The sequence below is a fragment of the Haemaphysalis longicornis genome, unplaced genomic scaffold, assembly GCF_048455015.1.
Source record: "Haemaphysalis longicornis isolate Haplotype H1 unplaced genomic scaffold, Haemaphysalis longicornis Haplotype H1 scaffold_1, whole genome shotgun sequence".
In the NCBI taxonomy this organism is placed as follows: domain Eukaryota; kingdom Metazoa; phylum Arthropoda; class Arachnida; order Ixodida; family Ixodidae; genus Haemaphysalis; species Haemaphysalis longicornis.
Window position 1 is genome coordinate 3,351,225 of NW_027526203.1, and position 72,089 is coordinate 3,423,313.

A 72,089-nucleotide genomic window follows, 5' to 3' on the forward strand; every position below is an offset into this window, starting at 1 on the left:
TGGTCGTGCTTCTGCAGAGGTTTATACGTGTGGGGTGTACCACATTGTTCTCATGTAAATGTGAGAACTTTTTTTTTCAACAAGTTGGCCTGTAGACGCCTCACTTTCTTTTTTTAAAGATTTTCCTGATGAGTACTGGGTGCTGAACTGGCCTGGAATATTGTTTCACAAGTTTTTTTAGTAAATAAATGCACTGCAAGAAATGCAACATCAAAAAAGAAATTGCATGTCTCTGGTCAAATCGCGCTCTCATTATATAAATTAAATTGATTGGGTAATTGAATCCTTGCTGAACTTTATTTTTGTTTGACATTTCAGGATCCATCAAACAGTACACACTATCCATTGTTTGAGTTTTGGATACCTTGCATCCGTGCTCTATACGTGCAAAAGTAGGAGAAATGAAATTACCCGCCGCGGTGGCTCCGTGGCAAAGGCGTTGCGCTGCTGAGCACGCGGTCACGGGTTCGATTCTCGTCTTCGGCGGCCGCTTTTCTGATGGAGGCGAAAAGCGGAAACGCCTATGTGTACGAGATTTCAGCGCACGTTAAAGATCCCCAGGTGGTCCAAATTAATCCGAAGCAATCCGCTGCAGCGCGCCTCATCGCCTGCGTTGCGTCGGCGCGTAAAACAAAAATGAAATGAGATAACCATCAATTGCATGGCATCTGATCATTGAAATACACTTTCAGACGCCCCATTACGGGTTTGTGCACATACATTTTTTTTAAATAAATGGAGTACTGCAGCCATCATTCGTCATTCAAGCATTTTGTTATTGATTCGCATAATCCAGCTCAGACAATGAGTGCCTGAAAGGAGCCATGAAGAGAAAATGCAAGTTTGTTTTATTCGAAAGATTTCGTGTTTTATAGTGCCCCCAGCGCTTGTCCGGATACAAACGATGCTTTATTCACTGAGAAATTAATCAATTTAAGTTAAAGTTTTGATTTTCCCGCTAAATCGTCTGCAATGACATCACAGGAACCGACCACTCTGTAGCCTAGAATACCTTCATTCACGCATCCGCCGTACAGGGTAGAGACACGTATACGCTGGCGCCGCCATTTTGGGTCGCTCGCTCTCCGCCGAAGCAAGTAAGTGTCAAAACCGCGCTAAAATTATCGCCGCAACGCGGTTTACTGGTGAAGTTTGAATCATCTGCTCGTGGGAAACGGAAAGAACAACGCGTTGAGCACGTTGGCCCAATTGCGGCGGCACGGGACCGTTCAAAGGGTGTCTCCACCCTCTACAGCGGTGATGGTTCGTTCCCGCGTTTCTTTACGTTACCCGAACCTAGATGGCGCCACCATACAGTGGCAAGCCTCTGGTTTGTTCTTGACCGCATTTAAACCTGGCTTGTTTTTGTTCTGAGAGAAAATAATCGTTCCCTGAAACAGTGCTCGCTCGACAAATATGGTCACGTAAGACACCGTTGCTTGCGTCAATCGGCCAGTGTCGTCTGAGACAACCCCAAGCCCGGGCCCGTGTACGTAGTGCTGTGCAGCTAAACCAAACATTGTGCCGGCAGCACGAACAGCAGTACGCATCAGTACTCCTATGTTTACATGTGCTTTCGTAACTTCCACTGATTGTCCCACCATTCTTATGGCTTTGTAAAGAATGTGCCCTAAATTTAAGCGCAAATCGCTCGTTCGAACGGCTAGCTTCTAAGCTGTACCTAATATTTGCGTCTGTTTGTGCCGGCCTCCGCCAATCGCAGAGCTGGCTCGAATGACATCATAGGTTCTGTTGCGGAAAATGAGCTGGTGGGTCGCATCGCCATTCCTTTTTTTCCTAATTATGTAGCTTATTTGAGCGAAGTTTACGTTAAAAGTGGTGTCAGTATGATTCTAACGAGGCAATCTTTTGAATGAACCAAACTTGTGTTTTCTCTTCATGGCTCCTTGAACGAAAAAGAATGCTTAAGAATCCGCACTATTTTGTAGCACGTACATTTTTTTTTTTTTTTTACAACTGCGGTGCTTTTGACAACTTCAAGTTTACGACGCAAACGCGACGTGCGGTTTGTGGACGTACGTGTCTGCTCGCGCGCGTTAACTAGCGTTAACGTTAATTGGTGCCTAATGCGTCCTGGTGGGGTTTATGAAGGATCTGAAAAGCAACCGTGTGATGAAGCGTATCTTGCCAACAACAATAAAATTATTTCGCTTTCCGCAACCATCTTTCCTAGCCGAATAAAAAAAAAAAAAAAAAAAAAGAATGCGCGAATGGCGAGAAGTGCGCGCAAGGCCTTCAACCCTTCAATAGCGGGTATACGTTGGCCTTTTTCATTCGGGTTTTGTGCTTCATGTATATATTTATTTATTATCTATCTATATCTATTTTTATTTATCTATCCATCTATCTATATGTTATTTACTCATTTACTTACTTATTAATATTTAGTCAGTAAGTTAGTTATTTTTACAGCAGGATACTATTTAGGCCCAGGCAGGAGGGGCAACAAAACAAAAACAAAAAAAAAGACGGTAACACGAGACTAGCATCGTTCCCGACAAAGCAGGATCATATCAAATACATCAAAATACATCATTTCCATAAACAATATCGTGCTTGCACAGTGCAGTCGGTTTCTGAAGCACGCGCTGCGCCAAGGACGTCATTGTATCAAGCGTCCATCGCAATGAAATGCCATGCTAGCACCGATTAGCCTTCAGCCTACGCATATCGAAATACGATACGAAACGTCAGATCAGCCGTTCGTAGCCAAGCAGAGCAAAATGCGCCAAATGCCTGGCGCTCCACGCTCGAATCAGATATTTTTAAATCGCCGTTGGATATGTGGCAGCAACGCTTCTAGCTGCCGGCGGCGCGTTTCGGCGAGCGGCGTGGCGCGCCCTCCCGTTTGACTTCGGGGACGCCGCGCGCGGCAGCGGAGACGGGGGGCCTGGAAGCAGACGACGCGCCTCTGTTGCTATGGCAATAAGGCGCACGCACAAAGAGGGGTGGCGGATGCGCAAAAAATAGGGTGTCTAGCCACCCTACCCTGGTCTGGCCCATCACTGGAAACGTCTGGCAACAAAGAATTCTGCAAAACTAAGAATAAACTTAAACTTCATACCTTCAAAAAGTTTGTAATATAAATACAAATTAAAAATAGAGATTGAAACAAACTCCAAACTCTCAAAACAAAAACAATATTGTAATGATCACAAAAATTCGGCCACCCTGTGCAAACTTTTATACAAAGCACTGGCAACATGTAAATAACAAAAGTAAATCGCTTTAATTTTATTCTTCAAATATATCACAAGTGTAAACAACAAAATTATAACTGTTTGTTAACAAAAAAAACACCAACTACTACACTTTTTTTTGTGTATGTGTGGTTACGAAGGTTTGGCCACACTGAACGTTTTTGTGTTGCTAAACACTGGCAACAAAGGTTCATGCAACGCGCAAATAAATTGAAGTCCGCTGCGCCGCCGCTGACCGGTTCTTTTCTCCGTGTTTCCTGCCTGGAGGGGTTCCAGGCAGACCCAGCAGGGCGGCAATCGCTTGGATTACTGTAATACTTGTAGTTCGCGGTAACCAAAAAACTCGGAGGAAAAGAAGTATCATCTAAACACAAATTCGTTACAAAATTTGAAGTTTTGAAAAAAATCAGTCTACAGCAACGCCTCCCGTTTGGCTGCGGCGTTTTTTATTCAAGCCTCCAGGTATTGTTGATCGCATTCTTCGGGATTCGTAATTCTTTGTTGCGTCCCCTCGTTGGTTGCGTCTATGGTTGCGCGCTTCATACACGCGCTAGTTAAGCGGGCTCATAGACTAAGCAGGGACAACCGCGGACCGTTTGACCAGGTAATGCAGTGGTAGGTAGCCCTAGTTTTTTCCTAGTCTGACGAGTTTTCCGCACTGATCGTCACCGCGCTTGCTTGCTGTGGACCTTGGAGAAATGTGCGATGAAGTGGATCAAGTCTGCATTTAGTGACAGTACGCAGGGGCAGCAGTGAAGGAACGGAGCCGAGGCATGTCCTTTCACCGAAAAGCACGCGTCTAACAGCTGTTCGCGACGATCGTAAGCTGGCCCCGAGCCTCGATTCCGTAGTCATGTTTCTCGCGCAAACCATCGTGTGCATGACCAACAATACGACCTAGCTACTGCATTTGTGGATGCATGTGCCCAGTCCGAACAAAGCTCTTTGTGCGGACTACAATTTGGGTTGCTAAAGGTGGCACTGCACATGCCACACCTTTTTGAGGTGTCGGACTGCGTTGTCATGAACCCCCCACCACCCTTTGTTTTGTTCATGCTTGCCACTGGTGTCACTAGACACTTGCCACCTTCAGTGCGTGCGCGCGAGGCGTTTTCCCGTTTGCTCGCAACCAATTTAATTAGGAGCCTGTTGAGGACAGGGGGGCGTGGGGTTGCCGCGGGTAGCGTGTTTCCAAACGCCCCGCTGCGCAGAGCACCCACGTGACATGGGGATATGGCACTGTGCGTGCTATCCTTTTGAGCGCCTGCTAATACGAGCCTACTGTTCGCGCGCTCTGGTCTCGATGTAGAGTACTGAGTACTGTACTGGCGCTGACGGCTTGGGTTCGAGCCCCAGTAGGTCTAGTTCTTAGTGTTTTTTTGTTGCTTAATTTTTTTCTAAGTTTAATGTTTTTAAAACTTAAATCTACGTGTTGCTTTTGTAAATAATGGTGATTTGGCATGTTTCAGGTCACTTTAGGTTCGGAGCGCAGCCAACGACCACGTTGAATTACCGTTCTCCATCGCATGAACAGACGTCACGTGGGAGCTCTGTGCAGCGAAGCGTTTGGAAATATGCTGCCGGGTACGGGGAGATTTGGCGACGCTTACGGGGGGCCTTAGCTAACAAACTGCGCAATTTTCCCTGTAGCTACGAGTAATTTTGTAAAGGGGGAGAGCGAACGTGTGATCTTATGGTAATGCAGCAGCATTAAATGTTTGCGCAACTTTTAGGAAAATGCTGCAGCTGTCAGTGAAGTGATTCGCTTTAATTTGGTTTGTCCAGATATGCATGTCTGCAACGCGGCAGCGATGCCCACGCTTCGTTGTCTTGTGGTTCCAACCTGGGTCCCGGAGCTTGTCGTGCACAAGAGCATAGAGTGTGAGGTAAGGGCCTGCACCTCTACATAAAACCACTAGGAACGGGCCATTCTGGGAACAAAAAACAATTTATTCACCCTCTTCTTAAGAAGGGCATTTTATAAAAAACAGACATGTCAGGTTTCACCATTAAAATGTGTTTTAAAAATATCATGGTATCCCTTCAACGTAGTAACGTCCTAGAGGCACTGAAGTCTGCTTACATACTTTGAAGTGCAAAATCATTGTGGTTTCCCCCGGCTTTCTTACCAACGTCTTGTTTATAGTACTGCTACATCGTGCTTGCATCCATTTCTTTCCTTTCTTCAGCTCTTGTCTCTCCTCGCGACATTCTTTGCCTCCTGTGCTGCCTTGTTTGGGCCCTTGTGACTGCCCTTAGCTGGTACAGAAGTGCTTCCCACCTAGAAGTATCGCATAGCAGAAGACATCACGAGACACAGTGTGAAAGACTCCAACAGGCAGACTGGTGACACTTCACGTGACTACTTGCCCAGGATCAGTGTTATTCATGGCTGGGGTGCGCCCGTTCTCACGTGCTGTCATGTATTTCCTCCCCACTGGCTGGGCTGTCTCATGCCCAATGGGCTTGCACTAGACGCATGTTTAGCATAATTTGTTGCTGAGGCAGTTGGTTCATGACTTAAGGGCAATAGCTAGAGCCCTAACGAGACGCAAACGAAGGGAGACATAAACGACATATGTAGGGGCACCTTTATTTAGCCAGCCACCAGAACCATACAGAAGCCGGGGCACCAAAGCAGTGGGTTTGTCTCGCACCTTGAAGGCACAGGTGTGATTCCCATGCAAACCTAAATGTACCAAATTTGTTTTCAAAACCGGTATTCTACTTTCTGTGCAGTAACTGCCCCGAGAAATTGGACATCGATTCGAGCTTATTAGTCGTGTTTTTACTCTTTGTGGGCGTCGGCCATGTTTGATGTCAGCCGAAAGTGACAGCTGGAGTTAACACCCGTGATGCATATAACGCTTTTGTAATAATAAATGATTTTTTGCTGTATAGCAGCCTTCCTGTTATATTCCGATTTCAACCCCAATATTTATATGCATGCCCCCATTCTACACTGGAGCACTTTCCACCGCAGATTTGTAATTTGCATTAAACAATTTATTAGCCAAAACTATACTCTATTTCATGTTTTGCAATAAACGAACAGTCATCTGCGTTAAGAAAAAAAATTGGCCAGTGACAGTATGCTGGAGCAGCAGCGAATGAACGGAATCGGGCCTGTCCTTTCACCACTTCCGCACATGTATCATCGCTTCTGGATAACAGCTGTTCGAGACGATCGTAAGCCGCTCTTGCGCAAGCCATGTTTTGAACGTCATGTGTACAAGCAGCAGTACGAGCTAGTTCATGCATCGATGCATGTGCCCACTCCGAATGATGCTCAAGTGGCACTGAAAGTGATGCCACCACTTTTTCACATGTCGGACTGAATTGCCCTGGAGGCCTGTTTTTTTTTTTTTTTTTTCCATTCATATCAACTTCAGTGTGCGCGAGGTGTTTTCTTGTTTGCTCACCTTCAATTTAACGAGTATCCTGTGCCATTATTTGTAGCCTCAAGGTTTCCTATGTAATTTTCGAGGACGGCGCATAAAATTGCCTTATTACGCGTACCACACTAGTCACAGTTAAAGCGGTACACTTTCCCATTTGGCGCAAAATCGCTACCGCTCACTGACCAACCAGTCGGAGACATCGCCACAGTTACATCCGATCAATCTAATTGTTACATGGTAATAATAATTAACGGTGACTGGTTAGTAAATGATCGGTAAGTGTATGGTTCGCTGGGCAAAAAAAAAAAAATCAGGACAGGCGGCAGTTCTTTGTGAATTTGGAGTGAAGTTGCCAGTAGGGTGAGATTGTTGCTAGAATCATTTAGTAAAAACGGAGGTCGAACGTGTGATGTAATAATTGGTAATGCAGCAGTAAATGTTTGTGCAGTTTCGGCCACCAAAGCAAATGCTGCAGCCATCACTGAAGTGACAAGAAACACATTCTAGCATACTGGCAATTAATTACCTTTAATCGGGTTTGCCCAGGTAATGCAGGCCCGCAACTTGGCAGACCTTCCCCTGGCCGTATTTATCAAGGACATATTTACTGCTACCATGTGTTTGCATCTCCTCCTTTGCTTGTTTCTTTTATGCACCTTTTGTCTCTCTTTGCTACATTCTTTGCCTCATGTGCTGCGTGTGGACTGCACTCAGCTCGTACAGAAACTGGCTGTGCATCCGACATAGAAGCACTTTCCATCATGAGACACCGGATTTTTTTACCTGTGAGCCGTATAACCCTTTTGTAATAATAAATGACTGTTGCTGGTGGCAGATAACTGAATAGTAGCTTTCCTGTGATATCCAGATTTCAACCCCACACTTTCCATCCAACTGGAGTGCTTTCCATCCTAAATTAATTTGCGGTAAATTTATTGGCCAAAACAATTTAAAGTTAATCCTTTAATCTTTAACCCACATTTTAAAGTAAACGAGCATTCATTTACGTAAAAAAAATGTCAGCTGACCAGTTGAACCTCGTTATAGGAGACATGGATGTAAGAGACAAATGGGTATAAGAGACACTATTCGCCCACATGGTTGGCTGCCCTATCTTTCCCATTAAATTGACCTCTTTTATGACAGACATCGGATGTAGAAGACAGTTGGTTATAAGGGACACGTCATCCTTGAACTTGAATCATCCTCGAATCTCGCTTGTAACAGACATTTTAGCTTCAGATGCAGTGCCACCAGTCCCTAATTGCAGTTGCTTACATTGTGGAAACACAGGTGGATGACAGACGCCTGCAGTTGCTATTTATTATAACTTCAGCACACACACAGTGGTTCAGTCAGCTATGAAATGACGATGAGAAGCCCTGCCAATGCAAATACAACTTACAGAAATGGTTAAAGTTTACTGCCATCCATTGGAGCGCGACCGCACATGCGGGCTCTCCCACTCGCGTAGCTCCCAATTGAAAAGCATCGCAGATGTTGAGTCCTGCAAGCGTAATGAATAGCCTGAGCACACAGCGGTAGAAGCTGTGCGCTCTGGCTATTCATCAGGCTTGTGAACTCAACGTCTACGATTCATCTTCCACAAACCGTGAAAGGAAGAAAAAAGGTTGTAGAATCGGTTGTAAAAGACAGTGTAAGTACAGTCATGAAGCAAACGAAGATTCAGAACTGTTTCATAAATTCTGGGGGCCAAACATAAATTAGAATGAATCTCTTGCAACATGCTGTAGCGTTCTTTTGAGCTTATCTTAGTCATACGGTGCCCACATTGAACTATGGTCTGATTAGCGAGTGAAAACATGGTTCCCTGCTTATAAGAGACAGAAACTGCTCCCCGGTACGTGTCTCTTATAAAGGGGTTCAACTGTATTTGTGAAGTGGGCTGCGTCTTGCATCGGCTATGCAAGCTGTTTTTGTACATTGGTAAAAATAAGCTTTTCTAGACATTGTGCTTTCTCGTGGTGGGCATATGTTCCAGCGCCTGTGACTGGCTTGTGATGTGGGGCACATTTTGCTACAGGTGCTGCATGAGGAGGGACAGCCAGGGGTCCGAGTGCTGTGGCTGGTCCTGCAGCTGCACTGCCGCGACAGCTGACACCTCCCAAGACCGGTGGGTGCAGAGTTGAGAGATTTCAGCCAAATAACAATGTGTTACGACACAAACTCAGGCATACAGAAGGCTACACAGCATGTTGCCAGTCTACTGCAAGGAGAGCTGAAAACTCTATCCACATCTCCTGGACTTCGCTGGCACATATTATTCATCAAGAAGAATGACTGGATTTGCTTTATTAAAAGGTGTGTAACTTTTCAAAGCCTCAATGCAATTACCATTTAAAATATCCGTTGCTAGTAGGTGGAACGTTTAAGTGGCCAAGTGGCAAGCTTCTAGTGCTACAAGGGAGGGCTGTAATAGGAACACATGTTGATGGTGCCTTACCGGTATTTTCAAACAAAGCATGAAGTCAAAATATGGGTTTGCTACACAGAACGACTTAGTAGTCCCAGCACTGGATTTCTTACTTTTAATAGAATCATGACATGTTTAATGTCCCCTCCCCAAAGTTGAACACAGTGTGAAATCTAAGGTTTGAACTAAAAAGATGCACGAGATTCAAAGTGTGGGGGTAAAGTAAGCAGTATGTTATGTGCCCTTTGTATCGTTCCGCTCTAGTTCGGGTGATTACTGCTTGGGGGTGTTGTGGTGCTGCCACTCGTGTTTAACCTGATGTCTTTTGGCTGGGCGCACACACAGAGCATTTTGAGTAATGTTACTGACTGTCAATGGCGACAACGTGTACTCCGAGCTCCCATACTTACGCTGTTACCTACCGTGGCGAGAATTTTAAAAGTGAAGGGTTAGGAGCTGCGAACGGGGCCCGTTGCAGTTTTGATCAAGCTCCTGTGGATGGGCTCCCTGTCTGTTTATCAGGCAGGGGGCTGTGGAACCTTGCTGAGCATGAGGGTAACCTCAGTGGACTTAATACCCCTACCCTCATTCATACTATGCTGTGTGGTATTTTTCAAATCCGCCCTTTCAAGCGTTTAAAGCAATCTTCAAACCCCTATCCAACCTTGTCTTCGCAAACCCAGACAGCTTTCCCCGTTTCTTAGTTATGCAGATTGTCGACAAGTCAACCTCATAAACTTTGAAATCTGTTTTTTTAATCGCCAAGTTTATTAATTGAAATTGTGGTCGGGAAAAACTATGGTGCAAAGGAACTTGCATCTGGTGACATGCTCATTGAAGTTAGAAGTGAGGAACAGTCTATCAACCTTCTCAAGCAAACATACATAGGTGACCTACAAATCAGTGCAATTACCTAGTCAAAGCAAGCTTCCTTCATTGTCAGATAAAACAGTACATCCCAAACCCGCAACGTTGCTTGAAATGTGAAAGGTATGGACATACAGTTAAACCTCGATATAACGAAGTCGTAGTTGGGACCGCAAATTTCGTAAAATCGAGGTTTCGATTTTACAGTTCATTTAAGCAGTTATTGAGGTTTCAAAACCTTGCCAATTGCCAGGAAACAACTGCTATGTAGTTACTTCTCCAGTTAAAGCGAAATCTGTACTAAAACTGGCCGCGAAAATTGTGTGAATTAAGAGTTTCAACACTTAGACAATGGAATTCGGATAGCCGACGGTAGTTCATGTGTCGTCGTAAAACCAGTGCTTTTTCCGCAACGCCTCATTAAATATGACAGCAAATGAGGTTTCCACGTCTTATTTTTTTTTCATTTCGGTCACTACAAAACGCCGCTGTTAGTCAATTGAACCCGCGTCCATGCCCCGTGAACTTCCCCCCGGCGAGGTGCTCGTTCGAAGTTACGCCTCTTTTTGTCCGTTCAGTGGTAGGCTTAAGCGCGGCATTGAGGGGTGTGGCGGGCCAACAGCGGAAGACTGCTATAAAATTCTCGAAAGACTTTTTTCATGTACAAAGGCTCTGCAGTATGGGCGTGTGACGCAACCACGACACTCGATATAAAGCCATGATTGCAAGTTAAGCGGAGTACACGCGGACCGCTTCACTGTGTGGAGCAGCGCTTACGTGCTCCCTCTAACTTACCATAATTATCTTCCGGCCAAATTCGATTAAGCAATTACTTTTATGCCCACTGAGCCCCGAAGAAAAATAAACTGATTTCTCCGCACCGCAGCTGTCTAATGAACGCTGGTGGAACGAAGATGACCACGTTCAAAGAGAGCAATTTATTTCCACCAGCACTGGATGTTCAAGCTGTAGTGAAGAAGTCCGTAAGCAGTGCTTGGCCTTTCTTGACCAGGGTGAGCTTTACATGATGCTCGTATGCTGACAGCGCTAACAAGGCTTGCTCTTAAAATATTCGCGTGCGCCTGCGTGCTTCCGCAGAACGTCGATGGCATCCCACACTTCGGTGGCCTTTGGCTTCACCGGCACTTCCTCAGGCCCTTGTTCGGAACACTTTTCTTTCCCTTGGAGCGCTCATGCTGCTTACAAGACTCACCTAATGATGCACGAACAAAATAATAATGTGGTTATCAGCGAACACAACCTAGAGCAGCAGCACTAGAGAGCACCGTGAGCAAGGACGCGTAGAAAACAAGCTTGAAGTAGGCTTCGGCAGCCTAAGCATAGAGGGCGCTGGCGTAGGCAACGATGGAGACGTCAAAATGGCGGCCGCACTATTAAACCGTCCATGACCGCTAGCGGTTTGTGCAGCTTCTTTCTTCGCTTTTAATTGTTGTCAACCGCAGATTTCACCGCTTTTCTTTCATTTTAGCCTTTCAAGAGTCAATGCGAGTACTGAATTTTTTCAATGTAGGTTCTGAGAGGCAAAATAAAACGTGCCTCGACCGGAATTTCATTCTTCCTTTTTTGCCGTGACTTCGTTAAATCGGAAGCGCCGCACAAAATTACTTCGTAAAATCGAGACAAAAATAAATGCATTTAGCAAAATTTTTATAGAAAACTTGAAAAAATTCGTTATATCGCGAATTTCGTTAAATCGAGGTTCGTTATATCGAGGTTCAACTGTAGTAGCAACAACTCCCGAGGGCAAGAAGCTTGCGCGAAATGATCACAGCACGACCACCATACAGGCGAGTGTAACACCCCACAATTCAGGTGTAACTGCGATGGGCCCCACCCTGCGTATTCCCGTTCCTTTGAAAAATTTAAGCATGAGAAAAATTATCAACATTAAGGTTATGCAAAACTTGTTGTATCCACAAGCTCGGAAACTAATTCAATGCTTCCTCACAGAGCTCACATGAAATGGTGCAGTGGTCTGTGAGTAGGTCACGTAGAACCCATTCAATCAGAATCTTGTGGGCGATTCCTGAATTCAGGTGCGTTTTCTCTGCCGCTAGTGACTGCGATTCTGTCAGAACCTTTTTTTGTCTCCTGCCGCAATGCTTGGAGACCTTTACCTCAACAAATTACGCTCTGCAAGCCTACGAAAAAACGACGGACATCGCCGTAGTCAACGGTGCCGAGATCGCCTGTCACGCACGAATCTGGTCCGAGAAGCGCAACGTTGAAATGTCCAGGTTTAGTTGGCTGTTGTTCTGTGGTCTTATTTGTGAAAAAAAAGTCGGGAGCACAATAGGTTTGTGCTTTTCTTTAGTTTGCATAGACATTGAAGGAAGTGCAAAGTAGATGTACCGTTTATCCGCCGCGGTGGCTCAGTGGCTAAGGCGTTGTGCTGCTGAGCACGAGGTGGCGGGTTCGATTCCCGACTGCGGCGGCCGCTTCTCTGATGGAGGCGAAAAGCAAAAAACACCCACATGTACAAGATTTCGGCGCACGTTAAAGATCCCCAGGTGGTCAAAATTGTTCCGGAGGCCTCCACTACGGCGCGCCTCACTGCCTGTGTTGCGTCGGCGAGTTAAACCCTACAATCAGCAAGTACCGTTTGTGAAGTTCAGCAAAAAGTGTAGTTTTCCAGCGCTGTTTACCAAGGTTTTTCATTACTGGCATAAAGTTTTTCTGGTTATTTTTATGGTACGGTCGAATACTTTTTTTTTTTCTTTTGGAACGCAGTGACACGGTGTTTTTTATATTGTGGCTATGCTGTAGCAAACGAGTTAGAAACTAGGAATGCATTTTTCTCTGTCTTATTTTGCGACATCATGCTCTGCCTTACGGAGTGTTTCATTATCTGGCTTTTGGCCTAGGATTATAAGACTGGTACCATTTTATTTGCAATAAATAGATCTAGCAGGTGAGGCTGTTTGTATCACTCTGGCATTGATGGCCAAATTAAAGTCCACCTGCAGCTCTGCAGTTTCTTCTTTTGTGAGACCACCCTCTCCCTTGCCCCTTTCCGGCCCAACAAAAATATTTTAGAAAAAATGGCCACAAGTAATTAAATTTTGTGTATTTACCCCTTACTAATCATGCTTCGACAAGTTAAAATGGAAAGCTCAGAGTATTTCACACAGAAAACAAACCCACACATATGTATGGGCTGGGCTTCTATTCGTATGAGCCGCGCATAGTAAGAATACCTTAAAAACGGCATCAGGCGCAGAAAAACTGCATTTTTACGTATTATTTATAAGTTTTATATTGTTTTCAAAAGTACTTGCATTAAAAATAGGATTGTGTGAAAATAAATAACAATGATGTTTTAATTAATGTAATTAATAATTATAATTAATATTATTATCACAAGTAATTACGGAACTATTTCAAGGTTTAGGCGCCAGAAAACATTACCAACAAGCCAGCACAAAACCGCGAATAATTGAGACACCAAGAAAGCAAGAAAAAATTATTTATCGCTAGCGCTGCAGTGCACGAGCCCGCCAGCCTATACCGCCCAGCAAAATTTTCGTAACGACGAAAGCCCAGCCCACACATATGTGTGGGTTCATTTTTCAAGCGTGATGACGGAACGCACACGAAGGGAACGGGTGTATTTTTTAGCCGATCGTGTTTTTCCAAGTCCTGCAAGTCGTGTCTTACGCTTGTTATTCAGAAAATATGAGAATAGCAAGAAGAAATATCAGTTTTCATCTTGAAGGCGGCTAGCGTAATCGTGCCTGCTGGGGCGCCATTTTTAATGTGCAATTTCTCGTCCCCTGGTGGCAAAATGAATGAACTACCGAAACCAATAAAGTCTCGGAAGTGTTCGCAGCGGCTACCCGGGGCTGTGAAACCGAAACCGAACAGGCGCTACTAAGTAAACGAATTCGTTGACCCACACGTTTGTGTGGGCTGGGCCGTAAAGGGTTACGGGATGTTTCTAAAGAAACATCTGGTAAGAGTAAGATAAGCCTACTCTTGAGCTAGGATAACAAGACTGATAATTTCATTTGTATTGAATTGGTCTAGCAGGTGGTGCTATTTGTATCACTCAAGCGTTGATCACCAAAGTGCAGGCACCTACAACCTCCTGTTGGTTTCAGATGCATTGCGGGACAATCTCTAGTTCTGTGTGGCTGCTGTGCTTTAGTCTCATTGGTAGCACAAAAGTAACAACAACACATGGTTTGTGTGCCTTTCTGTGTTCTGGAAAGACACTGAGATAAAAGGGTAAAGAGGATGTACAGTTTCTGAAGTTTAGCAGTAGAAAATTTAATTTACCCTCACAATTTGTACGGTATTCGTGTAAATTTATGTCAGTCTTTCCAGAGTTATCCTTGTGTTAGTCGCATACTTGATGTGCTTTTCGTCGGGAAGAACAGAGCTACGAAATGATGCTTATTATATTGTTGTATCTATGCCATAGCATTAGTTACCTTGACCTGAAACTTCAAATGCATTTTTCGCAGTTTCTTTTTTTGTAAGACTACGCTCTGCCTTACGGGGGGCTGTGTAATGTTGCTCTTGGGCTAGGATGACAAGTCTGGTACCGTTGCATTCGTATTGAATTGATCTAGCCCGTGATGCTATTTTTATTACTCTGTCATTGCTCACCTAATTGCGAAAATGAGTAAAGATGAGACGATTTTGTACGAATTGTTCATATTAAGTGTTCGTCTTCTTCATGCATTTCAAAAGTCTTCAAAATGAGCAAAAATAGCAGAGCCTGGCAGAGCAGACCTTTGGAATTATATCCATATAAATCATCATTGAGTTTGATCAAGCGAAATTGCTCTAAGCCCCCGTAAGAAATGCCTGAATAAACAAATTTTAAAGCACTGTATTTCATGAACAAATGAACCTATGTTCAATTACATTTTTGAAATCGGTGTAAAAACCTATCCATATTGCCATTTTTCATCTAGCTGGCACTAAAAAAAAAAATGACAGACTTCCATGATGCCCAGCGGCCGACAGCTTGGCCGAAACGTCGTGATTTTGGTTTCATCAATGTGTTTACGGTTTTGGTTTCATCAAGGCTATGAGCAGCTATCGAACCTGGCTTTGGCTTAGCCATAAGGTAGCAGGCTCTACGCGCCATCTGTTTGAAATTCTGTGTTGCAGTGTTGGCTGCTGCGCCAGAATCAATGAGAACTGATCAAAAGTAAAATGTTTTGTGTCTCATAGCAAATAGAATAATATCCGCATGAAAGGTTATAGTTTATTGGAGGTGAACATCAATTTAACCGGCCATTTTTGGTGATCCTTGCTTTGCTGCCCGCACCTTTGCGTTGCTGCATGATTGAACAAACAGAGTCTTGGACGCCTTGCCCTCGCTTGTCAATTTGGTGCACTTTTGTTTTGAGGTAATTACTCATATTCGCCTGTGAACTAGAAACGGAAAGGAATCTGAAACTTGACACGAACTCCCTGTGAAACGCAGGGATGCTGGTTGACTTTTACCTTCCCCACCCCCAATTTTTCTGTATTCACAAAGGAACAAATAAACTTCAATTCAATTCAACTTTGGGGTTAGCTTTGCTTAGCGAAGGATGGTGTAATATTAATTGGGCCTTCTGACATGCTCTAGTTACGTTGTCTGCGGCAAAGTTCGTCGACTCTTGCATCCCTGTGACGGGTGAAGAAATAGCTATATATGTTCAGCGTCGCACGCACTCAAACCGTTGTTCGATAGAAAAAATGCAAGCAAACATCTTGTTTTACGAATACCGCCGTGGGGTTGCATAAACAGTGCTGTTTACCGGACACGAAGGGAGGCCTGTTATCTGATCTCTTTCGGCTCTGTGCGTGACCTTCTAACGGCAATAACGCGGCGCGCTCGCTAGGGCCAAAGGTAGATAACTGCATTTTGTAAACCTCTAGATATAGTACAAAAACTGCGTTACTGGCTCAGAGTTGATTATAGTGCATGGTAGAACGCCTGATATAGTAGATAGGTCAAATGTAATGGGCAGGGGACTTGCACAGTGGCCTGTACGGAGGTTAGGGCGGCACCATAATGCCGTGAAATGGTGTTACATCTCCTCCAAATGGCATTTGTGGCTGCTCCAAACCTGCTGCGAAAACGCCTTTGTGGCTGCTCCAAGCCTGCTACAAAAGGCACTTTTGCCTGCCTGCTCCCAGGATGCTCCAAAACCCATGTGCCCTGTTCCACCCCTGTTTACACCGGTGGCTCTGAAATGGGGGTCCGTGGACCAAGAACATTTGAGAGGTCCGTGAGCCTCTCTCAAAATTTTTCCACCCGTCTTTTCTCGATTCTGCCAGCTCTTTCTTGCACGGCAAAAACGTGGCTTCGCTGCGGTACATGTACGCTCAGTTTCTTCGTGTAGCGCATATTTGAACGTCTACTTTTTGCAAAACACGCTAGCTCTGAGCAAAACAACAGACACAGAAAAGGCAGCATATCGGTGGTTAGAAGACTTAGATTCAAGAGCAAAGTGTTTACCATTATGAGGCACATCGCCATTAACGTCAAACAGAAAAGGTGGGCATTGGATAAGTGTGTGGGCGACGTAAGCTGCAAGTACAAATTGTTTGAAATCTTGACACCGTTCAACATATGCTTCATCGTGGGGTCCCCCATCACTTTCGCAAGCCCAAAAGGGGTCCTCGGGGCAGACATGGCTGAGAACCACTGCCTTACACCTTAAAATTCGTACTGCCAACAGGCTCTAAAATATGCTTTTCCATCAAAAATATATTCGGCTACGAAAAGCGTTTAAAAAAAAATTCCGCACCATCTCCACTAACGTGAAACCTTGGGAGGAGCGAAGCATGCAGTGTATAAGTGCAATGAATGATTGTAAGTCTCTCTCTTGCCACATGGTCTGCACTGATTGGGCGCCAGAGGAGTGCCGGCAAGAAAATCAATCGCGCGCTTGCTGAGGCAGTGGTGCCCTCTCTTGCGCTGAACTGGATTTAAGCAATTAATTGAGAGACAAACTGGCCGTAAGTTGTTTTCGGGTCATACGCCGCAGCATGCGTTCTAGCGCGAAGCGTCGGAAAACGAGTGTCCCAGTGTGTTCTTTTAGTACGCATTTTTGCCCGCGGAGATGAAGCGTTCTAGCACGAGGTGTTGGAAAATTAGTGTCCCGGTGTGTCTTTTTAGTACACATCACATTCTAGTGCGAGGCGTTAGAAAACGAGTGTCCCAATGTTTTAGTACAGGGACATCCCTCTTGCTGTCACTCGGCAGTGGTGATAGCTGAAGGGTCAAGAAGCTAATCACTCTGTTCCAACACTGCAGCTTGGTGACTACGTGACCATATCAGCGTGGAACCTGCCCTCTCCTCTCGCCTTTCCCTCGAACGGAAGGACCGCAGCGGCCACGCGGCAATGGAAAGCTACGTCGCCCCTGTGTCATGCAAAGCAAGGATATAAAGAATGCAGCGATCACTGAGGGGGCCACTCGGCAGCGGTGACAGCTGAAGGGCCAAGAAGCTGATCGCTCTGTTCCAACACTGCAGGTTGGTGTGCCAAATTTACTGCAGCGCATACAACTGATGGCTTTTTGAAGTGTTGTGCGTGCTTGCACTTTTTGCCTTTGTGCCGAATTAACAAAAAGGCAGGAAGGAGTCAAATTCATGGAAAATGCATTTGAGGAAATGAAAAAGAAATTCGAAGAAGAGCGTCTAGAAAGGTAGGCATCAAGAAAGGAGAATGACAGCTTACGTGGCATGTGCAGCAAGCTTGCGAGTGCCATTGCACAACTTCAGAGGAAGCTCGACGAGTGTGAGCAGTATTCCCGCAGCTCAAACCTTGACATTAAGGGCATTGTGCAGACTGACGGCAAAGACGTCACAGAGCTCGTATGTACGATAGGTGCACTGATAGCCGAGCCTCTTGTTGCCAACGACATTTAGGTAGTATGTCACCGTGTCCCCACCTCCCAGACAACGCACATACATCCTAGGTAAGTACCAGGGATGTCCCACCTGGGAGTTCGGGAACTCCCAGGGACATCCCACTTAAGTTCCAAAAACATCCCAAGTGATACAAAAAAGACCTCGCTGGGATGTCCCAGACCAGGACTTTGCTGGGAGGTCTGACATCCCATGTAGAACAAAGAAAGGACATTTTTGGGATGTTCCAAAAAGGTGCTCGTAGGTCCTTTTCAGGACATGTTTCATTAATGCTTGTGGTTATAGCTCAACATTCCATTGCAATGGAGCTTTTCCTCCACTCAAGTGCACAATTAGAACTCTGCAAAACCTTGCAAAACCATTTTATTGGACGAATTTCGTACATAACAGAGATCAGTGGCAAAATCAAGCAGCACTTAAGTCTTAAAGATACACTTTTAATACCACAAGCAAAAGTTCTTTATAACTTGATGCATGACTTTACTTCTGTTTCTCACAATAAATTCGAGTAGCTGAAGCAGAAGTGAAATTTCACATGAAAAATTTCTAAAGGTAGCACGAGTTATGTACAGAAAGATAAGAATCGTCTCTTCTCTTTTACATCAGAAATGTGCCATGCACCTGACTAATTCATTTACAAAATAGAGTGAGCCTAATTTCTAAGCAATTTATGGCATAAAGAATAAGGTCTGAAAGTGCAGTACTTTATGAAATACCAAAAGGTGAAACATGTTTCACGACAAAGGAAAAGCGCATTAGTGCACAGAAAGTTACTGACAACCATTAAAAGGGCCATGCAGACAAAACACAAGTTTGGTTCATTAAAAAGATTGCCTCGATAGAAACATTTTGACACAACTTTAAAGGGGCCATGAAGACAAAATACAAGTTTGCTTTAATCGAAAGATTTCGTGTTTTATAGTGCCCCCAGCGCTTGTCCAGAAGAAAACGATGGTTTGTTCACTGCGAAATTAATCAATTTAAGCTAAAATTTTGATTTTCACGCCAAAACGTGTGTTTGAATGACAGCTGCAGTGATATAAGAGCAGGTCTTTCAGCTAAAGTTGGTGTGGAGCGGAGACTTGTTTACTGTTAGTTGACCTAGATGGTGCCACCACACCACGGAAAGCAGTCTTATGTTTTTGGTTTGTTTGTGACCGTATTTAAACATGGCTTGTTTTTATTCATGGAGAAAATAATCATTTGTGAAACATGGTGCTCGCTCGACAAATATGGTCACGTAAGACCATATTGTCGACCTTGCGTCAGTTGGCCAGTGTTGTCTGAGACAATTCCAAAGCCCCGCAGTGCTATGCATCTAAACGAAGCATAGTGCGTGCAGTACCAACAGCAGTACGCAGAGGTACTTCAATGTTTATGTGTGCTTTCCTAACTTTCACTGTTTGTCCCACCATTCTTATCGATATAAAAAGAATGTGCCCTAAATTTAAATGAAAATAGCTCTTTGGGCATGCTTATGAACTCTGCCTAATTTGTGTTTGCCGGCCTCAGCCAATCGCACAGCTTGGCATATGACATCATAGGTTCTGCTGCGGTAAATGAGCTAGTGGGTCGCATGGCTATTCCCTTTTTTTCCTAATTATGTAGCTTATTTGAGTGAAGTTTACGTTAAAAGTGGTGTCAACCTGATTCTACCGAGGCAATCTTTTGAAGGAACCAAACTTGACCTGTCTCCATGGCCCCTTTAAATGTAAACGTTGTTCAAATAAGCTACATAATTAGGAAAAAAGGGAATTGCCATACGACCCACTAGCTCACTTCCCACACTAGGACACGTGACACCATACGCACAGCCGTGCGATTGGCTGAGGCCAGCAAAAGCAAACACAAGTTAGGCAGGGCTTATAAGCTTGCAGAATAAGCTATTTTCGCTTAAGTGTAATGCATATTCATTTTATAGCAGTAAGAATGGTGGGGTGAAACAATGGAAGTTACAAAAGAAGAACCAGTGCGTATTGCTGTAACTACTGCGCACACTATGCTTGTTATAGCAGCACAGCACTGTGGCGCTTTGGGGTTGTCTCAGACGACACTGGCCGAGCGGTGTAAGCGACATTGTCTTACGTGACCCTAATTGTAGACGTACCCCATGTTTCACGAAGCAATTAGTACCTACCGTAATAAAACCAAGCCAGGTGCAAATACAGTCAAAAACAAAGCAAAGGTGAAGACAGCATGGTGGCGATATTTAAGAGGATTGATGGTAAACAAGGCTCCGCAGTCCGCTGCAGGCAGGACGGCGCACTTGAAATTAGCTTGAAGACCCTTCCTTGTGATGTCATGGCAGACGTCACAAAACACGATTTGGCGGGAGAATCAAAATTTTAACTTAAACTGATTAATTTCTTGGCGAATAAAGCATCATTTGCTGCCCGACACGTGCTAAGGGCACTACAAAACCCCAAATTTTTCGAAGAAAACAAGCTTGTATTTTGTCTGCATGGCCCTTTAATGTGGCAGTCACACTCCCTCAGGCCGCACGGCCACTTTTGAACAATACAGGGCTACCGTAAGGCATCGCTTTGCACCACACACACATAGAAATCATTGGAAAGGCCAGCTGATCTAGTTCTGATTGATATAAAATACTAGTTCTAAAACCTACTGCAAAGGAAAAAAAAAACTTATAGAATAAAATTTTGGATCACGTGTACCTACATTTGAAAAGAATTATGTAGAACTATTCAACGTAAAGGGAGGACATTTCCTGTGTGCTTAGAAGACATGCTAATTGGCCACATGATGACAAATTTGTTCTCAGCCAAATAGGTTTTCACCTGTCTGCTAAAAGGCAAATAAAAGCTAACAGAAAAAAATTGATGAACAGGTAACATTACACGGCTTAGAGCAGAAGAATAACACTTTGCACGTGTTGGCTGTATGCATATTTTCCTACCTTTAAAATTTGGATGCATTTTGTTACCATTTTACGCACGGAGGTCTAAATGTGGAAAGATATGTGCATGCATACTTATGAGTTAGCGTTGAAAATGTGGGACCGTGTAAGGATGTATATTGCGACATTTTAACCTTGGCAATTAAAAAATTCCAAATAAATGCAGCCAAATTTTGACGGCAAACAAATCAGTCTACAGCCAACATGTACAAAAACTATCACTGCTCTGCACTGAGTCATGTAAATATCAAGTAGAGAATTTCCCTTTTTAGACTTTTTTAGCAGAAATATGAAGAAATTTTGAAACCAATTGAATTCCAACATGCAGCCACTAATTGGTATGTATTTTGAATGCACAGCAATCTATCCAATTTGTTTAATTGTTTTCTATAACTTCAAAAATACAGAGGCAAGTGAAGCAAAATAAGATTTCTCGAGTTTTAAATTTGAATTTGTCTCTCATACACTAAGACATGGTTTCTCAAAGTGGGTTCCGCGGAACCTAGGGGTTCCGCAGGCCCCTCCTCAGGGTTCCGTGAGCCACTGATAAATTTTCCCTGGTTCCGCAGTCACAAAGTCTTGTATGGTGAACTTGAGGTGCGATCGATCTAAGGAACCCCCATTACTCACGCCCGAGTGTCAGTAAGTACATCTCGGCGCATAACCGAAACGCGCGAGCTGCGCAATAAATCTCGCCAGCAGCTTGTAGCCAGCCAGACTCCGAAAACGGGCCACGTGGTTAAACTATTGCACTTGAATCTCGGCCTTATATTACTCCCATGCGCATTTCCCCTGTTTGGAGATAGGTGCCGCTAGCGTACGCATTCGCGTAAAGTCGACAGGAAAAAAAAACGATACCCTTGCTTGCTTTTGAATTTATTGCACGGTAATGTAGTATGAATGGAATGAAAACTGGCGGGAGTGGGGGGGGGGGGGGGGTTCCTTGGCACTTAACGGAACTTAGCAGGGTTCCCTGGGACCAACATGCTTGAGAACCCCTGCACTAAGATAAATAATATTGATATCACTCAAAACTAGACAGGCTGCACTTTGTAATAGTACATTAGCCATGTATGTGGTGTTAGTTGACGCACAGCAGAGACCATACAAACGTCCAAATGGACAACCACACCCTGAGGGAGTACTGGTGCCATGCACCTTATTCTGGCATGATGCCCTGAAATTTGTAGTTTTTTTACCACGTAGTAGCTTACCACACACACACAAAAAAAAAACAGTTTAGATTAGTGTCAGGAAAATATACATGAGCAATCAAGAAAAAGAAAATCAGATTAAACGACTTTCATATCATTCCTTGGCAGTCACTGCATTGGAGCTCCAAGGATTTTCTAGTGTGCCGCAGCTCTTTCTGCAGCACGTCAGAACTGTGTTGCTGTCTTCTTATCCTTTTGGAGTTCCTTGTGGCTGGGGAGGCTTTCCATGGCCCATGAAGCTGCCTGCACATAATTTAGAAAACAACTTGTAATGAATTCAATGAACAGTGCAGACACCGGCTAGCTTGAACACTGCCAGTAAGGAAACAAAACTCGAGCATTACCGAAGTGTACAGATAAACATTTACCCATGGTGATTTCACACCATGGGTAAAACGGCATGCTTACGAGTACAAGCTGAGCTTCGCTGATCTCTCACATAGCCCTTCCTGATACGTGCTCTCGTGATTGCGCTACAGTCAAAATAAACCTCGTGGCCAGAACTCACAACACTAAAGCAGCCCGCTGCCATGCGAAACCTTGAGGAGCTTGCGGGTTGTTTTGCGCAGAAATTTGATGTGTGATAGAAATTTTGCTATTTAGTTCTGTTTCATGGACATGACCTTTACATTCCATGATTGCCCAAACATTTCACCTGCTTCAGATGTAAATGAAACAGTTTTTCTAAATAATTTTCAGTCAAAAGATTTTGAACTGGCTCTTACAATCATGCTTGTTGGCACAACGCATCACACACATGCAAGCTACTGCAGCCATTTACCATTAAACATTTGTCAAATGCGCCATTACATTAGTCTTCCCTGGGATCCAATGGTGCAAAGCACAATGAAATAAAACAGAGTAACAATAACAAGGACGACACTAGACACGAGAGTCGCAGTTTTCCGGTAATGCCCACCAGGTTTAAAGCTGCCTGTAAAAACTGCTAACTGCATCTCTGAGTGTCTGCTTGCTGACAACAGACTACAGGAAACTGGCAAAAAAAAAAAAAGAAATATAGCTGCTTGGCAGTTAAAGACTGACTGCAATACCTATATTCAGAGCATATCGTGCAATTTGAGAAAGATTACAAACAAAATGAGTGAAAGGTTGTGTTTACCGCTCATGAAAAATTGTTAAGGCTTTTTAAGAGTAACCGCACTGTGAAGTCAGTCTTCGTAGCCCTTTAAACATGATGCACAACTACCCCCACAGTGCCCTTCTTTAAAACAGTCGTCAAAGCGGCCCAGATCTGAGTATTCAAAGCGGCCCAGATCACGTTGCCATTTGTTGCATAGTTTGTCGGAATTCTCTTTGCTGTGGAGGTTGTGTAGTCGCCAACATGCCCATCTACAAACGGCCGCAAAGTTACAGCAGCAAGCCACATTTAGATTGCAGCACAGTCATTAGCACATACAAGGGCAAGCGATCACGCGAGCTGAGTAAATTGAGCACATCACACACTGACATGCTACTCAGTGAAAAATGTTAAACGCGTAAATTATAACGCATAACGCCTTGCCGCTCTATCATTTCTGAAAAAAAGAAAAAAACGCAGTCAGTACCGAGGGCTGTCACTGGACTGTCTCACGCGCTGACAAAACCCGAGACGTGGTTTTATCTAAATACATGCGAGAAATGAGTGATTTCGTTCCGGGTAGCGCGGGATTGATGATTGAGGCCTAGAACCAGGAACTAAGCTACGCGAAAAGTTTTAGTTAGTCAAACTATTGAGGCCCAATAATGTCTCTTTGTCTAGTTGTTCTTGCTCGGCTTTCCAGCATCGGCGGCGTTTTTTTTTTATCTGTTGCAGTGATGCCCTTCTATACTAGTTGTATAATAAATTCATGTAAAATAATCAACAGCTAGATGTACAAAACAAGTTGAGCGACGCGAAACAGTGCAGCAAGCGTTGCAACTTCTCCCGCCACCCCGGGAGAAGCCTTTTGACCGTTTCCACACTGAGCACCCACCTTCGACCACAGAGCAAGAAATCATGCATAAAACACAAGAGGGGCATTGGAAGGGTTTAAACACTGAGTGGTACATATAAACGACTTGCAATAGTTACCTTGTGAAATGACGTTCCAGCAGCACGGGAGCACGGCTGCGCACATTTCCATCCGCGGGCGGCCATGTTTATAAAACTGCGATGGCTGAATCGGCTGAATCAGTTTCGTAAAAAGCTCACAGATGTCTCTTATGGTGTGGAATAACAACGAAGCTTTAAAAATGTATTGAGATGTATTAAAATAAAATAGAAATTTTAGTTTTTAACTTATAGTTTGAAATATTGTACATAAATACGACATAAAATGGCAACAAGGCAGACCCAGAACCAAGCAGCAGGCCATCTGAGCGGGATGGTTCTTTCCTCCCTTAGAAAGTTGCCGTGCTCAAAAGCAGCGTTTTCAGTTGGTTTAAGTAGTCTACTAGCCTTTCTCTGAAGCACTTCCTGCAACAATCACGCGCTACCTGCGGGTACGCGAGGCATTTGCTCGTGGAGGAAAGAAAAGTTTTTCTTCCTCCATGCATTTGCTTTACGGCTGTACCTCCTTCACGCGCATTACACGCGCCTATGCGTTTTATTCTTCTATGCACAAAAACAAAATATCGGGCAGACCGAATCAACAAAAAGCACGCATGCGCTTCCGCATACATCCCAATCACAGCCATTCTTGGACATTTTTAGGACACTCCCAGTGTGGAAGTCCCAGGGATGCCCATAGGCTGTGCTGTTTGGGACATGGGATTTAGGGCCTTTTTTGGGATGTCCTTAGGATGTTTGGTGTTGTCTGGGCTGAGACGCAGACAAGACTAACATGATTGTTCAGCTTAAAAGCCAGCAGAAGCAGTACTCTGAGCTTCAGAAGGCTCGCAAGAGCCGCCTTAGGAACAGTCAGATCGGAATTGACGACGAATCTTCGATCTTCGTAAACGGGCACCCTTGTCCCTCAGTGCCGGGCCTAGCTGGTTTAAAGAAATGCGATTGCCACTGGTGGTTTCTCTGGACACGGAATGGCAAAATCTATGCTCGCAAAAACGAAGGAAGTGACCTTGTGCGCATTCAGTCCGCGAGTGGCCTGAACAAAATTGCGCAATGTAATCTGCGCTTATCTGTGCTCAACATGCTGTAAATGTGCAGTACCAAGAATAAATCCTACCATCTGAAGTGATGCCGGCTGATTCACAGTGCTCCGTATCGTCAGTACACATAAATGCGCCCTCAGTCTCACCCAAACAGGATGAGGTTTGCACGTTCCTTCATGAGTTTGAATTTTTGTATGACTCTCAGTTCCCTAAACAGTAGTTCTCAACCATAAGTGTGGCGAGGATTCTTGTTGGGCTAGTAAAAGCGATAAAGGACACCATCAGGAACTATGTTGATTCCAGTCATAGTTCCAAACAGCTAGCACCTGTACCTTGCACTTATTTAAGGCCCATCTTTTGTGCGACTTTTATGCTGATTCGCATCATATTGTCAAACAATCTGTACTTGCAGAATACAGACGCCAAAACCCTTATACACAAGAATTTCCACCATGCACTGGGCGCCGCCACTTTTTAACGATCGATACGCCACCTCGCGGGCATTTCTTGTGGACTGCGCGGCGAGGAGACGACGACGCAGTCAAACGCTGATCCGTGCCGTGCGTGGATATCAGACATCCCAGCGAAATTGAAAATTGGGAAGTATCATTTATTCGGTAAGTCAGCAGCGCGAAGTTTAACTCCGATTTAAGGAGAACGTTGAAAGCGTCCAAGAGCTGTAAGGCTTGCCCGTAAATTCCGTTTCCAAACCGTGAAGGCGGCGTGCCAGCCGACACTCTCTTTGTCCTTACGGGGGTTGCCTGTGAGGCTTCGTTTCGTCGTGCCAGCAGGATGCCTGAAATTTTATCACCAATTGATGTTTATTTTCTTAATTCTGGGCAGGTTGGTGTTATTGCCTTTACTTGCAATGTACAAAAGCTACTCCTCCGGGTGTCATAACCTCGTTGTTGGCTGCACCAACAATCAGCGTAAGCGTAAAGTGCTCATGCAATTAAAAGAAGCGTAAGTGCACCATGACAAAACAAGTGTCTGCATGTGCGGACTATAATCGCTGCACAAATTTCCTGTGTCCCTTGAGTGCCACTGCTATTGGGTTGTCGTGCTGAATCCGCTGGGTCGTCTGGTATCCACGCATGGCAGGAAACAACAGTGTGACTGCGGCGGCGTCTGCTCGCCCCGCAGTCCCCAAGAAATGGCCGACCCAGCGAAATTCTAGTCTATATGATGCCTGGTTTTTTCGCAAAGCTGCCGTGCTGTGCAAAAATCCAACATTAAACGTGCGCCACGCATAGAAGTTCAATGTACAGTCATGGACAATACAAATACGAAACGCGGAGCGCACGGCCGAAGTCACCGGTGCCGTCACCTGGCTGTGGCCGTGGAAAACGCACGGACATGAGCAGTTGAGATGTAGGGTGCGAGGGTGCGAGCCCCACTGCGATATGTCGCCCTCTCCTCGCTCGCATGCTTGCCTTGTTGCCATGCCGCAAGAGCGCTGCAAGCACTAAAAGTACTACCGCAGCTGCAGCTGAAGGTGTTGGTCGCGTGAAGAGCAATGCGGTGCGTGATTGCTTGCAGCTGCGGCTAGAGCTTGCGTTGGAAACACGTGCATGCTTTCGGAAGGCTTACTGTAGAGTTAATCATGCTTTCTTGAAGAAAACCAGTGACAAAACTGGAGACAAAAAATTACCCCACCTTCCCGCGAAGGGAACCCTGTGGAGATGCGATGCATCTTGGGGGTTCACTTGGTGTTTCCGTTGGGTTGATTCTCCAATTGCGTGAAACGTGTGAGGAACGCGTTTTATGTATTCTTTATTTAACACCCGGCGTAACGTTAACGATGCCGGCCTTGTGGTCGCTGAAGTGTACGGGTAGTGGATGGTGAAGTAACAGGACCACCGTGCAATTTGCAGCGAAGATCAAGTCTATGCACGTGCCCGAAATCGGAACGCCGGTGCTGGAACGACCGCGGCTATGACGCAACGTGGCGCGGCTGTGACGCAACACAATTCAACACAATCCACTTTAATCCAATCCAAGCCAAGCCAACCCAATCGAATCCAATCCAATGCCCCTCGTGAGAGAGTGTTCGCTATCGGAGAGGAGAGGGGGTGAGCGGCGGAGAATGCAGCTCGCGCGGCGAGGAGAATGGGGGAGGGGTGTGGACGGACAACAACAACAACGCCGTATGGAGGGACAAGGCGAGTGAATGAGATGCAGTCGCATCGAAAATAAATGCATGCCGCAGCTAACTTTTGATGGCACTGCACTGTTTTGCGTTCGTGGTGCAGTGGCTCGGGAATTGAACAATGAGCTGGCTGCCAAGAAGGGCCTTTGTTTAACGAAGTCATGGATGAGTCATTTCCCGGATTCTGTGCTTGTAGCAAACAATAGATATACCACCAGAATTCGTCTCCAATGATATACATTAAGTGCAAGCATTGTGTGGGCTGGCAAAATTACTGGAAGAGTTCTAATAGTAACAAAAATTAAGAAGATAGGCAGGTCCAACCATTCTATAGACCAGTTGCCCTTGCACAAATATTTTGGCAACCCAATGTTTTTTTTTTTTTTTTTTTTTTTTTTTTTTGACAGGCACCTCTGCGCTTGTAGAAATCTGCGGAGCGGGCAGCACTGAGCATGGTTAGGGCGTGACCCAGGTGTCCATCATTATTTGCTCAAGTTGCTGCACCCCACATGCAAAGCTATGTCGGCAATGTGACGCCAGCACACACGGGGAGCAGGCGCTCGTGTGAGCTGAGCACACACTGGCCGCAGATACAATCTCGTGCCGCAAGCATGCGAGCAAGCAGAGGGCAACATATCACAGTGGGACACGCATCCTCGCTCCCGACATCTCACCTGCGCATGTCCGTGCGTTTTCCACGGCCACTGCCAGGTGACGGCACCGGTATCTTCGGCCGTGCGTGCCGCGGTTCGTATTTGAATAGTCCATAACTGTACGTGTCATGCAGTGAAGCCCCTTTGTTGCATTGCTGGCAAAATTTCACAAAACTATGGCAATCAGGAGAAATGCCGGTTTCAGGAAAGGCTTTGTGGAGCCCTAAAATGCATTCACGAACTTTAATTTGGCAACCAATGCCCTTAAGCGGTGGTTCTCAGCCATTGATGTGCCGGGACCCCTTGTGGGCCAGTAGAAGCGATGGGGGAGCCCTTCTTGTGGGGGTTAGGGGGAGAAATCAGTTACCACTATTGGAGCATGAAACTTCACTGTTTTTTACTGTACTTTACTTCACTTTAATGCATAAAAGTATCTCGTCTCTTCGTTTTAGACAGTTCAATCGTACAATGAGGAGCTGCACTTTAAACGAGTTGCATATAGTGGCCACATTCAACCTGTTTGGTACTTGGTTTTCATTATGCAAACCTGGAAAAAGTATGCTCACATGCATACGTTGCCGGAAACTGTAACAGACGCATTGCAGTTACCCCATGGAGAAGGGAGAACATTTCTCCAGTTCAATTGAAATGCCTCAGTGCTGACAGCAGCAAACTTCGCCTCATCACTGTGTTCTCTGGAGATCCATCAATTCATTTTCAGCTTTGTCGCGCTCGTGCGCAAAGCAGTTGTCGGGCCCTGCCCAACACAGCCTAACACGGCAACACGGCCGTAGCGGTCAGCTGTTAGGAACGCCCTTCTTGGGTGTCCCAGGTTAAATTTCGTGGTTTTTCTCACAAGTGGGTAAAAGGTACGGCTGTTCCGGTCCGGACCTTTTACCCACTTTTTGGACTGGAAAATTCGGAAAGTGGGTGAAAGGTCTGGACCGGAAAACGTTAATGGCAGTTTCAGACTCAGGGAAGTATTAAGAAGAAATAAAAAGACCTTTAAAAATTGGCGGCGTTGATATCCGACAGTGATATGGCTACACAATGCTAAAAGCATTACTCCAGTGTTAGAAAGCAATGACCTCCAGCGAAATGGGGAGCCATCACGCTGCCCACTAGCAGGAGGTGATGTATACGCCTCGAGCGCGGCCTGTAGGGGCGCCACTGAAATCCCCCTAGCGGCCCGTTTCGAAAGCAGGAGCGGGAGTCCGCGTCCGGCTCCCCAGTGCCGCCGCTGCTTTTGCGGCATGTTCACGCCTGAGATTTACCGTTTGCGGGCGTTTGAAATCAGTGTTTATGTGGAGCAGTCACTCTGTTCGCAAATGGCGTATGTTTACGAGAGTATAAATGTTTCTGACGTGATCTTAGTGTGGTATATTCGATCTGTACAAGCGCCAAGTGTGCGTCACAGGCCAGCGTCGCGGAACCGCCGTATGATGGAGCCGATTGTAGTTACACTGACCTGAATATACTAGCAGTGTCTCCGTAACCACCGGGTCCTCAGATGTTCATGATACACTACGATTTAAATCGGTTTTGTTTGCAATCAGCGGAGCACTCATACCTGACAGCACGCCAGTTACGTTTCCCAATAATATACCTCAGATATTGATCACGACCATTTACAAGCCAGTCTGTGTTAATTTCGGGAATATTCAACAAAAGTACGATGGACAATGCATAATTATACTTCGGGATCAGCACACAACAGAGTCGTCTTGTCGTGAGGTTAGCGCCCGCAAACATTCATCTGCTACATATATCGATCCTCTGCGAGCAGCGCGGAGACGGGCTTAGAATATAATCTGCGTCCGCAACTAATCCTTCTTCGAAATATCGTCATATGGCACAGGGAGCCTGCAGAATAAAGCAGAAACTGAAATCAGAGGGCCTTATCACATACCACATGTGCACTCTTCATCGCTTGTTGACACCTTTCATCGCTTGTTGAACAGCCTACCCTGTATACTTCCAAAGATGCGTCCGCCGTACGATCAGCTGTTCGTGGAGTAGAAAAACAAATGGAAAGTGAACGCGAGATTTGTGTGTGATTACTAAAACGTTCATTGCTTGATTCCACTCCGCATTTGTACATAGCGTCCCCCTCCCCTCCCCTCCCCCCCCACCGATGTCTCACGAAATAGCAGTGCATTTCGTGTATAGTTGGTCTAGTGAACCTTACCTGGCTTAAGTTACGACGAACGTCTTTAGCATGTCAGAAGCTCCACTGTGTTTTTTTTTTTTCATTTCTGTTAGAGCTAGTACGTTTCTTAATTCCGCACTTGCACAGCATTTATTTTCCGTGCTTTCATTAACTTGCCTTGGTTCTTGCTATATGGCGTGTGTGGGCACATATTTAACGATGCACAGGCTTGGAATATACTTAACATTTTCGCAGGGTTTATATCTTATCAAAGGCATAACTTATTGTCCTGGATTGGGTAATCACATCCACGAAACATATTTTTCTGCGACGTATATATTCGAAACGAAGCAGCATTCGTTGTCCACGCAGCAAAATAAAGGCAACCTCTCATTGTGCCAGTATCAGGTCTAAACGAGGCGACATTAGAATTAATTTGTGCCTGATGTTTTGGAGGTGACAGGGGTGATACGTTGCTGCCGTCGCCCAGGCCCGGAAGAGCGGCGACGAAGCGCGCAGAACCGCGTCCCTGGGTAGCTCTTGCGGGCGATCGCGTATTCTACGAAGACGCAGCTGCTTTTTAAGCGACCTAAACGTACTCTTTGCCTATAGATGTCACCATAACAAGTTTTTTTAGGGTGCGGAAAGGCAAAAAGAAGCGAAACAGAACCAAAACAAGGCACGAGTCCCTATCAGCCACGCAGCGCAAATCCCGTCAACACCGCGGAGAAGCGGCGGCAGGCGGCGCAGCGATTGCGAATCTCGAGGCGTATAGGGGTCTCTCACGTAATAGAACAGAGAGAGAGCCGAATTACGATTCCTCACTCTCTTGGTCAACCATGATGTTTCTGTTTGCCTCTCGCTGGTCTGAAAAAGGATCATGGTCCCTATCCTTATGAGGGGCACACGTATGGTCATGCACACAATGGCGCATGCTGACGTGTGCGCATGCATGAAGTTCTTTGACAGGTACACTGCAGAGAAAACATTTATAAATAAGAGCAAGCATTACTTAAACCGAGGAAAGAAAATATCTGCAAAAAAAGAACGTATATTAATAAAACTGGGCAATGCTTGAACTACTGAAACAATTTATCAAAGCAGCCGAGTAAGAACAGATCATGCAACATGCGTATTGGTATGCCACTTTACTCTTTCGGGACCGCCGGAAAAAGTGATGAAAAGGGAAGGTCTCGGTACAAATTTTTTTTTGCATAAAGCAAAGGCACCACCATCCTGCCTTAGCATAGCTAATTATATGTTCTTTGACATACAATACCAAGTTTTACTTCAACACTGACGATAGAACCATGAAAAAATCTGAAAGTAAGAACTTCGTAATAAAACTACAGAAAAAGATAGAAAATAACGTAAATAAATTAAATAATTAAAAAAGAATAAAATTATTTCAGGATATGCAAAATCTAACACAATGCTTCGTTTCATCATCGAGAAAGTTGAATGCGGCTAGGTGTAACTGGTTTTTTGTTTCGTGTGCGATCTCTTTGGCACTAGGGCCATGGCTACATCGTCGCCCAGGTACACGCCGGGCTCTCGTCTCGGCGAAAACTTGATCCGTTTCTGCGCTGGTGGCAGGAGATCACTACCATAGGTAGTTAACGAACAAATATAAACCAGCCAGAACTTATTTCGAGCACACATACATACTCCAGAGCCAATTGAAACTGACACCAACACCCACCTTTGAGCGTGATTTGATGTCCCAGGCTGATCGACACCCAAATCCTCACTCGAGCTGAAGTCCGATCTCTAAAGCCGCATTCCGACTCTTCACTGCCACCCTCATTGTTAAAATCCACTGTAGAAGGCGAAGATATGCGAGACGAGACGAGGCGGATGTCATATCGCGCTCGCGCGAGTATGACGCCATGTTTGTTTCCATTCGAAACCACTGCCCGTCAGAATAAAATATCTCATGCGTTGCCGCCTGGCGATAAAAAAAAAGAAACTTCACAAAAGAGAAAACTCAAAGTTTTCAAACCATCTCCTAGATGTCGCTAGGTGTTCCATCGAGCGAAAAGTTGTGTTCTGCAGGCTCGCGAAACCATCGATCATATGTGATCGATGGCCTATGGAGCGGTCACGAAAGAGTTAAAGAAGTGTTGGAGTTCTGGGTAATTCACATGGCACTTGAGCATAACGCTTGTGGCTAACATAACCAGGGCTCCCCAACACTGCTTATCCCTACTGCACTTTTTTATAAGCAGTCAAATGAACAAACCAATAAAAAGGCTCCACAGGTAATGACTTGAAGTTTATGTTACCAGCACTCGATGACATTTCTTAGCCTTATGGTACTCCTTTCAAAGCACGACCGGCATTATAGATAGCGACCTGCCCACGCCCGCCGATGCAGCGTGGTGAACATGTTTTTTTTTTTTTTTTTTTTTTTTTTTTTTTTTTTTTTTTCATTTGCTAGGCCTGCCATTGTTATTTCATATTGCTCTCGATGCGCTATGCTCAGCACCCACCCGGCCGGCGTCTATCGAAAGAGCACCCACCTGGATATCGTCCAGAAAAAACTGTCCACAGCTGCTAGTGCTTTGCTAATGGGTTCCAGGCATTCCACGTGTTGTAGCACGTCGCACATCCAAAAGAACAAAACAAAAAATATTCAGCTGGTTTCGTCCTATAGCATGGAGCAGAAAACATGACCACGAGGAAGCACTTTGCGCGCACTATTTTATGTACAGAAACACTCGGTGCATGGTGAATTCTCATTGGCTAAGCCAATGAGAATTCACCATGCACCGAATATGACGCACAGCACGAGTATAACAAAAAAAAAAAGCAGCATGCGTCAGAAATTTCCTGCGGGGTCTTGGTTGGCCTTCAACTTCTGTGGAGGCAGTGGTGCAGCAGTGTGAACAGTGATTCTTGATAAATCCCGGGCCTACTTCACTAATGTGAAACCTGGGGAGGGGCGAAGCACGCAGTGTACAAGTGCATTCTTGGTGCCTTGGCTTTTCGCCCATGGAGATGAACCCTTTGGGGGGGTAGGGGCATACCGCTTTGCTGTAAAAGTCTCTTGTCATTGAAGTGCAAAGTGTTCAAGTGTGAGGCATTGGAAAATGAGTGTCCCGGCATGCTCTTCTAGTACGCGTTACGTTCTAGAACAAGGTGTTGGAAAATAAGCGTCCCGGTGCTTTAGTACCGTGACTACATGATGCTATGACGACATGAGACGCTGACAGCCCGAGGCGGTTGTAGGTAATAGTCGCCTTAAAGGAGCCATGAAGACAGAATACAAGTTTGTTTTATTCGAAAGATTTCGCGTTGTATAGTGCCCCCAGCGCTTGTCCGGCAGCAAATGACGCCGTATTCACTGAGAAGTGGCTCAGTTTAGGTTAAAATTTTGATTCTCCCGCCAAATCGTGGGTTTTCATAATGTCACCAATGACGTCAGAAGCGCGTGTATTCAAGCGAACTTCCACTGCGTCATTCGGGTTTGCGGCCTTGCTGTCCGTCAGCCCTCCCAGATGGCGCTGCCATAGTCATCCCCGAACCATTGTCCACCATTGCTTTGTTTTTGAGCGTATTTGCACCTGGCTTGTTTTTCTTACTATAAAAAGTGATCGGCTCGTGAAAACTGGGGTATCCTCGACAAACAGGGTCACATAAGGCAACGCCGCTTACGCCAATCGGCCAGTGTCCTGCAAAACAACTTCAAAGCGGCGGAGTGCTGTGCAGCTAAAACAAGCATAGTGCGCCCTGTACTAACAGCAGAGCGCATCGGTACTTCTATGCTTACGCGCGTTTTCGTAACTGCTGTAAAATGAATACGCGTTACACTCGAGCACAAATAGTTCATTCGGAAAGCCTTTAAGCCGTGCCTAATTTGCGTTTGCTTTTTCCGTCCTAAGCCAATCGCACAGCTAAGCTCATGAGACATCATAGGTTCTGTTGCGGGAAATGAGCTAGTGGGTCGCATGGCCATTTCGTATTTTCCTAGTTATGTAGCTTATCTGAGAGGAGTGTGCGTTAACAGTGGTGTCAGTATGATTCTAACGAGGCAATCTTTTGAATGAACCGAACTTGTGTTTTGTCCTCATGGCTCCTTTAAGCAGGAGGCTCGGCGACAAACCTAGCCAAAAGAAACGTGCTTGCGAAAGAATATGCTGAAAGATCCTGTGATATTTTTGCATCGCACTGTACATGATTGTATTTGTTGCGTACAGTTGAGCAAACCCAGCAGCCACACGGTAAGGCTAATTTGTTTCGTTAGGTTCCGATAGCTGCGGTACAGGGGCAGTGGCTCAAAAAGATCTCCCGAAGGGAACTGTGGTTCGCTCCGCAAGCATTGATGTGGGGCGGCCGCCATACCCAACTTTGCCATTTGTTGGGCTGCTAAGCCGCCCTGACAGAGCTCCTACAAGTGTGGCGCTCCAGCTCTGGTGAAGACACCTCAGCCGCTGAAACGGTGGCCATCGATTAGTGTTCCCTTTGCTGGAAAAACAATATATTTCCCCCCTTACGTAGTGCCCTAGGGCCTTTAGGGATCCGATAAATGAAATGAAATCAAGAATGACGGCGCTTCCACACACAGAATGGCCCTGTCGGGGTGTTTATACAAATTTGAGCCGCCTTAGGGAACTTTTGCATGTGCATAGATGAGCTTCATGTAAAAAGGAAGGTCCTCGACAAAAAGCGAAAGTCGGCAAAGTTTCCCCGTGTTCGAATGAACGAAAATGCTTTAAAATAAAGAATGGTAGTCAAGCAGGCGCATATGGTAGCAGTTGGGTTTACTTGGGTTGCATAGCTAAGAAACGGTTCTGGATTTAACCGTGAATTCTCTTTGCTGGCCGGTATTATCGGTATTGATCGGTACAGCTGGCATGGATTAGTACGGCCGCTACATTCCATGCGAGCAGTCGCAGGCCCCACTGCGAGCAAAGTGAAGCTGGTGAGTTTGGGGATTGAACTTAGCCCCACCTGACTGAGCGCACTTTCCCTACACGGCAATTTCTGGCTCGCTGGCTCCCATTGTCGCCGGCTGCGATGGGCAGGTCACTATCTATAAAGCCGGTCATGTTTCAGAGCAGGAGCAGAAGAAAATGCTTCCATAGCATTTTGGTGCTTCCAAATGACCTCACAGGAGCTTGACGCTGACCACTGGCTGTATTGATGAACCTCCTGCCCGTCATATCCAGGGACCCCTGCTGCACTCTGCCACCGCTGAGTGCCCGCTTCCTGATCCGGAGCAACCGTCCATGGAGTCCTGTTCGTGCAGCCACAGCGAAAGCTGCAGAAGGAGGCGTGGGTCCCAGGGACGATCAATGAGCCATGGTGGCCAATCCAGGATACCATGGCACAGCCAGGAGGTCAGAAACTTCCGCAAGAACCAAGCTCCTCCTATATCCGGGCCCCAGAGCACCACCTGCTTCAAGGTGAGCTGTGCTGAGCACTTTTTCCTCCCCTCCATTCCAGTGGCACCTCCCCTTACCATGCCTCACACCCACACAAATACTTACAGTGCCTGGCACGCTCCAGGCGATGAGAACCGAACTGCAGGCCCAAAAGGATCCCCACACTGCGGGCCAAACTGGATGAGCTCCGACAACACACGAGCCATACAACATGCACTGCATTGACACCATCACCAAAGTCCTTGCCCAACTGCGCTGGTATCACAAGTCCCTGCAGCATGAACGCTGCACCCTCGTACTTGAAAACACCTGCAAGGGGCTCAAACTAGTCCAGCCCGAGCTGAATCTCTCATTCTTGTAGGCTAAGAGCGAGGCAGACACAGGACGAGACAAGAGGTGGGACGAGGACGAGCACTTGTCCTCGTCCCATCTCTTGTCTCGTCCTGTGTCTGCCTCACGCTTAGCCTTCAAGAATGCATCACCACCAAGCCCAACTTTACACTCTCGTTGAATCTCTCACTTCACACTGCAGGCATGCGTGTTGGCAGAGATCACTCAGACTTACGCCACGTCTATCCATACCCTAGACCCGCAACAGATCACCCCATTAAGGCCCCATCATCATCATCATCACCACCACCACCACCACCACCAGCCTATCTATGCCCACTGCAAGGCAAAGGCCTCTCCCATACATCTCCAATTATCCCGGTCCTGTGCTAACTGCGACCAATTTATTCCTGCAAACTTCTTGATCTGATCTGCCCGTCTAACTTTCTGCTGCCCCCTGCCACGCTTGCCTTCTCTAGGGATCCACTCTGTTACCCTTAATGACCAACGGTTATCTTGCCCCCACGTCCATTTCTTCTTCTTAATTTCTACTAATATGTCCTTAACCCACGTTTGTTCTTTGACCCACTCCGCTCTCTTCTTGTCCCATAATGTTACACCTATCATCCTCCGTTCCATTGCTCGTTGAGTCGTCCTCAATTTAAGTTGAACCCTCTTAGTGAGCCTCCAGTTTCTGCCCCGTAGGTGAGCACCGGTAATATCTAGCTGTCATACACTTTCTTCTTCAGGGACAATGGTAGGCTGCCATTCATTATCTGAGAATGCCTGCCGAATGCACTCGAGCCCATTCTTATCTTTCGAATTATTTCTACCTCGTAATTGTGATCTGGGGTCACAACTTGGCCTAAGTAGATACCGTATTCCCTTACCACTTCTACTGCCTCGCCACCTATCTCAAACCGCTGTGCTGTCCCGAGGTTATTGATCATTACTTTAGTTTTCTGCGTATTAATTTTCAGGCCCACGGTTCTACTCTGTTTGTCCAGTGTGGTAAGCATGCTTTGCAATTCGTCCCCCAAGTTACTTAGCAAGGCAACGTCATCAGCAAATCTGACGTTACTGAGGTATTCTCCATTAACCCTTTGAGGGTCGAATTTTTTCGCAAATGCGACTCCCCAGGATCGATTTTTTTTTCTTGCTGATTTAAATTCTTCGGATGAATCTATCTAAAAAAAAATTCAAGTAATTTTTTTAGGATGACCATAAAGTCACAAAAAACTGTTTATGTTGTTACATATATGTGGTTTATTCATGAGTAACACAAGAAAAATTCTAAATAAAAACGAGAGAGTAACAAGCCGGCACCTTTTGAGTAAATCAAAATCAGATAGACATCAGTTTCGTGGGTGCAAAAAGCGCGAAGCACCCGGAGGACGATACCAAAACCATCCGCTGCGTGCACGGCCGGATGCGGGAGCGACAGACGGTGCACCGCTCATAAAATACAAAAAAAAGGAGAAAAGAGCCTCACCAGTTTCGCAGGCGACCTTGGTCCGTGGCAGGCGCATAAAGCGAGAGGTGCCCGGCGCCAGGTGGGCGATACCCAGCGCACCCCCTCGTTAGCGGATGCGCAAACGATAGCCGGCGCGTCACTGAAGTAAATCATAAAAAAATAAAAAGAGCCATCAGCTTAAGAAAAAAATTTGACATACGTATTTCTTAAGTGGGGCAGCACATGCCAAGCAAGAGAAGTTGGCGAAAAAGGTGATACAAGCAATGCCGTACAAAAAAAAAGATACAAGCAATGCCAAACATGCACGTCATTGACCATTTCGAAAGTGTTTGCCGATGCCGTGCATTTACGGCCGTGACCCTCAAAGGGTTAACCCTTACTCTCACCTGTTCCCAAGAATACCTCTTGTAAACATGCTGTGAATAACATTGGAGAGATTGTGTCTCCCTGTCTGACACCCTTCCTTATAGGTATTTTACTGCTCTCCTTATGGAGGATGATGGTTGCTGTGGACCCACTGTAAATATCCTCTAGTATTCTTACATAATGCTCGTCTACACCCTGGTTCCGTAATGCCTGAATGACTGCTGAGGTTTCGACCAAGTCAAATGCTTTCTTTTAGTCTATGAGGGCAATATATATGGGTTCAGTATACTCCGTGCACCTCTCTGCCACCTGATTGCTCGTGTGAATATGGTCCATTGTTGAATAGCCTTTACGAAACCCTGCTTGTTCTTTAGGTTGACTGAAATCTAAGGTGGTAGAAATTCTGTTAGCGATTACCTTTGTAAATACCTTGTAGACGACTACTGACAGTAAGCTGATCGGCCTGTAATTTTTCAAGTCCTTCATGTCACCTTTCTTATGGATTAAGATGGTGTTCGCGTTCTTCCAAGATTCCGGTACACTCGCGGTCATTAGGCTTTGCACGTACAAGTTTGCCAGTTTTATTAGTACAATTTGCCCGCCATCCTTCAAGAGGTCTGCTGTTATCTGACCTTCACCAGGTGCTTTGCCTCCTTTCATTTCTTTCAAAGCCTTCCTTACTTCTTCTGTCTTTACTGTTGGGATCCCTAACTCCTCTGAAACCTCCAAAAGGCCTTTCTGGCTGCTCCCAGCCTGCTACAAAAGGCAATTTTGCCTGCCTGCTCCCAGGGTGCTCCGAAACCCATGTGCCCTGTTCTGCCCCTGTTACCTGTTAAACGGCACACAACCATCAGTCTGCAACAAATTGTGGAGGACGACTCTCAGTTCTCCACATCTTAATTGAGTGTCCAGCATTTGAGGACGCTAGATGCCAGCACTTTTCTGAGATTTATAGATATATCTCTACACCCATCACTATTTTTAGCAGACGAACCTGTTTCCTCCAAATTGCCTTTTAACGTAAATTCATGATATTGGATTTTAAAGACTGATTGCCTACCATATGTAACTCCACACCCTCTTGGCTACGAATGTGATTGTGGGGATTTCCTGGTAGTGGCGGTGGACGTTTATGCTCACCCTGACTTCAGTTGGGATGTTCAGCTCGAGATTCATAGTTGATGCTGAGGGAGCTTAAACTGTGTCGCCCAGTCAGGCTCTTGGGTATAACAACTTCCTTTTAATTTTTGTTGCTATGGCGTGAATACTATATGTACGGAAAATGTCATTTGCCAAGGTTTATGTAATTTCATCTCTCTCTCTCTCTCTCCCCCACCCCCCCCCCACCCCCCAGTCAGGTTGGGCTCCGCGTATAAGATTGCCCCCATAAACTTTGTGTCCCAATATTTGGGAAAAAGTCAATTATATGGTGCAATATTCAATAACCGTGTTGATAGCATGCGGCTCAGCAAATTTCAGGATGCCCTGCAACCAAACTCCAGCGCCTCAACACTCTCTGATGGATGGCAATCGAAGCTGCCCTGCGCCTTCCGCCCTGGGCCTTCCCCACATAATATCTCCTTCAATTGGGTGGCTACAATGCCATAGGGAAGATCATTAACCGAGCAGATTTAGGGGAAATCCCCAAGGTAGAGTAAGTTTCTACAAAGGAAAATTTGACATCCACCTCAATGCATCCTTGCGGCTACGAAGGAAAGCTGTACAGCTTTCTCAGAAACTTCGCAGTTGGAGAACAATTGATATTCTGGTCCAGGATGAGGTGGATGTCAAAGTTTCCTTTGCAGAGAAGATCATCATTGAAGCCCACTGAGCTGGCCAGCTAGGTGCCTGCCTGAGCACCATCTGCACTGGTCGCTACATGCTCCCCCTCCTGTGAAATCCCACACCTCTCCGACAAGTTGGCGAGCTTATCAAGAACACGTGCACGGAGCACAACCAGGGCAGGTGTTGCCTGTGCCAAAGCGCTAGCCGGCCAATACGGCCATGACCCACTTCTACTCTGCACCGATGCTGCCAGTGATCGAGGCAACCCCAATGCCTAAGTGGCGGTGGCAACTACAGCTGCTGGCAGTGCGCACGTAACGTGCTCTGTACGCAACGACTCCAGCAGGGTGGCCGACCAAGCCTTTGCTGTGCCCCACATCACCCGGTCCGCAGAAACTGACGACGTTATAACAGTCTCCCAAGCCACCTGCCGTGCATACTCATCTGCACTCCTCCCCGTCCAAGCAAACAACATTTTCCAGCACTGTGAGCTATCGATGCTTCCCCTCATTCTATTGTATGGCCCCCTGGCCATGCCTACCTTCGATTGCACACGTGCGCACCTGAGGATTGACCCACCGGGCATCAGAGGTGGAAGGACAGGGAATCAGCTTCCATCACCCCATTCCTTGAACCTTTCGACTATCCACTCGCCCTCACCTACTGCTGCATTACACGCAAATAAAAACACTAACTCCACTGTCCCACCACTCATTATCCCATGCTGACACCACGTCACGGTGGGAGCTCCAGAAACACACATTTCCAAGCTTTCACCAGGGACACCTGTTTTTTTCCCAGCCACCGCACTGGCAGCTACCTCGCTTGTAGTGACCCCGCTCCCACCCTCTAACATTCAGCGCGGGAGTGCCTGTGCCCAGACTGGCACACCCCTGTACCCACCCCCACCCTCTCCTCTTTGAAGGCTGCTTTAATTGTTCCGCACTGCCCCGCAAGCCCAGCAATGGCTGATGATGTGGGCCCGCCGGATAGCTTCCACCATTGGATTGAGGACCCACTCAACAAGGCTGCTCTTGTTGCATCCAATAAGGGCCATATACATTTTCACTGCCATGTTGCCGTGCCCAAAAGCAATATTATAGGTTGGGTTAACAACTTTTCTCTGAAGCACTTCCAGTAACGATCACGCTCTACACGCGGGTGCGCTCTGTTATTGGTTCTGACGGTGCATGGTTATCACGAGTAGGTACAGTATGGCCCACTCTTAGAGGGAACACGCGAGCACGTGGCCAATGGTCCGCGGAGCGCTAGCTGTTAGCGAGATTTGTAATTGTGGTGCATGCGCATAGACTTGTAAGGGTGGTGCGTGGCCGTGCTGTCTGCTACTTCTCCGCCCTTGCGCTCGGCAAGCGCTCCAGTATTTCCTAGATGCAATTCGTCTGGCCACCACACTGCCTGTTGCTTGTTGGATAGTCAGCAGGCAGGGAAATAATCGTGGGTTTGTTGCTGCACCTTCTCATCAGTTTTAAAATTCGAATCAATTCTTGCTCATAGAAGCAACGTCCGGACAAGCTCTGTTCTTCGGGTATTCGCGACAGCCATGGGGCATGCAGTTTGGGGGAAATTACTATGTTTACACGTGGAGGCATTGAAATAAGAGTGTAAGGACACGTGAGAGCATTGGTGGAGGACAAAATTTATTCCTTATACAGTGGAGACCCGATAAAACGACTTTCGAGGGACCGCATGAAAGCGTCGTATGACCGGGGTGTCGTATGATCGAGGTACGGGTAAATGCCGCCTTAGTAGCCTGCCTCATGCGACAGGTTGGCATTTCACGCATTCTCGCATAATTTGTGAAACTTTAGCCAGGGATTCCAAGTTTCTGAAAAAAGAAAAAAAAAAAAGAAAGAAAACGTTTTGTGCATTCCTCAACTCCACGAAGTCTGCGCCAGCCTGCCAGCCATGTGCTGTGAAGCCACGTGACCCCACTTGTCCGGCACTGGGCCCCAGCCCGGTGACTCGCGCGTGCAAGATTGACTCGGTTAGTCGATGTGGCTGAGCAACTTGAGAGGGGAAAAGGCGAGAGCATGAAACTGCCGAGGCCAGGTGAAACGAACGATAGTACGAGGCGGCATTGAAAAAAAAGTGGGGAAGGAAGGACCGGAGCGACAACGCGGCTTTGACAAACACAGATAAGCAAAGAGCAGAGAGAGCATCATGAAAGGAAGGAACTTGCATCGAGAGGGCCAGGAAAGCAGGTGCAGCGTACGTGTTTTCACGTTCGTCGGCTCAGTGGGAGCTTCAAATTCGCGGTCCACCGGCCGATTGGACTTTGACTCTCGGTGTTAGCGCGTTGGCATTCTGCTGTCGCGTGTGGACGTCGAAGGTTAACTCCCGCCTGCCAGTAGCCACCTGATTGCTTGCTTCTGTTCAGCAAGTGGTCTGGGCCCCCTGTGGACCTTCGCTCATAAAGCAGCGCCAAAGGGGGCTTAGAATAAAGAGAGGTCGAGACGAGGCAGCGAATGGTGTAAAGATGGGAAAAAGGCCGGTCTATCCCCACCAGGGTCAGTCGTATGAAGCAGACCGCGTGCACCCCCGGTACCACAGTGATCTGCCTTAAGAAGAGGGTCGTCGTAAGACCGGGGGACGTATCATCGGCGTTCCACTGTATTTGGTGACAAAGGGTATATGGGGACTAAAACTTAAAAAACAATGCTTGATAATGCCAAGCTAGTGTGTTGCCAACCGTTCCTGCTCTGTGAAACGCAAAAACAGAACGCAGACTTGTGCAAACAAACAAGCAAAAAAAGGCCATAGCGCTTCTCTAAGCCCAGAACATTACAGTCATGAAGCAATCCGGAAAAAAAAAAAAAAAAGCAGGTTTATAGGCCAAACGTGGCCTTGGTTTCTGAGGGGAGTCCTTGATTCAGTGTTCATCCCTGAAAGCGTAAATAATTCGGTTAACCATTTTAAGTTGCCTGTTTACCAAGGCAGCGACAGCATGTTGACTGCTGCACTCTTTCGTATACAGCTACACTATGTGGAGCCTTTCGTCCTCCCTAGCCTTCCTGCGTTTCTGAGCTAGCACCAGCAAAAATGTGCTCACCAGAAAAATCCTCCCTTAAGGGGGGGACACTGCTCTTAAAAAACGTTTTTAATTTTGAAGAAAATTAAACTACATGAAACTTGTCAGTCTTGCTGCTTTTCCCCCACTGATTTCAAATGTGGCTTAATTTTTTTAGTTGGTAAATTAGTTCCCGAGATAATTTGAGGTAATTAACCATTTTTTTGAGGAACAATAGACAAAGCAGTGTTGGTCATAAAACTGTAATCTTTACATTTTCCAATAATATGAACCCTGGTGAGTGCAATCAGAGAATCAGTTTTTTTTATGAATCACTTGGAACTAATTTTACAGCTCATTAAACCTTGGTGGCACCAGTGGCAAGGAACCGTTTTGAGTGCCCATTTCAAGCACTGAAGTTTACTGAGTTGTGAAATCAGTTCCAAGCGATGCATCAAAAACTGATTGTCTTATTGCACGCACCAGGGTTCATAGTGTCAGAAAATGTAAGGATTACAGTTTTATGACCAACACTGCTTTGTCTATTTTTCCTCCAAAAATGGTTAATTACCTCTAATTGTCTCGGGAACTAATTGACCAACTAAAAAAATGCCATATTTGAAATCAGTGGGGAAAAAGCTGCAACACTGACAAGTTTCACAGAGTTTACTTAAAAGTTAAAAGAAATAGTTTTTAGGGCCATGTCCCCCCTTAACCCTTTCACTGCCGGGTTTTTTTCTGACTGCTCCTCACTCCCTGCCGGGTATTTTTTTCATGTTGGTTCAGTGGAAATTTCATGCTAGTAAGGCACCATGATACTCCACAGGACACGTAAAGATATTTATTTAGGATTATCCTCAAATAAGAAAGACTTGCTAATTACATATAATTGCCACAATAATTAACAAAATGATCTGCTAGTGGGATGTCCACCCGTTTAGAAAACCTTCTTGGTGTGGAACTCTTCGGTGGCGTTCTTCGCTGTCGTCGCTTGACGAGTCACTTAGCTGAGCTGCTTCATCGTTATCACTTTCATCTGAGTCAGAATGCATCAGCAGTTCTTGAATTTCTTCGTCCGTCAAAGCGCGGACGCACGTGGCGTTCTGACTCACCATGCCTGTTGTGCTCTGCCACAGAACAGGGAGGATTTGCTCTGCCGATACGAAGCGACGCGGGTGCAAAAACGTGCGCTCCATCTGTTGTCTAAAATTTAATTTACAAGTTCTTTGTGTTTAGGTGACCTCTCCGTAGATGGCGGGGCATGAACGCAATTTTTTTTCGCACGAGTTGTCTCGGGAGTGGCAGGGGGTGCGCGTGGGTGGTTTCACGAGTTATCTTGGTAGTGGCAGTTAAAAGGCACATTCCCACTGGCGATTCGCCTCCTCGCGCGACGAAAAGCGGCGTCGCAAAGCGACGAGCCGGCCGTCGCTTTGCGACGATGGAGCAGATCGCTCTCGGTCCGAATTCCCTCGTCGCGCGACGGCCCCGCAAAACCGGTAAGCCAATCATGGCCGCGGAGTAGGCTGACATAGCCGGAAACGAAACGTTTCTTTACATCCGGTATGCAAATGCTGCGGGCGGGCGGGAGAGGACGAGCCGCCACCGCCACCGCCGCTGGCTCACTCGGACAGGCTGGGTCGGGCCGGCAAGCAACTTCCCGTGTGCATCGGTTCTTTGGTCAGTGGCTTCAGCGTGCGCGTGCACTAATCAACGAATAGCGTGGAACTCATCAGTGTGGAGAAGCGTGTATGGATTGTAAAAGCAAGTAATCATCGTATAGCGCTAGGTGGACAGCAAGACGATAGGTTGACTTGTGGCCTCTTCGTTCTATCGGGGACTGGTAAACACACGTAGACTTTGGAGGCGTCAGAACTTTGCGCCTGTGAAAAGAAGCAACATTTGTGGACCGTGATGCGGGTGTTGTGGCGTGAAAGCAAGCGTGTGCATTTCTTCGTGCAATATTATGTTGAAAAGAGGCTTCTTGAGTTTGTTATTTTCTGCTCGTCCCGGAACCCGCAAATGCTTTCTGCATTGCTCCAGGTTAGTAGCATGTGTTTTAGTTTGATTTCTACCTGCTTTTGTCGCGTAACATCGTTTTCTTTGACTGCGAATGGTTGACGCACCAACGAGGTCGTACAAGCCGGGAAGCAGCTGCGCTGAACGCAGTCGCATCATCGCTCATCGTGCGCTGTCGCGCGACGAGGCAAATCGCCAGTGGGAATGTGCCTAAAGGGTTAACAGTGGCATTCCGCAAAAGTGGTAAAAAAAAGCCTGCAACGTCTGCAGCCTTGTTAGTGAGTCGCACATTTTTCACAAACTAGTCGCACCAACTGGCCTCTTTTGATAGCAGAAAAAACAGCTGAACCTTTATGCAGTGTGCATACCAAGCTTGCTCTTCCAAGCATAAAATGTTTGCCCATTCAACAAGCGGGAGACAGACTTTGTATCAGTTGCTTCACCCTATGGAGAAAAAAAAAACCATGAGGGCCAGCGCTTACCAAGCGCTGGGGCAGAGAGCTAGCAGACGATGTGACACAAGCACTGCCCTTATGACTTCGTGCGCATGCTCCACGTTTACAAAGCTTATTCACCACGCAATCGCATGTTCCCTCTATGAGTGGGCCATGGCCTTGTTACAAGCATAATTTTTCACTCATACCCTTACAGACACGACTGGTTTTTTCCTTCTTTTTAATTTTTTTGTCGTGTAATTACTTCATAAAACCAACTTGCCCCATCAGCCTAAGCATGAGGTGCTAACTGCTGCGGGTAATAAGTCTGTGGCAGCTTGCCACAGTACTTACGGGAAAGGAACCTAGGATGAGAAATCTGAGGGAAATTCAGAGTTGCTCTGTGCCTTAGATCATTTGTGCCTGCATTTGATGGGCAAATATATTCGTTAATTGTGTCTAGGTGAATAATATCGCTTTTGATTGTCTCTCACACAGAGCTTTAATTTTTGCCTTTATATATAGTCCCTTTTTCGTGCTCTGTTTTTCTCTGCAGGTGATGCACACATACAATTCTTTCACGCAGCGTCGTCGTCGTGCCAAGAAGTTGTGAGCCCGTTTGAAGAAGGATGGCAAGTTTGGCAAGTTGGTTCAGATTCATGATTAAAAACAGTGCAAAAGACACAAACGAACGAAAGAAGAAAGACGGCACAGATCTGAAATTTTATTCGAACGGAGCGCATATTCATACCAGCAACGAAACAGACACACAATCTCTTGTCACGGTAAAAGCAAACCATTGACCAAAAACAAAAATCTGCCAGTACTACTGCACGTGTGATGCTCTGGAGCCAACAAATAACTGCACTACGTTATGAGAAAGAAACAAAATAAAATTTCCTGTCTAGCACTGATTTGGATGGAGCCCTTGCATCCTTCCCCTCATTTCTTCGTGGCGGCACCTGCCACGTTAAGTTGTTAGAGTACTCGTGCCTGCGTGTATAACATGTATATGCAGGTAGATCGTTTGTGATTTAATTGCTGCTTTTGGACCCATTAACAAACAGTTACTTCAAGAATTGCCCTCTAATTGACTGTAGCTATCTTTCTGCACATCCTGCAAATAAAGTTGCACCTCTGCACCTCTGGAAATGAAGTTGGTGGTGCCGTGTGTAGACCTTTGATTGAAAGGACATCCGGTGGCAGAACTCCTAACTTCGCTTATCAGCGTCCTAGGCTCCACATGGCTTGACCAACGACTGTCTGAAGCAAGGTTGTTTGCGGGCACCAGCAGCATGCGTGTAAAACAATGTTTGTGTGTGCTCACCGTGTGAGCTCGCACAACGCGATCTTAGTGCGTCATTTTACCGCATTGTTAAAACAGCTGCGAGACTGCGGGCGCCCTAAGTTCATTTAGACCCACCCCGAAGCTCCTCTGAGCATTGGGCACTGCCAATGGCTTCGACAACATCGCTTTGTCTCTGCTGCTTCGTGCGTGAACTTACCAGAGTTGTGCAACCTCATTTACGACAATGAAACATCAGCGTACTCGCCGCTAGTTTAATCCATTCCAGATATTCAGCTACCTTCCTTGTATTTCGAGGCATTGTTCCGGCAGCAGACGGTTCCTTTTTGCCGCTGCTTGTACTGAGTAGCTGGGGTGTTGTAGCCAACCGTAAACTCGGCATAGGTGGGGGCAAAACATTAGTGCACACATAACAGGAATACAGACTAATACAGGCAACAATTTGGACATACACATGTGCACAAGGAAGTAAAGATTTACAGGCATGAAAAAGTTTTTGTGTAGTTAAGATCACTGCAGTTGACAACCTTAATAAAAAAAGAAACAATGAAATGAGCAATTCTAAAAAGTTATCCGTTCCCTAGTCCGCTTTAGAAAACAAAAAAGCTAAAAGGAGCGATGAACTCACTGAGGGCATCAACCGTATGACCTTTGAAGCGCGTGCCGGTGCCCTACGAACCAGGAGTCGGAAGGGCGCCGGCCTGCCGGCCTGCGTACTCACACGGTCACAAGCCTTTGGCGTCGATGGGCCGTCTCATCTCCTTCCCCTAAAGACCATGCTACAATGGGCTTAGCACCCAGAGTGGTGTTCCCCACTTCTCGCGCTCAGTGCCCCAAAATCTCCCCAAGAGGACAAGGCATGAATACCATCTATACACCACAAGCTAAGCCCATGAAATGAAACATGAAAATGGCCTGAACAGGTTGTTTTCTTTGCTTTATGCGAAAAAGTGAAGCGCATAAATCGCACTGAACAGTACCATAAAAAGCAACATGCTGCGCGTGTATTTGTCACCCCCACTCCTGCGAAATCAAGAACTCCAACTTACTGTGTGAACTGATCTACAGTAGACTCCTGTAAAAGGGCTGTGCAGACAAAATACTTCGTAAGATTTTTTCATTATTCATAAGTTTTATAGTGCCCCCAGCGCTTGTCCAGTAGCAAACGATGCATTATTCACTGAATTTAATCAAAGTAAATTGAAACTTTGATGCTCACCCTAAATCTTGTTTCGTGGCGTCTGCAGTGACGTAACCAGGACAGGTCTTCAAATGGCCATTAGTGCGCAGTGTAGTTTGCAGCGTACTGCGGAGCACCTTGCGTACCGGCAGTCCTCCTAGATGGCACCACCATACTGTGCAGTACCGCTGTCTGCCTTTGCTTTGTTTGCACCTGGCTTGCTCTTGTTACGGTAGGTAGTAGTCGTTTCGTGAAACATGGGGTATGCTCGACAGACAGGGTCCTCAAGAAAGTGTCACTTATGCCAATCAGCCAGTGCCGTGTGAGACAACTCCAAAGCAGCGGAGTGCTTTGGTGTAGTGGAGTTTGGAGCAATGCTTGTTATAGCTAAGCTATGACCAGAATTGTGCACGCAGTGCCAACAGCAGTACGCACTGGTCCCTTTATGTTTTTGTGTGCTTTCATAACTTCCATTGTTTTCCCCACCATTCTTATTGCTATAAAAAGAATATGCATTACATTCAAGCGCTGATAGCTTGTTCTGCAAGCTTATAAGCCCTGCCTAACTTGTGTTTGCTTTTGCTGACCTCAGCCAATCGGAAAGCTGTGCATATTCGTCATGTGTTCTAGTGAGTGTCATGGCCATTCCATTTTTTCCTAATGATATAGCTTATTTGAGCGAATTGTGTGTTAAAAGTGGTGTCAGTATGATTCTAAGGAGGCAATCTTTTGAATGAACCAAACTTGTGTTTTGTCTGCGTGGCCCCTTTAGGAACTCAAAGGGACTGTAAAAATTTATTTGTATTGTTGTTAGAAATTTATCTTAACAGGAAGTTTTTTTGCATTGCTGATGTTGCAAGCGGGCAAAATTGTTTTTCACCTTAACTAGAGTCTACTGCACTTCACCTATAGGGACCGGGCAGCTGGACGGGTGGCGCCACCACTTGGCGCTCCCCTCGTCAGTGGAATGAGCCGGTGCATTGGACTCCACAGCCTCCCGTTGTTTTTGTCGTGTTTGCTTCGGTGCTTTGTATGTTTTGGTGGCGTTGTGAGCAGACATGTGAGATTAAACGAAGTCTAAACAGATGTGTTGGGTTCTTAGATGCAGTAATGACTACGTAAACTTGTCGGACGCGTCTAAAGTTGGGTATCGGCTGCAATGGCATAAGCGCTTTTTTGCAGCGATCTGCGCTTGGCTCCACCTGTTCTGAGTACGAATAAAACTGCTATTATTAGTATTATTTTCTTCTTAAATGCACTCACGGCTACGCAAACTTATTGGATGCTTGTAAGGTTAGGGAAGGGCTACATTGACACGAGCGCTTTTGCAGCGTTCTGCGCCTGGCTCCACGCGATCTGCGTAGGAAGCAAACTATTAGCAGTATTAGAATTCATTTCTACCACTTTAAATTATCTTCACTGGTTTCAATGACTACGGTTTCCACGCCAGCCTTAGTGCTGGGATATCTCGATACGTGTGCTTTAAATAGAAAGGCACCTGCATACGAGATGGATTACCGTGTAGCCGTAGAAATATTGCGATAGTTTACACTTTCTGTAACCGTGAGCTTTGTACCTTCGGTTTTGGTGAGCGACACTGCGACAGCATGGGAGCCTGAAAGCCGAAGTGGAAAACCCACGTTTTTGGTGGTCATTTTATCGAGAGCCAAAGTTATTCACCAACTCAACAGCCCAAGGTAAAAACCATCCCTCCTCCCCTTCCCGTTTTACCCCTTGCGTAGAATAAAGGCTTGCACCAATAGTTAAAAAATGTGGCAGTGTTAACGTCAGCCGGTGTTTTTTAATGCTTAAGTATTCTTTACAGAGTACCTAAAAAATCGTGTAATGTCTGGTGAAGACACCAAAAACGCGCGAGTAGTTGCCTGAAATATGGGTGCATGAGCCCGAGTCCTCCACCACAGACACATTTCCGACACACTGTAAAAAGTTTATAGATTTGGAGAGGAGGCATGGAAGTTCAAAATTAAACAGCAAAATCATCTAATGATTATGATGGTTGAACACAAAGCGTTCTTCGTGCGAAATCGAATGGGAAATGGTCAAAGCCAAAGACGCTGAGACCAAAAGACCAAACTGCGTGCTGGTCAAATTCGACGCTTAACTAGTCAAAGTTTAAATCCAGAAGGCAACCAAGGAAACCCATACGAAAGAGCTTTGCGATAAACCATCATCGTCGTTAGACGGAGGTGTGCATGATTTTTCAAGCGTAGGTGGCAGATTGTAAACCGACCGCAGCATTCAGTTGTGAAGCTGAGTACAGGTTTCGGGCACCCTCCTGTCTTGCGTCCTTCAGTCACGCAGGAATTGGTTTTTGAAAAACCATTTACCAACAAGCCAGAAACCATTGCAATTCTGTAAAGCAATGCTTCTCCCCGACAAGCAATAACATTTTAATATCATGCGTACTATCATGCGGTATTTATTCTATCAAGGATTCCCGATGACTGTAGTAAGAGCATTTCTGTGAAATTAAACACGTTTCAGCCGTAGGGAATGAAGTTACGGAAGCGTCGTCCATCACAATTTCTTTTTTGAGGTAAATCTTCGAAGACACCCTCCAACTTTGTCTTTCTCTTGTGCACGACGTCGGCGCCGTTTTGTCATCAACTGCCAAAGGCCGTCGCCGCAGCATTCCTAGATCAGTTGCACACACCGGCTTTGTGGGAGCATTTTGCGGGAATATACTCCTCGATTCGCAAAACTGCATGCAGGCATGAAAAAATTGCATGAAGCAACGAACTTTCACTTCCAGCTTGACTTCAAGCTTGGCGCATTGAGCGTCGTCTGCTATTTGTAAATACTGAGTATGGGCGTAAATAACACACATGGCATACCTTGTAAACGTCACATCCACACTCAAGATTTACCGATCTGAAAAATGCACGTGGGGTTACGTTCGCTTTGCAAGCCGCAACGCAGAAAAACGACAAAGCCATGCACAACTACGCTGCGCTGACCGCCACCGGCATTCCACTGACGAGCGGTTCGCCACGGCCGCGCTGTTCGCTGAAACGACGGTGGTGCCATACAACGGCCGCCCGGTCCCTATAGGTTTTATCGACCCTGAACCCCTTCCCCTATGTCCCCCAACAGGCCAGAGTGCCATCCCTTCTATAATAAATTTATTCATTCATTCATCTATGTAAATAACGGTAACAGTAGCAGTCTTCAGATACCTTATTCCCTGAGTGCAAGGGGCTATATACAAATTTTTCGTCTAAGTAAAAATGTCGAGCAGACACACCTGTTCCATATCTCTCGTGAAAAAACCCTGAAGTAGGTTGTAGGATGACATAAGGGATGGGAGGGGAGTGGCTGGTGAATCGTCACTACTGCATCGGTTTTCCCTATTTGTTTTACCAGTTGTTTAAAGTATTTCACCACTGTACTGGGAAAATTTGCTTGTATATTTATGTTTTCATGATCGCTTTAACTTCTTAAACATTTTTGTCTCACTTCGTTGATAATTGGACTTGCCCAACTGGTTCGCGAACCGGTTCAAAGCTTGTGAACCGGTTTGTGAACCAGTTCGGTACGCGATTTAGTCGAAGTGGAAGTGAACCAGAATGAACAGAATTTACACGAACCCGAACTGGAGTCAAACCAGAATTTTTTTTTTAATTTTTGTATTCCTTTTTTATTTTTTATTTGTATTTCATTATTTTTGGCTTTTTTATTTTTGTATTCCATTAACTTTGTCGATTCGATTATACATTCTAGTCACAATTCTTTTTGAAAACGGGGTTTACACGCCGTAACTATGCCTGGAATATGAGGTGTGCCTCAGTGGGTGGCTCCGGATTACTTTTGGCCACCTAGGGATCATCACCGCTCGCCAAAATATCAACGCATGAGCGTTCACCGCAACCGGGATCTCACCTGTGTTTTTTGGCCCAGCAGCACAGCACCTTAGCCACTGGTCCACCGGTTCAGATTGTTTGCGTATTCATGGCTTTTTAATTTCATCTTTGTCTTGGGAGGGCTGTGTATAAAACAGCCTTTTTGTATTTCGTTATTGCATTTTTTTAGTTTATCACTTTTATTTTATTTTGTTATTATTTTCAAACATTTCCTCCAACCCGCCGCCGTGGCTCAGTGCCTAAGGCATTGTGCTGCTGAGCCCAAGGGCGTGGGTGCGATCCCGGGCCGCGGTGGCCGCTTCTCTGATGGACGCGAAAAGCAAAAACGGCTGGGTGATCGAGACTTCGGCACACGTTAGAGATCCCCAGGTGGTCAGAATTAATCCGGAGCCCTCCACTACGGTGCGCCTCATTGCCTGTGTAGCGTTGGCACGTTAGACCCCACAATCAATCAGCATTTCCTTGAGCAATTACTGTGTTTACACTATTAGAATGATTAAATGTGTAAATTTTCCAAATTATGCAGTTTGTACAGATGCAGGGCGTTACATGGTTGTTGCTGTGGGTACTTGCCAAAGAATGTTTATGCAATAAGGCAAGTTGGGCAGAAGGCAGCATCATACACATGCCTGGCACCAAAAGTCCTTTCCAGCTCTGTAGCAAAAGAATAGTGCAAATGGGTCTCACCCGCAAATACTTATTAAATAAACAAGGCAGCCCTGCCCTATTTGCACAAAATATGTCAAATGAATTAATAAGTGGGACAATCTGGGTATTCTGTACATTTACATATTCCCATGTGAAAATGTACAGTGGCACACACCACCCTGCTCAACCAACTACCAAGATAATGGCAACGATAGAAAAACATTCTATCTTGATAAAGAGAGCTGAGCTCGACGATGTCCTCGTGATGGTGATGTTTTAAAAAGCTGAGCACCTGAAAAAGTGTTTGGGGCAGCTGGCAGGCTAGTGACTGCCAAAAGCAGCAAACATATTACACAGCGGCAGAACAAATGTGATGCAAATCATGCTAGCTGCTGAAGGGACAAATTTCACGTGTCATATCCCCTTTGCGCAAGCATGGCTACGTACCAATGTGGGTGTATCTTCTTTGTAGATGTGTGAGCATGGTGGTGTGTGCCACTGTCCACATGTTCTCCTTCACATGGCAATATGTTCTACGAACAAGTACAGCGGTCAAGGCTGCTCCCAACAATGCACAAATGCGTGGCCTTTGATACATGCAGCGCAGCCTGCTCATAGCCATCGGCGCGACCTGCAAGATGAGGGGATGGCACCGCACAAGTCAGGCATGTGAAAAGTACTGTGAATGCTTAGACATCAACAGCCCCTCACCACGACAGCGATTCCTTTCAATATTAAGTCACGCTGATAACCAGTGAGATAACCAAACAGAGCCCACGGCACTGAAAAATTTAGGAAATGTTGAGAATCATAGTAATGCATAAAAATTCTTACACGGTTTTTCTGTCTCGCCAACCTTGCGTTTTCTAGGAGACATTGAATGCCCAAATCCAGACAGCTAACCAGAGCGTGGGATCGGGATGCACGTTGATTTCATCAGTTCGTCCTCAGTTCTCTTTTGTTTTTGCTTTTAGACACGGATGAAAGCTCATGATTACTTAGAACTGTGACTTATTAATTTTCAATGTATTTTTATTTTTGCGCGTATCTGGCTGTCGTTATCAAATTGGGTGGCTTTTGTTTCGCTTGGTTACATTTCTGTATTTTCTTTCATTCAATGATATACTTATACTCTTGTAGCGATAAATGTACTGACAAGGCATTACACGGTTTGCAGTGAGGTACTCGGCACAGAATGCTGGCCATCTATCGGCTACAGCCTTTATTTCACAGAGGTGGTAAAATGGGGGAGGGGAGTGGGGAAGGTTTGTAGCTTGGGCTGTTGGGTGGTTGAATTACTGTGGCTCTCAATAAAATGACCACTACAAATGCGAGGGTGCTGCTTAGCTCTTAGGCTCCCATACTGTCACTCGTGGAAACATAAGGCAGCAAGCTCACGGTCACAGAGGGAAATGGTAAACTGCTGAACCTTTCCATGGCCACATGGTGATCGAACTCGTACGTGAATGCCTTTCTCTTCAATGTACATGTATCGAGGTATCCCGCCATTAAGGCTGGTGTGGAAACCGTGGTCATTAAAGTTAGTCAAGATAATTTATGCTGACACTAACAATTTTCCATTTTTTTTCGCACTCCAATTGTGTGGAGCCAGGCATGCAGCACCCGAGAAAGCGCCCATATCAGTGAGGCCCATGCCCAACCGTAGAAGCGTCCAACGAGTTTAAGTAGCCGGTAGTGCATCCAGGAGCTCAACACATCTGCCTAGACTTTGTTTCACCACCCATATATCTACTCACAACACTCCCTGAACATTAAAAGCACCGAAGCAAACATGATAAAAACAACGGAAGGCTGTGTGTTCCAATGCGCCGGCCCATCCCAGTAACGAGGGAAGCGCCGAGTGGTAGCGCCACCCATTCAGCTACCTGGTCCCTACACTCACAGGGGGTTGTGTCTAAGCTCACTGGTAACATGAATAGGGGCAAAAAGATTGGGATTGCAGTCCCATTCCTCATGCGCAGTACAAAATTCCAGATATAAAATTTCTGGCATAAAATTCCTGTCAAGTTGCCCACAGCGGATTCTGGAATTCAAAACTGTGTATATATGATGGTGGTGTGAGGATGAAGGTAGTAGACACAAAGTAGAGAACTGTCAGTAACATCGGAGTCGGGAATGAATATGAAGAAAAAGCATGCATTTGGTGGTATGGTATTAACGAAAAATTTGGCGTGACCTCCTTTCGGGGGGGGGGGGGGGGACGAAGAAAGGAGTATCCGAAGATGCTTCACTCAGGACCCAGGGTTACTAAACCAAACATGGAATGTTTGGGTAGGGACAACACAGCCCTTGGAATCTCGGCTTTTGTCGCCTGGAGGGTAAGGGTGCTGCAAGTTTTCAAAAATGTGCAAAACAAAAATTACGGGGGATGCTTGGAGCTTTCTAAGAATGTGAAAATGAAAGTGTAGTCTGTCCTTCTACAGATCTGGACATGGTGGCCATGCCCGTCACCTCTTGACCAGGCCCCTGGAAAGCACCCTCCAAAGCGTGCTCTGCTCGCTCGCTATTGCCAGGAGCCTCCATCGGTATCTTCACCTCTCAAGGCGGCTTTGGCACTGTTGTTTGCCTTCCCGGCGCGCACTCTGTCGCCCTTTCTTGGAACCCTCCTCCAATCCACCTCCGACATTGCTGTTTCCCTTTTCTATCAATTGCCTACTTGGTAAGGCATACGACATGCAATTAGAAGGCATGTGTTTGGTCCCTACTCAACACGCGTGTATTTCTCCCCTTTGTTTCCTAACCTAAAATTAAGAAAACTAGCTTCACTGATCGTAAGATTAAAGAAAAGCCAAACTGTTCTGCTATGCCTTCTTGAGTTCTAGACTGCTGGCTTTCCTTTCTGTTCCTTCCTTCTGTTCCTTCCTTTCTGCTGGCTTTCTGTATACGGGCTCGTTGAAAATAAGACAGAAATAAGAATTGGCAGTCAAGAAAACCTTGGAAAGCAAAGGGGAGGATGTAGTTGGTCAAGATAAAGAATTTGGAAAATAGGAAAGTGGAGAAAAAATGCCCGCCAGGTGGGATCTGGGTTCGGATCCCTACGCAACAGCCCTACACAGCACCAGTGACCTAGTACAACCTACGCTTTACATCCTGCTGTGGGAACCAAACTATTCAAATCACTAGATGTTCTGTTTCCAGACTGGCAGAAATGCATGCGTAGGGGTTTTTCAGTTTAGTTTGCCAAAAAAGGACCCTTAAAAATTTTGACACATTCTTAACACAAAATACCGACCAAGTGCCCCACCCATGCACGCGCCCTCGTCTCACAATATGAGTATTTTGAGTTTTCACACACTACCGAACAAGCCCCCCCCCCCCGCACCCCCCCTTCCCCAAACACCCGTTAATGGCCCGAACCACTGAAACTGAAGCAGCCCAGGCGCAATTCTGACTGTGCTCTTGTCTGAACGAGAATCGAATTCAAGAACACAGGGTAGGCAATAATTCCGCACACGCTCACCATTTTGTTATTGTCATCTGCATTGCTGAATGTGCTTGTGACTAGGTGACAACAGTGGTGTGTGAAATGCATTCGTAACGAAAGCCAGAAAATATTGGACAATTTCTGAGAGGCACAAAGCCTTTTTGCTCCACCATGAATGCCCTCCGAACACGTCAAGAGTACATCTTGCTCAACATCAGATGATGGCAAGAACTGATTCTCTGGCTAACAGGACCAACAACACAGTTGACGGGAACACCGTAAGAATCACTCACACTGGTTGTGCGAAGAGGGGCTTCACAGTCTTCTTCGTCTTTACTAAAAGTGTGTTTCTCTCTACTGAACTGCATTATTTGTTTTCTTTTTAAGGGGGGGGGGGGGTAAGGTTGGTTGACATTTACATGCCACCATTTTGAATTACGGGGCAGTTCTCCGAACAAGGGCCCCCTCCCCAAAATTCCCTGCACTGTCTGTATTTCGAGGGGGGAGGGGGGGGGGCACTTGCTCAGAATTTTACAGTAGATCTACTCGGATGTGAGATGTTTATGCCTCAGATCATAATAATCCTGAGAATTTTGGTGCCCAAAAATTGAATGTTTTAAGTGCCTTTTTCACACGTTACATCCTACTTGTGCTGCACCAACACATGACTATGCAATGGTTAAATCCTCTCTGATAGAAACAGCATACATATTTTTCCTTTGTTGTTTTCTATTCAGAATCATGTGTAGATGTATCAAAGTGCCGGGCCACCGGTTAGTTACATGCCTGTCTAGCTTCATTCTCCAAATGCTATTGCTGAAGGCTGAAGTAAGTTTCGCAGGGCACTGTTTGACTGTATGTACAATGTACAAACCGTGGTCGCACCGGGAACTAGCTTGCAATTTGGTTAGGCCTTGCAACAGATAAATGCAATTACAGGGACAAGGTAGTCCACCACATTCTTCTAGGCCTACTCTTGGGGATGCAAACAGTATCAAGTATCATCTCTGAGGACACTTGTGGAGCCTCTCCTCTAGGGCAGTGGAACAACATGGAATTTCATTTCAAGCTTGATGTCCCCGAGTGTGGAAATGATAAGATGCACAAAATTGTGCCTCTCATCGCAATTTTCTGATGTACTTTCACTTATAGCATCCTCGATAAACACGCACCGGGGTTGCACCCAAAACCGGCGCGGTGCACGGTGCCCAACGACGGTGCGCGCCGGCACGGTGCATTGATCGAGGACAAACTGAGCGGTTCTACCCTAGCGCCATCTCTTAAACTGAAAGCAACTCATCAAAACGTTCACAAGCGGCTAAAAAGCAGCGTAATATGACACAGCGTCACTACAAAGTGATAGTCATTGAAAGCTAATGATTATATGTACACGCAAACCATATCCGTCACATAAGCGACAACGTACTTCACCGCTTCCACTAAACAGCTGCCTACAAGCTGCTTCTCATCTTCGTTCTGAGAGCCATAACGCGAGTGCCTGTTATGTTCCGCCCTTCCGCCACAGCAAAGCATGTAGGTCTTCGTGGTCTAGGCACTCCAGTAACGTACTGTTCGTGTAATTCAGTCGAACGAAATGAATGCAAAGCTCCAACTGACTGGCCATGCATTCAGCCTTCTTTGCAGTGCACGAAGTTCGCATCCTCATTTTCAATCTCCGGCCCTTATTAACACCCTTTATGAGCCCGTCGCATCGCTGTCTGATTAATTCGCAAGCAATGCATGCTTGTCAGCAACAATATACAGCCCGTTCCGCCTTCACACGAGTGCACCGATGCTACAATTCACTGTACCGATGCGCCGTCGCTGCAGCAGACGGCGGAGGAAGCCGCTTCGCCGGCGCCGTCCGCGATGCATCTCGGGATTGCACTCCGTCGCACCGTCGGCTCTCACGGTGCGCGACGGGGCAACGAAAAACTGCCCCGCGACGGTGCGCCCCAGTTTATCGAGGACAGATGGTGCACACCGGTGCGGTTTATCGAGGATGAAAAGGCGCACCGTTGCACACCGGTACGGTTAATCAAGGATGCTATTACAAAGGCCCTGTACAGGTAGGTGCACCTACTTCTCCATCCATGCAGTCAGCATGGTCCCTGCCACATACGAGCAGGAGAGCAGGCCTGACACAACTGCACTTCTGGAACCTGCAGTGCATGAAAATATCATACTGTTATTATACTGCTCTTCTGCAATACCAGTGGTGCCACAAACACATGGTTATTTGGAGCCATTTTTGGAGTTGCGAAATATCAATTTTGGAGGAGCTGGTAGCATCTATTTGGAGTCTTTGAAGCAACTAAACATCAACTGGTTAGGATGCCCAAGGTCCTCTCTGAACGCTTTAAAATAGACCAGCATCGACCCATGAACTATCTGCTTGGGAAGAATGCCACTGTTCCTGCAAATACAGTAATCCCTCATTATAACGAAGTCAGCGGGATGGCGAAAAATTTCGTTATAAGCGGTATTTCGATATAAGCGTCCATTCATGAAAAACTAAAGCTGTTGAGCTTTAAGTGCGCCACAACTGCGAGGAATAAAAACATGTATTCTGAGAAGCAAAACTTTAATTCGAGTGTAAGAAAGGCAGTGAGCTTTGACTGTTTTAAGTTCCTGCCGGGCGCGAGCAACTCCTGCTCCAATTTGACGACGCCTTGCATGATGCTGTGGTCGCTGTGATTGGGCGCCGTGAAGAGCTGTGACTGGCGCCCGAACGCCTCGCAGACTGGAGAGTGAATGAGGAGGGAAGACAGTGACGACATTTATAGGGGCGCGCGGGCGTCACGGAACGCTGCGAGATTTTCGTTCTGGGAAAGGCCGCAAATGCTGTAGCTTGACCCTACCACGCATTTGAACCGTTTGTGTAAAGTCGGATGGCGCGAATTGAGCATGACCGGTTCGAGATAACCGCCGGGGAAACACCGGCTTGCATTGACCCAACATTTTGACAGCCTGACTCGCCGCTGTGTCACCGCCACTTGGAGACACCCCCGCTGACCTCTTCGCTCTAAGCGGGTCACGCTCTTCGTGCGCTTCCAGTAATGCGGTCCAAAATGCATGTGTTTGGGTTGGGACCAGGAAAAATTTCGAGTAGAGCGATTTCATTATAACGAGGGATGACTGTACACTCAAGTGAAAACTAAATTGACATTAATCTTTAAATTTATATACAAACAACAAACCTGCCTACACAACCTACTTCTGTTCATTTAGGTCAAATTGAGTGAATCTGTTGAGATGCTGCCTTTTACGTGTTCTGAGGTGTTTCATTGATAGCTGTGAAGTTGAAATTGTTTCCTATTTTTGCCTTGTCCTGAATATTTTTCCTGTTATTCCTCAGTCATGTCCCGTTTGTCTTCAGTTAGAATATCTGTGGTTCCCTTGCATGCACTGACAATGTAAAACTAAAAAACCTCAATTTATTCATGTAGAATAGTTTATAAATTATTCTTAAATTGAGGTTTTTTAGTTTTTTTAGCAAACACCTTTTAATGCACTTTTATTTGAGTATACTCAAATAAAAGTGCATTAAAAGGTGTTTGCATAATCAGTACGCCCTTCATATTGGTCGCCAAAATTTCAGGATTTTTCCCAACACATTCCCCTTTTTGAGAAGAAAAATGTAGCTAATATGCTCTCAAAGCGCCTTTGGGTAGTTGCCCGGCTATAAAAGGAGTGCCTGCATGTGCCAGTCACCATGCCTGCCCTGCCTTCCGGTCTGTAATTATTGCCTGCGATATTCCCCTCTTCAGAGCAGTGTGGACTGACCTGCGAATGAGGGGAGTGGTAAGAGATTTGATAACATGCCAGTGGAACTTAAGTCATAGAAAAACTTAGAAAAACTTGAAACATAGTGCCTCGAATTGAAGATGCGATCTCACAAAGTGCTTGGCCGTATCGAACAGCTAGGGTGGAATTCTGAGTTGGATCTGTTTCAAAAACATTTATGTCGCACCCGTGTTAAAGTTGGGATGTAGTTACTGCTGCAGGGCAGCCTCTGACAAGCATAGAAACCAATGGTGCCCCTTTGCTTGTTTTGCGGCCGATCCATATCACCTGCCTTCAGCCAATCAAGGCTCACTTATATTGGACACTTTGAAACAAATAAAACGTAAAATACCAGCCCTGGCCACGTGGTGCACGTTTTACTTTGCTCGTATTACATGTAGCAACAGTGTCTTAGCTTGTGAAGACCCAATGCACGTATCACAAAAAGAGAGAAATATAGCGGGCTTAAATTTGCCTTGCAAAGGGAATGCATGACAGATGCCACGTTCCACAGGGAAAGAGCAGCCTAACCTTCATTATTCGTTCGTGCCAACTACGTTGAAATGTAAAGTACTGGATCTCTGATTGAACCGAACATTAAAAAATGCATATTATTTGGACACGCATTTGAAGGGAAAAAACAGAAGCTCACTGGAAACTCGTCAGAGGCTGCACACAGTTTGTGCAGTTGCTACTTTTGGTGCACCTGTGCACAAAATCGTGACATTAGGATGGTGCAGGAAATCTCGTATGGTGTAATTTGGCACAAGAGTGGGAGCACTTCAACAGGCACTTCCCTCATTGATCGAAGAGGGGGCTTGGAACCTTTTCGTCGTACTGATTGCATTAAAACAGTAATATCAGGCGACTTGGTTGCACCAGCAAGAGTTTGTGGCAACTTCATTCTCGCATGACAGCACCCACCATGCTCATTCAGCAGTGTGTCGCCCTTATTTACTATGAGTCGCACGTGGCCATGGCACCTGTGCAAAGTCATGCACGCAAAACAACCGTGGCTGCCTGCTGGGGTAGGCGCCAGAACCTACCACCCCCTCTTCTAGCCTGACTTTAAATCCCAGGAGCTTAGCCTTTACCACACCTTCTTTCTAAAATGGTGACCCAAGTTCTGCGCCCTGAGACCCTTCCACAGCAAACATGGCGACTTCGGACCCAACCATCCATAGGTTCTAGTTGTGCTGCCATAAAACCTTAAAATTCTGCACGTTCCTAATTTTTATGAAATTTGCAATTTCAAAAATTCATAAACGCCAGGTACGCACCATTTAAAATTTTGTTTTTAAAATTACACCATGAATAATAATTTCGGCCGTATTGATCGTTGCTAAGCCTGATCACTCGCACATTAGAAATTAGTTTCTTGAACACACGGACTATGCTTCTGTGTACAGAATGAACTCGTTGAATAAACACGAACTGTGAGCACTGCCCTCAGCCAACAATATGACAGACTGGTTTGATTTTACGGTGGTGTGGAGCGAGAAGGAAAACTTTTCCGAGAGAATACTATTGTGGCTGCGCCTTGCTTTGCTCTGCCACAGCACTCCACTCTAGGCTGGGATTGAAAGTGCCAGTGTGTTGGAAAAGCGTTTCCAGGAACCTCTGTGAAAGAAAAACTTGGTGCAGTGACCCAACCAAAATGCTCGAGGTTGCGCAGATTATCTCTACCTCATAAATAATCTAAATGTGTTGTGAGCCACTGCCAGCAGTCGGCAGGTTTCCATGGCTGAAAATTCAGCTTCAAATGTCGGCAAGCAGCCTCAGACATTTGCCAAAATTTATCGTCACAAATATGGAGCGTATGTATGCCTGAATAAAAAAATATGGGCAATGAAATTAAGAGATTTCATTGTGAGAGGGGGGTTTGAAAAGTTGGAGAGCATATCCCAGTTGCACTGAATTACCATTCAGGCACTCCAGCACTCGATCCTCTGGCAGCCGCAACCAGTTATGCCCCACTGAGTCCCCACCATTCCATCACTGACCATGCACCCTACAATGACCTCTGTGCAGCCATGCACAGACACTATAACTTGTAGTCATGGGCACTGACTACACTTAGTAGCCCTGATTACCTAATCACGACTTATGAAAGTCAGCACTTGCTAGGCCCTGACCCTGACGAACATAGACCATACTCAAGTAGCCATTCAAGTGTGCTGACTAAGTAGTCAAGCAACATGTTGGCACTGTGATGTATTCAGAAAATGCTGCGCATGTATTTTAGAGATTTCCCCCAAGCAATCGGACAGTGGCTACGGCTAAATATATGCCATATGCCTCAGCATCCAAATTCTCTCGTTTCGGTTTTCGTTGCGTGTCCTGTCTGCTTCACGTCTACCCTAATCAGTGTGCTTGCCTGCCTGTGGCTCCGTGCGCCCCTATCGTCTGCAGAATCCTTGATACGGAGTGGCCGTTTATTGAGTTTGTTAACCATCCAAACAGCTGTGCTCAAATGTGCGATGATATGGCTGGCGTGCAACGTGTGCTCAGGGCATCACGAAAGCGATCAGCTCTGGCAGGCTACACGGAGCTCACGGCAGTCCAGTCGAATCGATGCTTGGCTGGCTCGCGCGGAGACGACAACTTGCATATTTTTTCCCTCCCTTTGTCGGCGTGACAACCAGCTTTTACTGAGGTAGGAAAAAATTCACAATAAAAGAAAAGCAGAAGGTGAAGACCTGATCACTCACTTTCATTGTGCCCTCTCGAGACTTTCGACAGTTAATACAGCCTAACCTTGCATCTGTGGAATGAGCCTTTGTTTTAACCTGTTTTTGGACATGGAGGGTGAGTCAATCTTTTCAGACAGGAGACGCGATGCTCGGCATACCAGTGTAGCAGGCGGAGCTGTACGGATCCGACCAGGCTGCTGCCATGCATAAGAAAGCTTTTCTATGTTGTTCCAACTTTATTACGGTGTTATATCTTATCCTGTTTCTTGAGTGTGTGTTTTTTGCTGCCACTTAGAGCCAGTTGTTTGGAGGCAATGATCGTTGTGGCATATGTGCATCTCCTAGCGCCCGTCCTGTGTCTTCTTTTCCTTGTCCCGTCCGAATGCGCAGTTTTAAGTATCATTTCTGCCGCTGCGTTGCATAACTTTTTTCCACAGTTTCCTCGCGTTTTAATTAATCCGTTTTCAGTCCTAAGATTCGGGTGACGGGCAGTACACTGTTTCTTGAATTTTCAGCGAGTATTTCAGGACCTTAATCGTGTCATAACGTTCGAATTTAAAGAGCAAGTTCGTTATTGTTACGATGGGTATATGATAGGAATTCCGGGCACAAAAGCCGCCTCCGAGTGCTCTGGATAAGGCTCTCTACAATCATTTCGAGGTAGCGTAGCCCAAACGTTCTCGATGCATTTGCAAATGAATAAGCAGCTGCACCCTCCTCGCACGCAGCCATAATGGAAGCCGGTTTTTAAAGGGACCCTGCAACACTTTCCCATCAGACCACGAAAGTCCATAGGATATCCACAAATGGTCACGATATCCAATGTCATTTCAGGACATTCATGTGATGTCCATACAATGTTTCACCCACGATCATCTGATTGTGGACATCCATGCGATTACACTGCAGGTGTGTTGTTATAACATCATTACGCGATATTGCAAAGATGTCCACAAGTTTTCATTTTTCCTTACATAGAGAATTCGCATTCATAGCGCGGTGTACATATAGGGGCCCCAGCCACACCAAAGTGTGTCTTAGTTCAAATCTCCCCTCATTCCCGTCTTCCCTTAATTAAGCTATCCTGTTTCTAACCCATATTTTAAAGCAAGTGCGGGTAGTTATTTGATTTGGAATTTGCAAGTGAAATATGATTTGCCTTTCTGTTTGATTCGGGAATTGAATTCAATATTTTAGGCTGCTTGATTTCTGTGGAAGAAGAACAAGCGGGACTGTTGATTTTCTTGTACAGTTGTAGGCGAGCATTGGTTAGAGCGCAGCCAGTACAGTGCCAGCTGAGTATACAAGACTCTTGTCACCCAAATTTGCTGCTTGGGATGCGAGCGGGTGCATTGCATGATGCAACCCACGCGCCTGTTTAGTTCTTGCGCGATGAAGTGGCAGGCCTCGTCCAGTCTTGTAACAGTGGGGGAGACGAGGGTGACGGCCGAGTAATTTTGCAGCGTTTTACTGCATCGTGAATAGCCTCATGGGGTAAGCAGTCGAAGGCTTTGCGAATGTCCAAAAGGACAACAAAGGCCACGGTGCAGAGACAAGGTCGTCAATTGAATCCATGACACTGCGCCGGCGGGGAAAACCCGTCTGCTGCTCAGGGTTCAAGTTGCAGATTCGCGCATACCATTCGAGGCGTGCGAGCGCCATGGATTCGAGAAGTCGAGACGAAAAGAGGAGAAAAGTTTGGAAGATTTGTTCCTTTTTACGATAGGAGAGAGGCCCAATTGAGCAGGGAGGGTGCCAGAAGACCAGTGGAGGTTATAAAGTCAAGAAGGCGCGAGCGCTGCCTCTCGTCTACGTTTCCGATAGCCTGGTATGTGATGCCGTCAACCCCGGGGGCACTTTTCCTTTTTGCATTTTGAATGGCCCGCACGAGCTCGGCCGCTGTGAAAGGTGCTCAGGGGGAAATGAGGGAGCCGGCTCTTTTCATCCCTTTCTCCTATTCCTCTCCTTTCTTAGCAGGCGCTGAGGAAGCCTGCTTTTGATTCTTGCACGCTGTTTGTTCTAGGTTATATTGTATTCGGTTGTTGATTAAGCGCTCTGTGAGTTTACATATCGTCGGTGTTAGTGCGATCGGTCGCAAATTTTCCGATTTGCGGGAGTCTACCTGGTTTGGGGATGGGGTGAATGATCGTAAGCTTCAGGTGATCGTCTACTTGGCCTTGCTCCCAGGAAGAGTTGATCAGTTTGAGAAGCGCCTCTTGTCCCGCAGCAGGAAGATTACGGAGGTCCTGCCACGCAACCCCGTCATGGCTAGGGGCCGAGCGAGGTTTGCCTTGTCCCAGAACCACCTGGAGCTCGCCCATGGTGAAGGGTTCGTGAAGCAACTCCTGTGGGTTGGGGACTGAGAGGCAGGGTAGACGGGACAGTTGTGCCTTATCGCACGTGGCATGGAGGGAGAACGTGTGGATAATCTTGTCCTCAACATCGTACGGATCTGTCTGTAACATCAACTCGTCAACGATAGGAAGTTTTGATTTTTTCTTGCCCGCCAAGCTTCGAAAAATGCTCCACAGATGGGCAAGACCTTTCTCTTGACCCAAGCGATGACAGAGATTGTGCCATTTCTCTGTTTGAAGCGTTCTTTGGTAGGCATTAACAACTTTATAATGTTTCTTCAGACGTATCAGATCCCGGTGCCGTTTACCGCGCATGCGGTACCGCTCAGTAAGGCGCTCGGCTGCTCGTCGTAGCTCTTCTGATGGTGTGGTTACATGCCTTGACCTTTATTTTTGTAATAAGGGGGCCGTATTAAATTACGCATCTGGTAATATATAATGAACCAATATTAAATTGCTCATTCTATATAACATTGTGTCGCGACGCCTGCAGGATTGCTGCGTTCCAACTCCCAGGTAAAGAGCCGTCGGATGGCCCTCTAGATACTGCGTTTGTAATTAAAGCAAAGCTTTTTTTTACCTCTACCCCCCAAGGGTTCTTTCGCGACCGTTCGTGTCATCAGAAAACTCCCTGCAAACAAATAAAAGAATTTACTGCCCCGCCAGGAATCGAACCTGGAACTAACAGAGTAACAAAGCAAGAGCCCGTAGTCTTACCGATTTAGCTTCGAGCCCACGCGGAGACGGGGAAGACAAGTGGTGCACTGACCAAGCAGATCTACGGGTTTAACCCTTGCATTCTCGCTAAATTCCATGCGATAGCGATTAAACGAAGCTCACACCAACCCATGGCATCTCACTTCTAGTACGCCAATGGCCCGTGGCTTCCAGTGTTCGCGTAAAAAATCTCAGTTCGTCGGTGGAATGTTTGGGGTGGGGGGGGGGGGATGTATAAATCCCTAGGCAGGGTGCTTGTGGTTGTGGAATCTTTTTGGGGGGGTGTCGAAGTCCTGGGGAGGGGGGGGGCGTTAGGGGTGTGTGTATAAATCCCTGGATACCTCAAGAAACACATTCAAATACTCCTTGATGGCCAGGCCATCACTCCAAGCTCCAGCATCAAAATCCTGGGCCTACATCTTCAAGCCAACACCAAGAGTAACGTATCCTTTCAGTTCCTCAAACACAACATCAATAAATCATACACATGATCAGGCGAGTTGCCACCAAGAAGCGAGGCCTCAAGGAATCCGATACCTTTCGATTAGTTCAAGCTTTCGTCCTCTCCAGAATCACTTACGTCAACCCCCTGTCTTCTTCTCGGCAAAAAGGACGTAAAGATGCTTTATATAATGATTAGAAAGGCGGTTGAGCAAGCCATTGGTCTTCCCATGAGTTGCGCTCAGAGAGGCTGCTTAGCACGGGGCTCTAAAAAGCTGAGAGAGGGTCATCTTTCTATCCAGAAGCTCCTAATGAGAAGAACCGCGGCGGGTTGCCGAATCTTTCACCAGATTGGCTGGGCGGCAAAGATTATCACTCCGCTTGATGTACTCCTGGGCTTTTGGCGAAAAGAAATAAATACGCTCCCTTTGCTTAGAAATATGAACCCCTAAGACGACGAGGGTCAACGACAAGCACGGGCTCAAGCGCGCTCAACACCACCCTCGGTGGGGATCATGCAGTTATCTACACGGACGCCTCCAAACATCGAGGGCAGCAGTACGCCATCATCGTGGCTACCTCCAGAACCAACTTCCTTGCTTGTGCCTCCCTCAAGACCGAATACATGATGGCAGCAGAAGAGGCAGCCATCGCCTTGGCTCTCAATCAGGGGATCGTAAAGTAGTCACCAATTCCCAACAAGCCTACCGGAACTACCTGTCGAGCTTGGTGTCCGGACCTTCACTGCGTGTGCTAAAAAACCACTTCCCAAATGGTTCCATTCAGCTCATCTGGACACCTGCTCACACTTCCATGGAGGGCAACGAATACATCCACCAAGCCTGCACTTTCACACCCGGTGCTATGGAGCTGCACGAGGACAGTCACCCGCTTGTCTCGTTCAGGGACATAACCCAGAATTATCGCCTTCTGAGGCAGACCCTACCTTCGCCTTACCCTGACCTTTCCAGAGAACAACAAACTACCCTACGGCTCATACAATCCGGCTCCTTCCCACACCGGACGCGTGTTCATTCAATGCACCCGAATCGCTACGACGTACGCTGCATGTAAATTTTGCTCATAAGTACAAACACTCCGCCACATAAACAGGGTGTGCTACTTTAGCCCTGAGCACCCTCGTCTCTTTCTGTCAACTACCTAACAATAGCAATGGGAGATGCTGCTGTCCAGCCCCTCTCTGCCTACCCAGCTTCAGCTGGTGGACAGGGCACAGGCGTCGCGGACTGAATATGGGCTACAGTGAAGAAGGAACCACTCCCCTGGGCCGCACTCTGGGTCGTTCAGAAATCTGAATATTTCTTCCTCATAGCTCCTCCTCCTCCTCCACCATCTCTGCCACCAATCTCATCGCCTCCATCCGGCAGAGACGGAGAAGTGAGATCGTCTGACACCGGGTTTGAGCTTTTATTTTATAAAAAAAGTTTCCACTCATGTGCTACACCAATACAACTCAACCAACCACCGTTCATGCCTCATGCAATAATTTAACCTGAGGACTTTGAAGTAATACAGGGTGTGGTTAAGTACATTTCACTTCTCTCTGGTTTCACGATTTGTAGAGCGACGTGAGTGAATTTATGTGATGTCGCATGGGTAATCGTTGTGGGTGCCGTTTACAGCTTTGCTTTCAAACCACATCCACCGAGTGTATTGGCGCCATTTTTTTTAAAGCAAAGCTTTTTACCTCTACCCCTGAAGGGTTCTTTCGCGACCGTTGGTGTCATCGAAAAACTCCCGCAAACAAGCAAAAAAATTTACTGCACCGCCAGGAATCGAACGCAGAACTAACAGAGTAACAAAGCAAGAGCCCGTAGTCTTACCGATTCAGCTACTTTTTTTTCTTTATTACATGGGAGAATACGCTCAGACGTTGCAGTACAAGGAATACAAGCAAACAAAATACGCTTAAGGTATGATAAGCACATATACATCAAAATTCAGGCAAACACACACAAGCGTTCAAAAGAGGGAACCAGTCAGGTGGTTGGTCAAGCGAACTATACACACTATGTACAAATGCCACAGTTTCTCGGAAATATGACTTAGTTGATCTTGGTGGCTCAGCATGCCTATCACATAAGCGGCATCGCCACAAACTGTACAAACCAATCAACACAAACATGTCATAAGGCGGCTCACCAGTATAGTCGAATGGCAAAAATCGGATAGAGAAAGGCATAATATCCATATGTCTTTTCTGAGCGTTCGCTGTAAAATGTCCCAAAAAAAGACAGCATCTCTACAGTCTACAAAGCAGTGATCAATAGTCTCTGGTCGAGTACAGAGCCGACAGTCTGTCGACCAAGCTATAAACAGACCCCGGTCTTTCATCCAAGTGTTAACAGGGAGCGTGCCGGTTTATTTACTAAGATATACATGTATACATAATGCACTGGCACGCTCGAGGCAGTGACCAACGCTGGTGCGCGTACATTTAGGCGTGGCTTCACTTCAGTCACAATGTACACAACACAATGGGACTGCGGTGGCAACAAAGAACAAACAGGAAAATATGACATCCGGAGACACTGTAATATCAGAGTACATGAACTGAGAATTGTGTTAAGGTAACATGTTCCCATATGGGTGTAAACTCTGGGCAAGGATATACAGCGCCTGTTCAGAGGGGAGAAGCGTCTCTACGACGTTCTAGTGGGGCAACATCACAGCCGTTGTCAGCGATGCATCTCTTTTTCTTTGAAGCGCTGCAGTGCTTGGCATCCTTTTTGCAGTGAGTCGCGGAGCTCCGTGTCAGAATCTGATGCCCCCAACACGCTCACTGTCCATTCAGCCTTTGCCGTGGAGTGCCGCCAGGTACGCCTGGGGCTCCTAGCGCACTCCACTGCATCTACTCGAGCCCTCCACAGCGAGTGGAGCCCCAGGACAAGCACGCAGTCCCGAAGCGCCTTGTTCTCTGTGGGCGCACTCAGGTGCCGGAGGCCTGACCACGACAAGTACCATCGCTCGGTGTACGCGGTCTGCAGCTCGTCCCAGAAGACTGCCGCGGTGTTACAATCTGTGAAGACGTGTTCTGCCGTTTCCCATTTTCCACAGAGAAGGCAACCCGCGCTGCCATGGAGGAAGAAACCCTTATCCTCCAAACGTGTCTTTGCGGGCAGCACCCCCATGTGGAGGTGGAAGAAAAAGTCCTTTGAGGCGGTGGGCACAGGGAGTCGTCTTACTCAGTGATTTCCCTACACCCCCCTAGGGGGTGTGTAGACCCCCCCTAGTTTTTCTGGACACCCCCCCTTGAATCCCCAAATTTCACTCTTGTCAGTCCTTGTATGGACCTTTTTTCAGTATCGATCTGCGCATGCGTGGGCTGCCCGTCTGCTATTCTTGGCAGTAGCCACGGGCAAAAAAAAAAAAAAAAAGGTGCGCCCCCCGAGTTTGCTGTTAGCGTTGCACGCATTTATTTCTTTTTTTTGACAGCTCGTGGCAAGTTCGTATGTGCACACAAAAAAGGCTTTCAAAGGAAAGGGGCAAAGTGGTTTGAGGCTGACCACGCTGCGGGCACATTGCTACCAGCCAGGGAGTAGCGAAAACGAAAAAAAAAAAAGTAAAGGAAAAGGGGAGCTTCAACGGCCGCAGATTAGTCACGGAACTTTCGCCTGCTACCGTGACATTCATATGAATGGTACGGGTGACTGGTGGGTGCGGGAGCAACTGCAGGACGAGAACATTTTGTGCACGAGTTCTCCGAAACCCAGATATTTTCGGGGGTGTGCCTTACTGCCATTTTTAATACGCCGAAGTGGAATACCACGCGGGGGACGCAGCAATTCCCCACTCGCTTGAAGTGATTTTGGGAGTGACGTCGGGTGCCCAGGGAAAAATGGTCCAATGGAGGCAGCAGAAACGCGTGTATACAGGACAGTCCCACGGTCGAGGGAAGTTTACTTAGTAGGGTGGAGAATCTGAAGATTGGTCAATGTGGAAGATTGGTCACTAGCCCTGGTAACAAGTTCGAAAATGTCCTTATACGTTGAAAAATGGCGAGAACTTAAAAAAAAAACTGAATACGGACCTTTCATGGTAAAAAATGAATTTCTCTAAATTTGTTTTTTTTCTTAGATTGAATAGAAAGCACCGCCTCTCAGGTGTGTGTATATATATATATATATATATATATATATATATATATATATATTGTGGGCATAATGGGCCTAGCTACGGGATAACAAACGACCCCGGCTAGCTTCGTTAGACGTCGAGCGCCAAAGTGGGCTCGTTGGTCCCCTGCGGGCTAAGTGGGGTTCAGGGTGTTCCCCCTTCGCCCGGAAATGACCCATCCAAAATGCCCCAGAGAGGTTCGCGGCGTCCACAAGGGAGACGCCGCGACGGGTTCGACTCACCGACACAGGCGACGACAGGCTCCAAAGGGCCAGGACGAACCATGGGGTTTATTGGCCGAGTTAAGGGTCTAGCCACCTTAGCCGAGTCGTACAGTGCATAATAACGCCAAGACCGGGTTAAGAACTACACTGTACCGACACGCGTCCTACGGCGTCGCCCAAACAGGCGACCATGGCCGAGGTTGCACGCGGGCCGCTCGCAAGGTGACCAGAAGCCTACCCTGCGCGTCCGATCAGGGCCAAACAGCGCCCGACCGGCCGTCGCGGCGGGGAGGAGACGAGCCACCCGGGACAAGGAACGCCCCGGTATCCGACTCCCATCTCCTCCATTCCCCCCATCTCCCCTATCCAAGGGGCCAGAGCCGGAGCAAGAGCCAAGAGCCAGAGCGCACGCGCCGCGCTTATAAGGAGCGGGGGAGAGGAGGCCAGAGGCTGGGCAAGGAGGAGCGGCAACGGCGCGGTAGGCGCCCGTCGGCGCGTCGGCCCGCGGGGTGACGTCACGAGCGCGGGGAAGCGCGCTCGTTCAAAGGCCCCCACACGCGGGCCACGGAACAGGGGATCTAGCGGACCCCCACAATATATATATAGAAAATGAAAAAACGTACGTCACGGGGATGAGCGTTTGGTTAACAGACGTCTATTATTTAACTAGTGGGATAAAAAAACAGCTTTTCTAGTTTATGAACCCCCCCCCCCCCCCCCCAGAGCCATTGAGACACCCCCCCTTGATTCGGTGCCTGGGGAAACACCTGGTCCTGGTGACGCTGCCGATCAGCGTTGCGACAGCAGAAAGGTGCTTTTCAACTCTTTGCAGACTGAAGACGTGGATTCGGTCCACCATGTGCGAAGATAGATTGTTAGGACTTGCTTTACTGTCTACGCAGCGGGATATTTTCGTCGACGTAAATAGTGTAATTGAGCGATTTGCTCATGGTGGGAACCGCAGGTTGCTGCTATCTCTGTAATCCGTCTATAATGAAAAAACGAATGGCTGTAGATTGACTGCTGTTATCTTTGTAATCCGTCTACAAGCGAAAAACGAATGGCTGTAGATTGACTTTCTTGTGTCGGGTGCGTTAGTGTATGCCTCTTTTTGTATCGTTCACATCAATAATTTGTGTGTTTAGAAGCTGAGAAATTTATTTGAAATGTTTATGTATGCACCTTCAGTTTATGCTGTCTGGTGCTTGAGCGATTCCATGTGTCTGAAAGTATGTCATATGCCTTATAGGAATTTTTGTTTGTGCTTTTTCGGCGTTGTGGTTCAGTCGCCGACGCTCCCTTTGCATTAAATAAATTATCAGAACAATGTATACTGACTCTTTTTTGCTTGACATTTCCCTCCGATACATAGCATATATAGAGTAAATCCTTCCTTATTTAATGTGTCGGAAAAATTGTACTTCCAGCTCTGACTAGAACTTAACGCCAGAAATCACGACGGACGTGCTAGGATTTGTCTTGCAAACATCTTAGACCACTGCGACTAACTGACCAGTCGCACGCGCACACTGCGTACTTTTCCCTAGTTTCTTTAGGACAAAAATAGCTCAGCGCATTTTCAGAACATTATGTAGCGCCGCAAATAAGCATGCTTGGGGTACACAGGTTTAGGTCACGTACCAGCACGAAAAAGCATTGAGTATTTGCGTGGATTTCTTCAGGGGGCAACTTTCATCTCGCTCTCCGCGCCTTCCTGTTTCCTGCTATGCAAATGTAGTGAGGGCCGCCCCCTTGGTGCCACCCTGGATCCGCCCCTGGGGCGGCAGGACCTTCTCCACGAGGTCCTAGTACAGTTTTCTGGGCTTTGTTTTGAGCTGATAATCCCAAAAGAAATGCTGCTCGAGCAGGGCTAAGGCTAGCGCGATTTCTTTGCAGAACCTCGTTCCGCGCGTATCAAAGCAGAGAGATGCTGTCATGGCGAGCCACGGGGCCAAATTTCTGGTGCCCAGGCACTGCGTGGCTGCCACTATAGGAACGAATCTCCTAGACCCAGAAAGTACAAGAATCGTTGGATAGTCAGTTTGAGCTTCGCGTTTACGAGCCCAAAGCCGCCCTTTTCTAGGCTCCAGAAGAAATTTGAGCGGCGCATTGGTTCGAATGTGGAACGTCAGAGAAATACCGCCCAGGACTGGTGCAGCTTATTCAGGGTGTCTGCGTCGATGGTAGGTATGCGGGCCCCGTACAGCACTGCGGGGTATGCAATCGCATTGCACACATGGGCCCTCATGAACAGAGCGATGTTTCTGTTTCTCCATGGTTGCAGCTTTCTTTCCGCAACTGACAGCTTGGGTTTCCACCGACTTGTGACTGCGGCGCTTTGGTTGAGGTTGACTCCCAAGTAACTGGACATCTCCTTTTCCCAGGCCATTCCAAATATACAACTTGGTTTGGAGGCCCAATCACCCAACAAGGCTCCCCTCGACTTAAGTAGGTTTAACTC

The 72,089-nt window shown here is 46.5% G+C and overlaps 1 long non-coding RNA gene across 3 annotated transcripts; it reads left to right on the forward strand.

The window, feature by feature from the left end:
* Window positions 1-3,452: 3,452 nt before the first annotated feature.
* On the forward strand, window positions 3,453-45,895 carry LOC144162922 (uncharacterized). Of its 3 annotated transcripts, XR_013320797.1 has the most exons (7): window positions 3,453-3,683; window positions 5,007-5,107; window positions 8,667-8,756; window positions 8,815-8,944; window positions 17,209-17,428; window positions 35,168-35,404; window positions 45,373-45,895. It is a non-coding gene; the product is annotated as an uncharacterized LOC144162922 (long non-coding RNA). The 3 variants fall into 3 exon arrangements; XR_013320796.1 differs by having other exon boundaries at window positions 8,667-8,944; XR_013320799.1 differs by lacking the exon at window positions 8,815-8,944.
* The last annotated feature ends 26,194 nt before the right edge of the window (window positions 45,896-72,089 follow it).